This window comes from Erinaceus europaeus, chromosome 8 (genome assembly GCF_950295315.1).
Source record: "Erinaceus europaeus chromosome 8, mEriEur2.1, whole genome shotgun sequence".
NCBI classification, from domain to species: Eukaryota; Metazoa; Chordata; class Mammalia; order Eulipotyphla; family Erinaceidae; genus Erinaceus; species Erinaceus europaeus.
In genome coordinates this window covers 94,945,017-95,017,105 of record NC_080169.1, presented here as the reverse complement: position 1 = coordinate 95,017,105, position 72,089 = coordinate 94,945,017, and the positions used below count along the sequence as shown (strand labels likewise).

At 38.3% G+C, this 72,089-nt stretch overlaps 1 long non-coding RNA gene and 1 pseudogene across 2 annotated transcripts; one reads left to right on the top strand and one right to left on the bottom strand.

Annotated features, from left to right (window-relative positions):
• Positions 1-18,105: 18,105 nt before the first annotated feature.
• Positions 18,106-20,426, bottom strand: LOC103126726 (WW domain-binding protein 11-like; annotated as a pseudogene).
• A 15,725-nt stretch (positions 20,427-36,151) lies between these two features.
• Positions 36,152-56,625, top strand: LOC132539792 (uncharacterized). Of its 2 annotated transcripts, none has more exons than XR_009551085.1 (3): positions 36,152-36,222; positions 43,811-43,943; positions 56,459-56,625. It is a non-coding gene; the product is annotated as an uncharacterized LOC132539792 (long non-coding RNA). The 2 variants fall into 2 exon arrangements; XR_009551086.1 differs by lacking the exon at positions 56,459-56,625 and adding an exon at positions 49,353-49,438.
• Positions 56,626-72,089: the final 15,464 nt, after the last annotated feature.

Sequence of the window (72,089 nt, the reverse complement as noted above, 5' to 3'; positions counted from 1 at the left end):
CACAGGTGGTGAAGCAGGTCTGCAGGTGTCTATCTTTCTCTCCCCCTCTCTGTCTTCCCCTACTCTCTCCATTTCTCTTTGCCCTGTCTAACAACATCAACAACAACAACAACAATAATAATTACAACAATAAAACAACAAGGGCAACAAAAGGGAATAAATTTAAAAAAACAAAGAACTGTTTCTAAAATTTTGTGAGAACTATAGTTGTCACACTAGTAAGTAAGAAGAAGTAAGAGGGTAGTGACACATAACCTTGGTCGTGGATGTGGTGTGCTACTATATATTGTAATCTTACAACCTTATAATACACTCCTACTAATGAATTAATTAGTAAATACAAATAAAAAGTATCTAAAGAATTGATGAAGTTATCAAACACTTTGTTAATCATTTGGTGCTTCTTTAAAACTTGTTAAGCTTGCTTTTTGTCTTTTTGTTTGTTTCTATCACCAGGGTTATCACTGGAGTTTGATGCTTGCATGACTCCACCTTTCCTAGTGGCCATTTGTTATTCTCTTCTCTTTCTTCCTTTCTTTCTTTCTTTCTTTCTTTCTTTCTTTCTTTCTTTCTTTCATTCTTTCTTTTGATAGATGTGACAGAGAGATAATGAAGGAGAAAAAGACATAGAGGAGAGAGACCAACACTGTTCCATTGCTTGTGAAGGTCTCTCCCTGGAGATGAAGACCAAGATTTAAACCCAGGTCTTCACGCTTGATAATGTGTGAACTTTATTGATACAATACAAACAAGTACATAAACGTTTTTTGGGGGGAGAGTGGGGCTAGAGGGATGAATGCTGTCATTGAATGATGTACAAATGCTGTGCTTCATTTCACAGTATATCATATGCAATCTGGCTTTGTACTCTGATATCTAACCTTATTATTACCATATTATCTCCCAAGTTAATATCCAAAGTTGCGATCATTTACAATCATAATATCACCTTGCTTACTTAACACTGTATAAACCATTATGAGGGTTAAAATTTTCATAATATAAAGTGAGAGTACTTGCTATTTAAAAGCAAACTGTCAAGGGCTTCCAGAGGCATAGCCATAGAGTAGCAGTGATGAAACATCACATCTGGGAACAACTAAATAAAGCAATAAAAAAATACACAGAGTCTCATGACATTCCAAGTGGAATGTTTGAAGAAATTCACTGAGCCACAGGTTAGTTCAGATGTGTATGGTGAAAAAATCTTCAAGACAAAAACAGCTTATAAAAGGAACCTATATTTGGTGACATTTTAGTAGCCCCACAGGAAAACACACAGGTATGGTCTTGAGAAGACAGAAAAAAACCTGGTCAGAAACTAAAACTGTGCAACCTGCTCAGACTGCAGCAGTGGGCTGCCAGAAACCACAGTGTACTCTCAAACAAGGCACCACACGCCTAATCTGCCTAAGTTTACACAAGGTAATACTGAATACTACCCTCTTCTTCCCACAAGCTATAAACAACATAGCCACATGGCCACCTGACTGAACAGAACTACAATTAATCAAGACAAGGGGGGGGGGTGAGGAACTACTTGTTCAAACTAAAAAATATTTAGAAAAAACATGTCTGGGTTTGAATTCAAAAAGCTTATTGTGAAGGCAAGTTAAAACTCTAACCATAACATACAGATACAAATTCAAAATCTCAGAGATGATTTCACCAAAGAGTTACAAAATTCAAAAAGAAAACTCCAAGCAGAGCTCCAGGATATGAAGAACACTGGATGGAGTTAAGGCTTATGTAAGAGGTTTAGTAAGGAGAATAAATCAGCTTGAGGAGATAATGAAGGCTAGAGGATACTCTTTTTCAGTCACCAGGTTCCAGATGCTACCATGATGCCAACCAGAGTTCCCTGGGCAGATGACCCTACCAACGTGTCCTGGAGCCCTGCTTCCCCAGAACCCCACCCCACTAGGGATAGAGAGAGACAACTGGGAGTATGGATGGACCTGCCAATGCCCATGTTCAGTGGGGAAGGAATTACAGAAACCAGACCTTCCACCTACTGCACCCCATAATGATCCTGGGTCCATACTCCCAGAGGGTTAAAAAATAGGAAAGCTATCAGGGGGGTGGGTGGGATACAGAGTTCTGCTGGTGGGAATTGTATTCCTCTTATCCTATGGTCTTGCTAGTGTTTCCATTTTATATATAAATAAATTAAAAAAAAACACCACACTCTATGAGTGCAACCTGTTAGAGAGAGGGAAGGTTTATGAAAAATGAAGCAATTACTTGTGAAATAGCAGATTCCATAATAAAAATAAGAGAATTATTGAGATACCTGAGGACTGCTGGGCGTGGTGGCATGTGCCTGTAGTCCCAACTACTTGGGAGGCTGAGGCTGGAGGATCACTTGAGCCCAGCAGTTCTGGACTGTAGTGTATGCTGATCAGTGTCCCCACTAAGTTCAGCTTCAATATGGTGACCTCCTAGGATATACCTGAGGATAAAGGGAAGGAGAAAGGAGCAGAGAAAATGTTAAAAGAAATCATAGCAGACAATTTTCCACACCTGGGTAACATTCAAAACATCCCAAAAGCTGAGTAAACACCCAAATTTCTGAATCCAAAATGGCCTACACCACAACACATCATAATAAAATTATCCAAAGCAAGGAAAAAGAAAAAAAAATTTAGACTGCTAGGGAGAGGAAGATATACAGATGTAGAACTATCAAGCTTTCATTATATTTCCCACCACCAACACTAGAGGCAAGAAGAGAGTGGAATGACATATTCAAAGTATTAAAATATAAGAACTGACAGCCACAAATACCTTGCAATACAAAATTATCCTTCATGTATGAAGGAAAAATTAATCCTAAAACAAACAGAAAATGAAGGAATTCTCTGAAGAAATTCACCATCACCAATCCTGTAAAGTCCTACATGAAAAAGAAAATCAAGGGAGTTGGGCATAGTGCAGAGGGTTAAGCTCATGTGGCACAAATGCAAGGACTGGCATAAGGATCCAGGTTCGAGCCCCTGGCTCCCCACTTCACAGGCGGTGAAGCTGGTCTGCAGGTGTCTATCTTTCTCTCTCCCCTCTGTATTCCCCTCCTCTCCCCATTTCTCTCTATCTATCCAACAACAACAACATCAATAACAACAACAATAATACAAGGACAACAAGAGGGAATAAATAAATATTTTTAAAAAATTGAAAAAAGAAAGAAAAAGAAAATCGAAAGAATTCCAACTTCAAATGAAGTTATCAATGGTAGAATAGAACCAGGAACACAAAAACAATAACAGAAGAAGTAAATACAAAGGAAAAGGGAGGACAAAATGGAAAGATGTTGGATAGTATGCCAGCTCCCCCTGGCTTCTGCTTAACCATATGCCTATATAGGGATAGATTTAATCCCATTCAAAGCTTTGGTCTATTTACATAAATCACTTTTACATTTACATAAAGCACCAAACTCCCTCCAGGGCATTGGTGGTTTAGTGGTAGAATTCTCACCTGCTCCACCCCCTCTCCTTGTCACACCCTGATCCTCTCCTTGTCACACCCTGATCTTTCACCAGTCACTTTTCTCTCCACCCTCTCTATATCACATCCTGTTTCCACCCTACTTGGAGAGTATAAAAACAGCTGCTCTTCTGATTAAAGACACATGGGAATTGCTTTCCGGCTCCGCGAGTTCCAGAGTGTATCTCCTGCGAAGTTAGTGCGGCACGAGTTCCTGATCCCTCTCCCACGCAGCAGCCTAGATTGGCTCCAGTTGAGTTCTCTCCAACCCAGAGAGCACTAGCTCAGGAAGAAGCACCCTCAGGCTATCCCAGCATCTGGTGCCCAGAACAGGGACACGTAAGCAGCAGATTTACAAGAAGACATCCTAGATAAGTACACACCGTTTGGGTATCTGCAATATTGTGTTAAGGCACTGTGATTTTTTTCTTTCTTATTGTTTTCCTGAGATCTCTCCACCATGGAAAAACTTTTCCAAATTCTGCATTCTTTTTCCAGTATACAATTTTTATATATCTGGGACATTTTTCTTGGGGCTGCACCTTATATCTTGTTGATCATCATAGCAGCTTTTAAGGGATATATAGGTCAACCTCTCAAAAGGCTTAAAGACCTAGAGGCTGAGGTCCAAGAGATAAAGGAAGTGATCATAGAACTTAACCAGCACCTTAAGAACAAGAAGAAGCAAAGGCCTGTCGTGATCCTGACCCGCCCTAATTCCTCTGCATCTTTCCCTGAGGCCCCTATTTTGGCATCTTGCCCTGAGGCCCCTATTTTGGCAGACACGTGTCCGAATTCTCCTTTGGACTCCACAGCCATTTCTTTGGCCACCCCCGTTTTGACAGACACATGTCCAAATTCTCCTGTAGCCTCCAAAACCACTTCTTCGGCCGCTTGTCCAGAAGCTTCCACTTCGGTGACTCCTTCTACCTCTACACACTTATCAGAGCAAGTCCACATATTTCCAGTCAATGTTGCCCCCAATAGACAAAAACCTCAGGCCTGGTATCCATATTCCACCACAGACCTGAAGGAACTACGCCAGGCTATCAAGGATGATGCTGTTCATGCCCCATGGACCAGGTCCATTTTACAAGGCCTGCTTCAGAACCTTAATACCCCCCAAGATTGGAGGGATGTAACTCATGCTACGCTCCCAGGCCCCTTCTTCCTGCAATGGGAGGCATTCTTTCGTGACGAATGTTTACAACAATCACAGAAAAATTTTCAAAATCAGCCAGAGGTGAATTTTGATGCATTGTTTGGAACAGGCCAATTAGAAACAGGGATTCAATAGGCGGAAGCCAAGTTTCCACCGGGGTATTTTGATCAGGTACGCCTGTGTGCATTAAAAGCATGGGAGCGATTAACACCACCTATGGGAGCAGCCTCAGCCCCCATTCTCTCCCTTCAACAAGAACCTGATGAATATCTCGCTAAATTCATTGCCAGGGTCCAGTCGAGTTTGAAAACGAAGATTTATAATCCTAACACTCGTTTTCTCCACCTGTGATCCATAGTCTGGGATGGAATGCTTCCTCATTTTCAACAGGCCTGTATCACTCTTAAAAACGAACACCCAGATACTTGGATTATAGCTACACAGGATCTCAGATCAAGCTCATTCAAGGATCTATGTTACAGGCCTATGCAGCTACCTTACATAAACAAAAAGGGGTTTGCTTTCAGTGCGGTCACCAAGGGCATTGGCATAACTAATGTCCAGAAAATAGACTGCGAACGCGCCTCCAGTCAGGGCAACCCCTCCTCCAGACAGGGAATCAGAGACCACGAATGCCTTGTCCCAGATGCCAGAAAGGATTTCACTGGAAGAGAGATTGTTGGTCAAGATTCCATTAGGAACGGCACACCTCTGCCAAATGTAAACAGGGATTTAAACTAGGTGTGGGGCTTCCCTTATCCCCGCCCCCAAGAGGGAAGGAAGCAGGTCACCCACTTGGTGCTGTGCCCTTCTTCCACAAACAGAAGCCCAGCTTGGGACCCAATCCGTCGCTACACCCACCACACCAAGTAACAATAACAGAGGGTGAGCAGAAGGAGGAACCCGTGGTATATGGGAACTTCCAGCATAGAAATAACCGGCTGGAGCAAGAGAACAGCTCAAATTCGGAGCCTGAGATTTTATGGACCACCCCTGTTTTAGAAAGGGGTCACCCAACTATGACAGTAAAGATTGGTAATATTCCTTTTAAGTGTTTGATTGACACGGGAGCAGATAAGACAATCTTAAGACAAGCAGAGGTTCCCCAGAGTTGGGAACTCCTCCCAGGACCACACTTACATGGTGTTGGAGGATTGACTCAGGCATTCCACACACGAGATTCCCTTGTGTGGGAAGATCCAGAAGGGACTACCAGACGCTTTCAGCCTTTAATAGCTGATATAAGCACCAATTTATTGGGAAGAGACTTGCTGGATTCTTTAGATGTAGTGATATCCTCAGACACCTCTGCAGGACACCACACTCACTCCTGTGAGACTGCTAGACCCAACCAGCACCCCCAATACTAACTGCCACTGTTCGTAACAGAACTCCCCGCTTAGATTGGCTTTCTAATGAGCCTGTCTGGGTGGAACAGTGGCCTTTGCCTAGGGAGAAGCTAGAAATTTTAAAAGAACTCGTCCAAGAGCAGTTATCTTTGGGACACATTCGTCATTCTCGGAGCCCATGGAATACTCTAGTCTTTGTGATTAAAAAGCGCTCAGGAAAATGGCGCCTCCTCCAAGATCTTCGTGCAGTTAATAAAACCATGCAGGTTTGGGGCTCCCCCAAAGGGGTTTGCCTCTTGCTTCCGCAATTCCCACAGGAATTTCAATCATAGCTATTGATATACAGGGTTGTTTTTTCTCTATTCCCTTACACCCACAAGATTGTAAACGTTTTGCTTTCTCTGTTCCTTCTATTAATAATGCCAGCCCTGCTGATAGATTTGAATGGGTGGTACTGCCCCAGGGCATGGCTAATAGTCCTACTATTTGTCAAGAGGTTGTTAAATCTGCCCTTTTTCCATATATTCATAAGGGCCTTAAGGTTTTTCATTATATGGATGACGTGTTAATATGGGGAGAATTAGATACAGATCTCTCCGCCCTATGTGATTTTCTAATCCCTGCCTTAAAGACAAGTGGACTTAATGTAGCTCCTGAGAAGATAAAGCTAATCCCTCCAATATCTTTCTTAGGCTCAGAGATTTCCCTAATGCAGATTCGTCCTTTAAAACCTTGTGTTACTTTTCCTTCTAATCTCACTCTTACTTCTTTACAATGTTTTCTTGGAAATTTGAATTGGCTTAGGTAGTATCTTTATCTGCCTACAAGCTGCCTGCAACCACTGTTCGATCTGTTAAAAGGAAACAAATAGCCCTCCTCAAAGCGTATGTTAACCCCTGAAGCCTCCTTGGCACTGGAAAAAGTTAACCAGGCTCTGCAGGACATGCACCTCGTTTGGTTCTCCCCCTCCTCTCCAGTAAATCTTCTAATCTTTAACTCCACCCCCACGGTAGTGGGGGCATTGTGGCAGAAACATGGCTTTCTCGAATGGCTTCATACGCCAGTAGGCGGAGCTCCAAGACTCCTTACCGAGATTGATTCCTTAGCATTTATGGTTCACCAAGGAAGAAACAGATTGGTTCAGGTCTTAGGAAGGGAACCAGATTCAATTATTCTTCCCTTTTCTCTCACAGATACAGAATGGTTCATACGCCACCATTCTTGTTTTGCCATAAGTTTAATGGGTTTTCCAGGACAATTAGATAATCATTTTCCCTCTAATAATTTGATAGCTTCTTTACCTTTGTTGCCTCTACTAGTACCTAAACTTTTCTCTCGAGATCCCATCCCCTCTGCTCCTACAGTGTTCACTGATGGTGGAAAAAAGGGAGCTGCTGCCCTTATATATTATCCAGACCGGCAATAAACCAAACCTCTCTTTACTGAACTTCCTGATAATTCCCCTCAGTACAAAGAACTTTATGCTGTTTTCCTTGCATTAAAAGTTGTACCAGAATCCTTCAACATTTTTTCTGACAGTGTGTATACTGTTAACTTACTTCCATGGCTTGCTCGATCTTATGTAAGAATTGATGGCAACCCACTTTCTCCTCTTTTAATTCAAATTGCCTCTATGCTCTGTTCTCGAACCCAGCCACTGTATGTTCAGCACCTACGTTCCCACAGCCCTCTTCCTGGTCCCCTGTCCGAAGGGAATGCTGCAGCTGACCACCTTGCCTCCACAGGAATTCTCCTAGCCTCTGTCTCTAATCCTGCTGACTTTCATTCCCTAACCCATGTTAATCTTAAAGGTCTTCGAGCTCGATTTCCTGATATTCCTCTGCCACAGTTAAAACATATTCTTGATACATGTTCCTCCTGTGCAGGTCTAATCAAAACACCTGCTATTCAAACTCTGGGGGTTAATCCTCAAGGTTTAAAAGCCAACGCTCTTTGGCAAATTGATGTTACCCACATACCCAACTTTGGCAAACAAAAATATGTGTTCGTCTCAATTGATACCTTCTCTAAGTTTATGTGGGCTACAGCTCAGACTGGAGAAAACTCAAAAAAGCTTATAAGCCATATGCTCTCCTGTTTTGTTGTAATGGGCTTACATCTTCAACTTAAAATGGATAATGGACATGATTTTGCAAGCAAACAATTTAAAGATTTTTGTTCCCTCTGGAACATTACTCATACTACAGGCATTCCGTATAATCCACAGGGACAAGGCATTGCTGAGAGGGCCCATCAAACTCTTAAGGCTCAATTAAATAAAGAAAAAAGGGGAAATGTACCCCCCCAATATCCAGCTGGCAAAAGCCTTAACTACATTAAATCTCTTTAATATTTACAAAAACTCAGACCAACCTCCTATTATTCTTCATTGGCAAACACCACCCACACTCCCAGCTATTAAAGGCAAATGGAAAGACCCACTTGATACAATTTGGAAAGGACCTGACCCCCTGTTGACTATGGGGAGGGGTTTCGCATGCATTTTTCCACAAAATTACTCCAAGCCTGTTTGGGTTCCTGCCCACCATGTCCGGCAATACCCACATGGTAGCGCTGATATCCCTGAAGAACAAGAAACACTGCAAGAAGACTGGCTGCAAGAGGACTGGCTGCAGGATGCACCCCAGGATCCATAATACAGCATGGCAGAATCAAAAAAAAATCTGATTCACAGAACTATTCCCCCCACCCCCCGAATGTCTTATGCTATGAGTGGCCAGTTGTGTTTTGTGAGTGAGTGAGTGAGTGAGTGAGTGAGTGAGTGAAAAAAAAATTGAGTGAGTTGAGTGACCAAAGTTTTTGTACGACCCATTGTGCTCAGAGTACTCTGAAAGTTAACTGACTTTATATCAAATGGCTGGACGCAGCCATGGTTTCTGGAGACATCCAGAAACAGTCCAAAAATTGTTCATTCCTCTTTTTGATTTCTTTTTTAAGTCTTGATATAAATATGAAATGTTTAGTCTTAAACTGTGTGATTAAAGATGGTTCAACTATGACAGTAGATCTAAATTTGCATTTGAAATGATATGTCTTATTTACAAGTTTTTCTCCTCCTGTGTGTTATAAACTATATGTTTAATATGCATGTTTCAAGTTTGGTAAACATTAACTTAATGGTTAAAGTGTAACTTTGAAGCTACATTTTTACCAGAAGAGGTAAAATCAATTCATTAAAGTAGCTGAGTGTTTAAGGTAAAACTCTAAATATTCAATGTGACAATTCATTATCTCCTAAGTTAAAATACAAATCCTCTATACAGGACATTTTTGGAGGGCCCCCAAAAATGTCCTGTAAGCTATCTTGTGGAAATTAATCCACAACAAATTTGGCATCAATCTGATATTGTAAATGTACCAAAAAAAAAAAAGTCACTAAAATGTGTTAACTCTAGTAACCTGAGTTTGCTTAAAAACCCAATGTAAAAATAGTTAAGAATCAATATATGTGACTTAAATTCGGTCTGAAAATTTTGCTATATAGAGACTGCTACATGAGGTCACATAAGATGACCTTTACATGAAATTTTAAAGATACCTAAACCAATTATAATCATTGAGTTATCAATTGTAGTAAACTTCTAATTTGTTACAAAGTTTTTTTCATAAGTAATTGACTACAGCTATGACAAGCCTTCGCATAAAGAAGCATCTGCTCATATAGAATCCCCAGAAATCCATCTTGGACCCCTGACCTCTGACATCACCCACAATTACAGCCATCCCCCAAAACCCATGATGTGACCTGACACGATCTGGAGAACCTGATTCACAGACTCTAAAGGACAAGATTTTCCTACTGCCTTTCTCTCACCCATCGGTGTCTGCTCATCCTGCTTCTGTTTCGCCCATCATGTTTTGGCGGTTCCAGGTCACTCTCTACAGAGAAGAAAAGTTCCAGTGGCTGTCCTCCTCCATCAAGATAGACATGTGGCATTTATTTCCTGGCCGTTGACATTGGACTGATGCTTCTATAGAACTTGCTGGACACTCCCTTTATACTGCTGGACTTCTTGAAGAATGACTGTAGCAGTTCATAGAACTTTCTGCCAGCTGACTCGGGATTTTGCAATGCCAGATCACCCCTCTAGCCCCTCGGCTTATCAGGCCCCACTCCTCCACCCATCAGGCTCACTCTGTCTCTCGCTACTCTTACTTATCCATCCCTGTCTTGTGCTAGTTCTTTTTGAAGACACTTACACACTATCATTCTGCTTTCTTCCCAACAGGTTTCTGTTCACCCCTACACTGCTATTCCCCTGACAGAGATGAAGCCTTTTACAGACATTGACCCAGTTATATATGGCCATTAAGTAAGAAGGAGATGTTGGGGAATTGTGAGGATATGGTTGAGTTTGGAAGGGCTTGAGCCTGAGGGGTGTGTCAATCCTGTTAGTCTCTCTCTCTACGGAGAGGTTGAGCAAGGAGGGACAGTAGAACCCCAAAAAAGTGTGCCTCTTATCAGTCTCCCTACCTCACAAAGTGCCCCGCACTCCTGATACTATGGCAAATAGTTAAAAAGAAAGGGGGAGATGTTGGATAGTATGCCAGCTCCCCCTGGCTTCTGCTTAACCATATGCCTATATAGGGATAGATTTAATCCCATTCAAAGCTTTAGTCTATTTACATAAATCACTTTTACATTTACATAAAGCACCACACTCCCTCCAGGGCATTGGTGGTTTAGTGGTAGAATTCTCACCTGCTCCACCCCCACTCCTTGTCACACCCTGATCCTCTCCTTGTCACACCCTGATCTTTCACCAGTCACTTTTCTCTCCACCCTCTCTATATCACATCCTGTTTCCACCCTACTTGGAGAGTATAAAAACAGCTGCTCTTCTGATTAAAGACACTTGGAAATTGCTTTCCGGCTTTGAGAATTCCAGAGTGTATCTCCTGCGAAGTTAGTGCAGCACGAGTTCCTGATCCCTCTCCCATGCAGCAGCCTAGATTGGCTCCAGTTTAGTTCTCTCCAACTCAGAGAGCACTAGCTTGGGAAGAAGCACCCTCAGGCTATCCCGGCAGAAAGAGACTAATGGTGAGCCAAGGTCAATTACTAAAGACCTAGATATTAGACCAGAACATCTAAAATCCCAACCTTATGCTGAACTTTTATTTGGACATGAACAAAAAGTGTTGTGTGAAGTGATGAAGAGAGGGATGAATACTAGATGATCTCACATAGAAGTGGAACTTGTTGGAGAGTTGGGCCGTAGCGCAGTGGTTTAAGAGCAGGTGGCGCAAAGCACAAGGACAGGTATAAGGATCCCAGTTCAAGTCCCCAGCTCCTCACCTGCAGGGGAGTCGCTTCAGAAGCAGGGAATCAGGTCTGCAGGTGTCTCTCTTTCTCTCTCCCCCTCTGTTTTCCCCTCCTCTCCATTTCTCTCTGACCTACCCAACAACGACGACATCAATAACAACAATAATAACAACAAGAAGGGCACCAAAAGGGAATAAATAAATAAATATTTTAAAAAAGAACTATAACTTGGGAGAAAGTATCAGAAATAGAGGATAGGGGGTATAGCTCAGTGGTAGAGCTTTTACTACAGAAATGGAGAAAATAGGGTTAAACATGGACTGGGGGTGATGTGATACACTATAGCAAGAGGCTCTGGAGAAGAAATGGAAGAAAAGTGCTTAGGGGTGGAGTGGACAGAAGGTTGGGGTACAAGGTTAATGAGCATATTGTTTAGATACTCATCTTGAAAAGCTGGGGAGTTGTGCTCATGTATAAAAAATTGTGCTAGTGGCCAGGTGGTGGTGCACCTGGCTGAGCTCACATGTTACAGTGCACAAGGACCCAGGTTTGAGACTCTGATCCTCACCTGCAGGGGGGAAGCTTCTTGAGTGGTGAAGATGCTGCATGTGTCTCTCTGTCTCTCTCCTTCCCTCTATTTCCCCTTTCCTTCTTGATTTCTTGCTGTCTCTATCCAATAAATCAATAAAGATGATTAAAAATAAAAAATAATAATTGTGCTATTAACCATTAAGCCTTCCCCCAATAAAATGAAAAAGTCAAACCAAATTGTTAACCAGTCATCTTTTAAGGCAATATTACCTTAAAATCAACTAGTTATGGTATGAAAATGCTAGCTACAAGTGAGACTCATGAATTGTTATCCTATTCTCCAAATAATTTGTTTGAATAATTAGCTAATACTTCTGTCAATCAGCTCATGACATTTGTCTTGTTACTTCGACGTGCTCAATAATACGCTCAATTTGCCATATATATATATATATATATATACATATATTGCACTGTATTAGTATTCTGTGACTATGGTAACAATTTAGCACAGATTTAGTGACCTAAGCAATAGGAGTTTATTGGCTTATCTGTACTACAGGAGCCTGATATCTGTTTCCCTAGCTTAAGATCAAGTTGTTAGCAGGACTGGCTTCCATTCTGGATGCTTAGTAAAGCATCCATTTTCTTGCCTTTTATCTTTACTAGAAATCAACCACTCTCTTTTATTCATGACTCTCTTCCCTGATATTTCTCAAAGATTTTTTTTGTTATCTTTATTATTTAAACAGAGAAAATTAAGAGGGAGGGGTGATAAGGAGAGAGACAGACATCTGCAACACTGTTTCACCACTTGCAAAACTCTCCCCCTGCAAGTCGGGACTGGGGGCTCGAACCTGGATCCTTGTGCATTGTAGCATGTGCACTCAACCAGATGCGTCACCACCCAGCCCCTTCCCCAGTCTTCAAAATCAGGAAGATTGCTTTTGCTGACCTTCTTTTTGTAGCCATCTCTCTTTCTTATTAGAATTGGTAAATGTTCTCTATTTTCAAGAATGCTTGTGGGTCTTGGAGATGCAAAATGATTATATCAAATACTTCCATGACTGAGATTTGGAGCTCCCAGTTTCAATACTTGGCACCACATAAGCCAGAGCTGTGTAGTGCTATGGGTAAAAAGACACATTCCCCCCCCCAAATGTGATTAGACTACCCACCTAAATAGTCTTGAATAAATTATTTGCTTCAAGATTTTAGAACATAGTGGTCTCTGCCAAATCCCTTTTCCAAAGAAAGTAGCACAGTCACAAATTCTAAAGTTAAGAATATTGGCTATGTTTTTTTTCTTCTAGAGGAGAGAGATATAATTACTATACTTATGACACCCAAATTTTGTTTATAAGTAGCAGAATGAATTTTGGTCCAAATAGTTCCATTGTGAATATTACCTGAACCTACTGCACCCATTTTGCCATCATAATGTGGGTCATCATGAAGCTATCACAACTCAGGCCATTGCACAAGCTTGCTGTGCATCTGAATTTTTATAGTTTTGCAGATGTCAGGATTCAGATAACCCTAAAATATGAGGTTATTTCTATCTTATTGCAGATCAGGTGATGTACTAAATTTCCATCCTTGAAGTTTGTTTAATATTTTTTGCCTTCCTGCTTGTTTTTTTAGCTGTGTGTCTAAGGAATTCACTAACACACTCCTCAAACTTTTCATGTTGACTGGAAGTTAATTGTTGCTCTTGGCATCATACTCTGTTATTCAAAGGATCTATCTTTTTGTTGTTGTTGTTGTTGTTGTTTTTCATCTAAGCATAGAGTCACCTGCGTATTCATGCGAAATAAAAATGAGTGGTGGCTAATGTTAACACTTATTTTTTTAAAAAAATTTATTTATAAAAATTACTTAAGACCACAAATGAATATTTCTTCTCACTAGTAAGTCTCCTGGAATATGTTGTAAATGATTTTACACCTTTATTATTTAAAGTTTTAAATAAGTACTGCAGTGGATAAAGTACTGGACTCTCAAGCATAAGGTCCTGAGTTCAATCCCTGGTAGCACATGTACCAGAGTGAAGCCTGGTTCTTTTTCTCCTCCTTTCTCAATAATACATAAATAAATTATTAAAAAATAAACTTTTAAATAACATCTGCACTTCTACTTTTCTAAATATAGGTATACAATTGTACTAGCTAGTTTGATCAGATAGTTGAATGCCAGTGATCTCTAATGTTAATAAAAATCCCTTTTACTGCTCATCAAGGTTTTTCTCTCATTATTTTCTTACACTGCCTTGTTAAATATCAACTTTGTGTAGATTAAAATACTATACATTAGGGAAAATAAAACAAAGAGAAATAGTTTGAAAACACACTTATTTATTTCTTCCCCCCCAAACAATGTTGACCTAATTTAATAATATTCAGTTTTCAAATTATCTAAATAACTGGACTCTTTTTGCTGGGGTCAGAAATGACAGGTAGTACCTGGGGGAACCCAGACATCACTGTACCAAGCCAGGACACAACATGGCTGCACAGGAAATGGAAGTGGTAAATGGAGTGGATGTGGTTTAGAAAGGAGGTAAAGGCCGAGGCTTGAATGTGTTTCAGCTATACCTATGGGCTATGCTCTTGTCTACCTAAGTGAGACTGCCATCATGTGAGTAAACTCAGTGAATCTAAGTCAACTCACAGAAAACTACTGAGCATTTTTATTTTACTCAGTGCCTGTTGCGACTCCACCACTATTCTCAGTAGCCATTTCCCCCTACTTTTTTCATAGAAGACACATGTATGCGTGAGAGAGAAGAGAGACAGAGAGATAGGTAGATAGATAAATAGCTAGAGAGAGAGAGAGAGAAGAGACACAGCTGTAGCAATAAACAGCTTGTCAAGTTTCCCCCATGCAGGTGGAGACTGGGGGCTTGAACTGAGGTCTTCACATATGATAACATGGGATCTACACTTCTGTGCCATTACCCATCTTCAAAATCTAAGTAATCATTTTTCTGAGTATTTCACAATTGGCTTAACTGGAAATGAATGCATATGAAGATACAGATCCTATTTCAATGAATAATGGAGCTTTGCTCTATATAAGCAGGCTTGCTTATAGAGTCGGAGATCATAACATGCAGAAAGTAGCTACTGAGTTCACTTTCTGAGGTCACTACTGCATTATCTTTCCCCCCCCCCTTTTTGTTGCCCTTGTTGTAGCCTTGTTGTGGTTATTATTGTTGTTGTCGATGTCATTCGTTGTTGGATAGGACAGAGAGAAATGGAGAGAGGAGGAGAAGACAGAGAGGGGGAGAGAAAGACAGACACCTGCAGACCTGTTTCACTGCCTATGAAGTGACTCCCCTGCAGGCAGGGAGCTGGGGGCTGAAACCGGGATCCTTATGTCAGTCCATGTGCTTTGCGCTATGGCTCTTGACCCGCTGCGCTACCGCCTGACCCCCACTACTACACTATCTTGACAGAATTTGTCACTATATTAAATTAACTTCACCAGTGCAAGTTAACCTACAATGAGGCAGATAATAGATGTATTAAAGTTAACATCAATATAGAGGGATGCTTCAGGACAAAACAATCAACCGAATGATGTGGCCATTGATAAATGTTCCACTAGTGAAAAATTTTACAGCCCTAGAGCCCAGAGTATATTACACACACGACTGAATAAATTATTCTGGGGGCCAGGTGGTGATGCACCATGTTGAGCACACATATTACAATGTGCAAGGGCCAGGGGGTTTGAGCCTGGGTCCCCACTTGCAGGGGTAAGCTTTGTGAGCCGTGAAGCAGGGCTTCAGGTGTCTTTCTGTTTCTCTCCCTCTCTGTCTGCCCCTTCCTCTCAATGTCTGACAGTCTCTATCAAGTAAATAAAGATAAAAAATAATTATGTAATGTTAGTTTGATTTCTTTATTGATAACTATTAACAACTACAAATTCACTCAATAAACCAATGAACTAAAATGATAAATTGCAACTATTATTAAATAGTACTTCCTAATCAATTATCTAAAAACGAGGAAGGAAGCAAGCTTCTACATACGAGTATACTGTATTGTTAAATTTATTGAAGTATTTCATTTAATCACAGCCCTGGAATAATGTCAGCTACAGATGATGAATCATGAAATTGAAAAATGTGTAGATAAAAAAACAACCAAGCATTGACAGTTTTGTAAAACTTGACCTAACAGTTGAGAAAACCACACATCTGATTAAACAGCTTGCACAAGATCATGTAGTTTGTGCTACCGGTGCCAGCCCTGAACTGAAGTCTGTTTATATGTGGATCTTTTGACCTCTCTACTTCGGTGATTCAGCCTGCTCTGTGTTACAGTGACAATGCCAACTATGTGGTAACCACACAGCCATTCAGGCAACTTGAGTATAGAAGTACTGCCACAGCTTGGTGGGACACACTGCAATCTATTTCACGCCTGAACTATTCCAGTCTGCATCAATCTATTTGCTCCTGTTGAACAAGGTCTTGTCATTGACTACATCTGAGTGAGTAATGAAGCAGAGAAGAAGCTATGCCCGTTTCTTTAAAGCCCAACTGACCAGACTAACTATATTAAACTATATATGTCCAGATGTTTTGCATTTATGAGTCAATGAACTTGCTTTGAATTATAGCTCTAGATGTGTTCACTGAGTTATTTAGATCTAATATATATATATGTATATATATATATACATATATATACACATATATATATGCCCCCTCTCTCCAAACTCAAAATTAGCCTAATGAAGCAATTTAAAATAATCTTGCATTTTATCATAATTCATGTCTCTACATGACTATGTAATTTAATTCATTTGTCAGTTGGTTTCCTTTTTTGCTTCTTTGTTCAGTAATTCAGAAGATATCACATTAATATAAAATTAATTTCAGGTTAAGTAAAAAAGAGTAAAGTTTTTTCTTGGTCAGATAGTTATATATGAATATATTTTTCTTCTTTAATGTTTTTCTTCTTTATTGGGTAGAGACAGAAGTTGAGAGGGAAGATGGAGGGAGGAAGGGAGAGAGAGAAAGATAGACCAGACCCTTGCAGCACTGCTTCACTGCTTCTGAAACTTCTGCCCTGCATAAGGGGACCAGGGGCTTGATGTCTGGTCTACTGGGTGTTTCACTTCATTGCCACATGGAGGTGTTTCTTATCTTTCTTCTCTTTTTCTCTTCTTTGCAACTCTCCTATATATGTAGCTGTTTCAGAGACATTTTATGTTGGACCAATAAATTCAGACCTAATTTGCCATAGGTAGGTTAGTGTTTTTCTGTTAGTGGGAGTTCTGAGTATACCAAGTTCTGATTTCATTTTCTAAAAGCAATTTTACAGACCCATTTATGTTCCTGTGGTGGTCACTACCATTTCTGTTTAACTAAGCTATAAAAAGTAAATATGATTTCACTGAAAAAAATCACATAACGTACAATATCAGGGAAAATTGGCCTTTGAATATCCTTCAAATCTGTAACGTTTAGTTTAAAAGAAAAATTAGCCCTACAGGAATACTATTGTGAGAAATTGCTTTTTATTAAAAAGGGCATTAAACCCAAAACATAAATAGAGTGCTTTGTGATTGTACTAAATATGAGATAAATTTTCAAATGGAATGGTAATTTAATTAATTTATCCCATAAAATACTACTATGATGGATTATGACATGGGATTATGAAGATTTGATTTAAACTGAAAATAATTTCTTTTCTTTTTTTTGGTGTAGAATATTTATTTATTTCATGAAACACTCTAAATTTAGGTCAGTGGGAAATAATTTTAATCAAATTGTACAATTTCTTCCCACATATCTTCTTCTGTATTAGGAAATGACATTGGGATCCATTTAAATACAATATTACAAAATATTTACAAGAAAATATTAACAGTAACTTGAAAACACAAAAGGGCAAGATAGGGGTGAAATAACCTTTTTTTTCCCTCCAGAAATCTCTTCTCCAGTGCCCACAGCACAAAAGAAGAGAATCACAGCCAATTAAGTAACAAAGACCAGAATTGTCAATGAACTGGAAAAAGGGAAGAATTGGGATGGAAATGGTGGTATGGCAGAGAATGGATGTTATTAGCAGCACTGCTTCAATAACCAATCTATTTTGAATTAAATAGTCTCTTTTATATGTAGTAACTTCTGATCAATGTTAACCGTTAGGATATTCCTTAAACTGAAATTAAAAAAATACCCTGACAGTGAAAGCAGCTCTTTAAGCTTAATAAGAGCCTCTTTTTCCATGAGTTGCTAATATGAAAGAAGCCTTTTCTAGAACCAAATGCTGTCACAGTAGCCCTTCCATCTCTTTCATGAAAGCTTCATAAACATCATCCTTAGTTTGTACTGACACAGGAACAGCAGGACCAGACTTGGGGGCTGCTTTGGCAAGAGGCACAGCAGAATCATCCTCTAACTTTCTTTGGGGAGCAGCACTAGCCCCTTTATTTTCCCGGCACACCCTCAGTGCAGTGGGCACAAATCAAGTGATCTCTGCCTTGGGGTTGGTGATTTGTGGCTTGGCACTGATGGTTGCTGTGGCTTTCTTGTCAATGGTAGTTGCGCTTGTATCATCTGCCTTGGGTTGCTGAATCAAGTTGGGCGGAGCACTTAAAACCCATGGGTTCTGCAAGGGAGCTGGTGGGAAAAGCCCAGGTGAGGCAGGTCCAAGTAGAGGCACCAAAGGTGGGCGCATCATGACAGGATGAGGTGGAGGGATACTTGGAGATGCAGTGGGAGGTAGCCTTAGTGGGGGGCCCCTGAGGAGGAGGGCCAGGAGGCAGACCTGGAGGGGACCCTGGAGGAGGCCCAGGGGGACGAACTGGTGGTGGTCTTGGAGGTAAAAGTCGAGGTAAAGGCCCACGTTATCCTGGCATTTCAAGTGGTCTCAGGAATGGAGGAGCTCCTGGAGGTGGTCCAGGAGGAAGGCCTGTAGGAGGTCCAGGCGGCGGTAAAGGTGGAGCAGGTGGTAGTCCAAGCAGAGGTGGTCTAGGCATGGGGGTTACTTGTATCTGAGAAGGAGGAATGGACTGTGGAGGGGTTTGCTGCTGTGAAGAAGTGGATGTGCCATGAGAAAGAGGTTCCTCTTTATGTTGTTTTTGTGATTGTTTTTTTAAAATTTTTTAAAATTTATTTTATTTATTTATTCCCTTTTGTTGCCCTTGTTGTTTTATTATTGTAGTTATTATTGTTGTCATTATTGGATAAGACAGAGAGAAATGGAGAGAAGAGGGGAAGACAGAGAGGAGAAGAGAAAGATAGACACTTGCAGACCTGCTTCACTGCCTGTGAAGCGACTCCCCTGCAGGTGGGGAGCCGGGGTTCGAACCCGGATCCTTATGCTGGTCCTTGTGCTTTGCGCCACCTGCACATAACCCGCTGCGCTACAGCCCGACTCTCGTGATTGTTTTCCTGTATCAGTCATCAGAATCATCTTCATCGTCCTCCTCTGAAAATTCCTCCACTTCTAGTCCCTCCTCAGGGATTTCCTGGCCTGCCATTCGAAGCATCATGGCGTGAAGAAGAGTCAGTTCCTTGATGTTCTTCTTTTTCTTCCTTGATTTTCCAGGCATATCTGCAAATCTTACACTTAGACCTGACTTTTTCTCTTCATTGGTGTCTCTCTCATCATCACGGTGCATAAAATCATCCCCTTCACTTTCTCTATCAGATCTGTCAGTGTCACTGTCATCAGTGCTGTTATCATGCTTATCCTGATCCATGTCCTCAGGATAACCATCATCTTCACTGGTGCTGGAAACATCATCATCATGACCTTGCCAAGCAAGTTCAGGACTGTATAACATGTCTTCATTTCGGCTACGAGAAGGAAGATCTAGGGCAAAACCTACTTTATGGCCATACATCTGTAAGACTTGAGGAGGGGGAGGACCAGGAGGTTTTCTGCCAGGAGGCAATTGTGGAACACCACGTCCAAGAAGAAACTGCCCGATTTGGAGGTCCATAGGCTGGGGTCTTCTTAAGGATGGAGGGTAGCTGGGCACCAGAAGGGGTTATGTTCTGGATCAAGATGTTGAAAGGAGCATGTGGCATATGTGGCAAAGGAATAATACTCTCCACTTCCACATACTGAGCATTCTTGACAGCATCAAAATATTGGCTAAGTTGAGCCCTCTTATGTTCATATTCTACTTCTGTCTTTCTCAAGTCTTTGTAAATATCTGGATTCTCTTTTTCATAGAGTCATAGAATGTGTTCAAAAGTTTCACGCAGTTTTTTACCCTTGTCTTTCAGCACTTTCTCATTTAACTGCGGTTGTTGCACTGGGTTAAACTCCATTTCATCCAATCTCTCCATGTCCCGGATAATCTGTTTTGGGTCTTTCATCTTTAAAACTGCAGCTCGAACCATCATGTGATGTTGTGTGATGTTGATCTCCATTCCATGTTGACGATCTTTGTAGTTTACCAATTCATTAAAAAAAAAAAAAAGCTTCTTCCGGAATTCCAGTGAGAAGCGGGGGTGGGGTGGGGGGGGATTTTCGGCCTCCTTCACTTGGTAGGGGTCTTCACCTCTGCCTCTCAATCAGCCACCCAACCACCACCATCTTGAAACCTGAAAATAATATCTAAGACAGTATCTAATAAACCTCCATTATCAACCAACTGCTTACTTTTGTAAATAAGCTCATTAAAAAAAATCATTTATTTATTCCCTTTTGTTGCCCTTGTTGTAGTAGTTATTATTGTTGTCGTTGTTGTTGGATAGGACAGAGAGAAATGGAGAGTGGAGGGGAAGACAAAGAGAGGGAGAGAAAGATAGATACCTGCAGACCTCTCTTGTGAAGTGAGGCCCCTGCAGGTAGGGAGCCGGTTCGAACCAGAATCCTTAAGCGGCTCCTTGTGCTTTGTGCCACATGCGCTTAACCCGCTCCGCTACTACCCGACTCCCACAAACTCATTTCTTTACGCTTTATCTGTGAATGTTTTCCTGCTAAAATGAATGAATTAAGAAGTGACAACAAAGATCAGAAAATATTTGCAGTCTTGCCCATTTATCTTCCTGACCCCAGATCTATTGCAGAGAACAATGGAGGAAGGCATTCTATGAACATATATATGGTAGAAGATAGCAGAAATAATCCTACTTTACATCTAAATTAAAAAGTAGGGAAGAAATCTTCTTATGCTCAGACTGAATTGACATTTCATTAAAGAAATTGCATTTCAAAGAAAGACTTGCAAGTAGAGGTGAGAAGATTTATGAAATGACAATTCTATTGCATGACTTTTTATTTTTGTAAGTTACTGTATTGGACATTTTTTAGTAAATAATTGATCTGAGTTCTATCCTGTGATATATATATATATATATACATATATACATATATATATATCTTATTAATCTAAGTGCTTAAGATGCCAATAAGTCTTCTAACAAAGTTCCCAGCTGATATAATTGTCTATTACTTTTGATATGAAAGAATTAAGGTATTTCTTTCTTTATGCTGAATCTACAGGGAAGTTAGAGCTTCCTTGGTATAGATTTTCTAGTCTGGGTAGGTTATGTTATTATGTAGTAATAACTGACCTCAAATGTCAGTAACTTAAAAATACAAGTTGACAATAAGAAAAGCAAAATAATCAGTCATCTTCAATGTGTTGAATTTAATCTTGAAAAAATTACCTGTTAGCAGATGCACATATACTTTACTTCATGAAAAGCAGCATTAGTTCAAATAAAAATTATTGCAATACAATTCTATAATATAACCTTATATTATATGAAATCATAAAAAACAAATTTTGGTAGAAACATTGATTTTACTGAGATGCCCAAATATCAGATACATTTTATTTATTTATGATTAGTTGTGGGATGAAAGAGTATAAGATTATAGAGTACAGTTACACATTGAACACACCACCAAAGCTCTTTTTCCTCACCTCCCAAAGATAACCACCATAGTTTTCACAAAGGCTTAGAAACAGTTTGCTTCTATTGATTTTATTTGTTTTTGCAAGTTCATGTTTATCAGTTCTCCAGATTCTATATCTGAGTGAAACCAATTGATAGTTGTCTTTAATCTCTTATTTCTCTAAGCATAATCCCCTCCAGTTCCATCCATCCATTTTGTTGCAAAGGAGACAATGTCATCTTTTTTGATCTCATGGAATATATATTCTATAACTTCTTTTCTGAAAAGTCTGCAATGGCAATTAAATGCTTGTACCCAAAGCACACACACATAACCTCCACTCAAATTCTTTGTTCCAAAGAAATTCATATGGCATAGCCTTAAGAATGTAAGGAAATAGAATTACCCCTTAGCCCAGAATGTACATAGTAGGACATTTTTAGGGATCACACAGGAAATTAGGCAATGTAGTTGACTTAGCATTTTTCCATATTCTCCTTCAATTTTTCAGGAATGCCTTCAGAATACTATATGCTTAGCCTTTCGTGAAAGGAGAGTTTCAGTGGAAAAGCAGGGTTCAAAACCAGTGCAGACAGGAGTGTTTATAGGTGGATAGTACGCTTCTTTGTTCTGCATGTAACCTGGGATGAGCCTGGTCCGACATTACTGAGGGAGGGTTAGATACTGTGGTTTTTCCTTCTCCCTCTCCCTCTCTCTCAGAAAAAAGTCTGGATACAATAGGATACTGGGCTGTCTGTAGGAGGGTGAACACGGGCTGGGCAATGTGGCACCATAATAGAATCCCATAACACACTCTTGGGCAGATAAACAGAGGCCAGGAGGACAAAGAAAGGAAATATTTTGATTATTTCTGAGCTTACCCCTTCAACCACCCCAGAACCAGCCCCCAGAGGCTGGACAGCTCCTCTAGCAGGTTTCCCACTAAGCTATTTTCTTTACCAAGATTCCTGGCTCACCAGGGATGTCATTCCAAGCCTTTTCCTTTTTGTTTAACTTTTTTTTTTTAAGTGGTTGGAGCTCTATTTGAGTGACAAAATACCTTACCAATCAGAGCCTCATCCCTGTCTGGGAAAGACTACCTGGAGGGTTTTTTTTTTTTTTTTTTTTGATACTTCTTACAATTGGCTGTCTTTGCTCAGGCTGCCTGCAGCCAATCCAGAGCTGTCCAAGCTGCAGACTGACTGTTAGGGTATTTTACTCTGTTTTATTATTGTTATTATTATATACAGGTGTCCCTTTTCCCTCCTCCTTTTTCAGGTTGACCAAAATTAACTGTTGTTGTTTTTTTCCATTGCCAGGTGACTGGGTATCCTATCCATTTTGAGAGGAACTTGTTTCTCTCTCCCTCTTCTCTCCACTGTCCTTTTTCCCTCCTCCTAGCTAATTAAAAACAAACAAACAAACAAAAAATAACCTCTTTCACTGCTCTTCTTCTTTTTTTAAAATTCTTTTCTTCCTTCCTCCTTTTGCTTTCTGAATTCATTGATACTCGCTTATGAAAAAGTCAGTCCAGAGCACTGAAATCCTAAAGATGACAAGAAATTATTAGATGAAAAAACAAACAAAAAAAAACCCTTACTTTAGACAAAATTAGGACCACTGCTGCATAGGAACTAAAGATTCAGAGTCAGGCGGTAGTGCAGCGGGTTAAGCGCATGTGGTGCAAAGCGCAAGGACTGGCATAAGGATTCCGGTTCAATCCCCCAGCTCTCCACCTGCAGGGGAGTTGATTCACAGGCAGTGAAGCAGGTCTGCAGGTGTCTAGCTTTCTCTCCCTCTCTCTGTCTTCCCCTCCTTTCTCCATTTCTCTCTGTCCTATCTAACAATGATGACAACAATAATAAGTACAACAACAAGGGCAACAAAAGGGAATAAATAAATAAATATTTTTTAAAAGGAATTAAAGATTCCAAAGTGTGTGAAATCCTCTATGTTTTAAAGTAAGATCACTCACAAAGAATATATATGTATTCTGTTGGTCACTGGAGTGCTTAGATGTTAATAAATAATACTACATTTGGTTCCTGCTTTTCATTTCAACTTGAGATATATAGCCCAAACTAATTGGATCCTTGTTTCACTGTTTAGGTTTCAGCACTTCACTATCAAATTGGGTCCCTCACTAATCTTATATATTCTATCTTCAGTATCCAATTCGGAGAGGACTGAACCATTTAAAGCTAAAAATAGCTAGTGTGTGATTAATATCTTCCAGGTGCATGAAGGGATAGCATGTAGAAATCTGCTTCAGAAAAGTGTTCTGAATTCATAAGGTCTTTGTCTTGCCACAAGAGCAGATCAATGGCCATCATCATCAATGACCAGGGCAACTGAGAATAGATCTTGTGGTTTTCTATTAAGACTGGGTATTATAGATGATGTCTTCTCACTTCCAAATATGCGTGTGAGTCACAGTTAGTATCTTGCTGAAGATTAATTGATCAATGTAAAATGATGGGTTCATGATGGATTTCATTTTAGACTGCTTTTATTATTTCTCCAAACATGTTCTGCCTAGTCATTTGCCAGTTGAACTTACTGAATTCATTCAATCCAGCACTTTAGATCTGTACCTATTTTCCAGCTATTTCTTTAGAGAAACATTCTTTTTTTTAAAGCTGTGATCCAGAAAATGAAAGTGCTGTTTTTTCTTCTATACAATAGATATTATTTTTTAGATGGAAATCATCAGGTGACTATGTTAAATTTTATTAATTGTAGGGTAAGTTTTATAACCTAAAATTTTATTTAAGACACTAATAACAGACTAGTCATAACTCTCATTAATTGGATTTTTTTTGCTGCAGGGTTATGGCTGGGGCTCAGTGCCAGCACTATGAATCCACTGCTACTGGCTGCCATTTTTTTTCATTTTTATTGGACAGGACAGAGAGAAATTGAGAGGGGAGGGGGGATAGAGAAGTAGAGAGACAGAGAGACACCAGCAGACCTGGTTCACTGATTGTGAGGCAAACCCCCTGCAGGTCGAGAGTCTGGGGTTCTAACTGGGATACTTATGTGGGTCCTTTCACTTAGTACTATGTGTGCTTAACCTGGTGTGCCACTGCCTGACCCCCCATTAATTATTTAGGGGGGGTAATATAAACTAAGCTATACTTGGAAAGAGATAAACGTTTTTGAAATTGTGATTGAGTTTTCAGCAAAACCAAAAATAAGGGCTTAAACTCAAAACAAATAGTGTAGTAAAAGATTTTAGCTGATTTACTGTATTTTTCAATAATTTTCCTATTAAAATTTCTATTAACTCATTTCCATATATTCATACATGGTCTTCTGCCCTGCCACTGCCTTGACTACCTCTCCACCAGTTATATCCTCCACATCATACAACCTCAGCCACTTAGTCACTCCCTGGATATCTGAATATACAGTATTATGTTCTTTTTCTTTCTTCCCTTTTCCTTATCTTCCTCCCTTTCCACTTCCTTCCTGAAGAATATTACTTAACCTCATCTGCTTTTATAAATGACTGCCTTCATTACCCTCACTTTCTCACTCTTTATTGCAAACCTTGTGTTCTATTTCATGAGTTAACAAGAACAAAATGAAGCCGAATTTTAAAACCAAACCAAAACAAAAATAAACAGCAAAACCCACTACATGCTCACCTCTATTTAACTATAGCTCCTCAGCCTATGCTTGGTGCCTTCTCTTCGTCATTATGGGATTATGGATTCATGATCCATGTTCCTAAGTGAACAGCTATTCTGTTGTGCAGAAGCTCCCATCTTTTCTCTTATTCTTAGTTACTTCGACTAGTGTGTCTTCTGTTTCCCGTCAGTTTTCCCCCTCTGCCCTGAAAACTTCTATTATTTATTCTTAGTAAAAACAAACAAAAAAACCCTCCTCTCAATTCTACTTTCCCATCTACTATAGCTATTCAAATGTGTTGTTTACAATGTCCAACTCATTTTATCCTTTCCTCTCTCAAATACACTATGATCATCTGGCCTGTCTGTGCTACTGACAGCCATCTTATTAAGCTCACCAAAACGATATATGTTCCCCATCCACACAGTTAGAAAATTCCATTGGGTCATACATTTACATCATCTCCTCATTTTCATCATTATATATCACATTTCTTGCTGTCACTCCAACCAAATTGACCTGGATGATAAACCATCTGCCTCAGCATAATAGTCTCTCAACAAGTGTCTTTACTTCAATCCTCAATATCCTCCTATCCCACACACTTTCTCAGCAAAACAATGTGGTACCTTAAGGGACTGGGAGCTACCTCACCTGAGAGATAGGTCATGAGTCTTCACATGCAAAATGTCTGCCCGAGCTCAAGCACTGACACTGCATGGGAGTGCCACAGATGGTGGAGTAGTGCTGTAATGTCTCTCATTTTCTCTGTATTTCTCTCTCCTCTCTCTCTAATTTGAAAAGATTGGAAAAAAAATTGGGTCTGGAACTGCACACACCAGAGCCCATCACCACAGAGAATATACAGCTTTATATTTTAGAATGTTCTAGAACTTCCTATCTTTTTCAGTGTAAAGATCAATGACTACATAATATCTCTGGGACCGAGTCCTTCCATAATTTTTAATTTTACTTCTCTATTTATTATTTGGAGGTTAATAGTTGACGTGTAGCTTTTGACACAGGCACAACCTCTCATCTTCCTGTCACAGGAGTCTGAGAGACATTCCCCCAGCTTAGGGCTCCCTCCCACATTGTACTCCAGGACTCCAATGTTCCTTCACCCCACCATTTCTCCTCCTTCCCCAGAGTCCTTAACTTTGGTACAATCCACCACATTCTGTTGTGAATACTTTATTTGTTATGCCTGTTACTTGTCAGAGCTAATAAAGAATGAGCTTGAAGGTGGGGCCACGTGTGTTTTATTAGCAGACTTGAAATTAGCTTTAACATATGACCTAACAATGTGAGATAAAGAGACTGTAATAACGAGAGATCTGGAAGCTATGTAAGAGGCAAGTTGCTGGAAGTAAGAGTTCTTGCTCTTTGGGAGTACACATGCTTAGGAAGCTGATTGTTGGAGATTAAAAACTTATGACAGAAGCTGACTCTCACTGCATGGCTTCCATTTGGCCTTTTTCTCTTTCACTTATTTTCAGTGTAATAGAGTTTTGTTTATTGGCCTTAAGGTCTGAAGATCAAGCCTTTTTTGGAGGTCAGAAGGAGTGGAAACATACACAAACTTTAGACAGGATTTAGCTGGTTCATTCATTCATAGGTTTAAAAGGAAGAAATGTGTTTTTTTGTTTGTTTGTTTGTTTTTTAGCATGGAAGTTAAACAATCCAATTTATGTTAATGTCACTTGATGTTACATAGTACTTACTATGGTCTGGTGCCAGTCTGAGTGTTTTGCATTTTTTACTACATCCACACCCTATCAGGTAGTGTACAATTTCCCTGTTGCTGCTGCAACAAATTATCATGAACTTAGACTTAGTTTAAACCAAAAAAAAATTATTATTTAGTAACTGTGGAGTCAGAAATAAATTTTACTGAGCTAAAATAAATCAGGTTGTCAACAGGCTGTGTTCCTTCTGAAAAATTTGGACCAACTTATTTCTTTGCCTTGTGTTCTGTTTCTAAAGCCACATACTTCATGAACCTGAATTACTTATGCTTCATGAACCTGAATTACTTATGCTTCCAATTGTTTATTTTCTAATACTTCTTCCTCCTCTTTAGAAGGACCCTTGTGAATGAGTAATGCAAGAAACTCTTTCCTCTCAAACTCCTTAACTTAATCACACCTGTAAAGTACATTTTTACATATCGGACATTACAATGATAGGTATAAGACATTAGGTTGGAGGTTGGGGGAGACAGCTTAATAATTAACTATACAAAGAATTTTATACCTTCTTTAAAATTTTTTTTTAATTTTTATTTATAAAAAGGAAACACTGACAAAACCATAGGATAATAGGGGTACAACTCTACACAATTCCCACCACCATACCTTCTAATGTCTTGGGTTCAATCCCTCATACCACCAAAAATCAGAACTGAGCAGTGCTCTGGAGGGAAAAAACCAAAGGAGCTTGGAACTTTATTTTTCTTGAGAGAGGGAGAGGGAGAGAGGGAGAGAGGGAGAGGAAGAGGGAGAGGAAGAGGGAGAGAAGGAGGAGAGGGAAAGAGGGAAGGGGAGGGGGAGAGGGAGAGGGAGAGGGATAGGGAGAGGGAGAGGGAGAGGGAGAGGGAGAGAGAGAGAGAGAGAGACCACACTAAAACTTCCTTCCCAATGGGGGCTGGACCAACACTTCAATCATGCACATAGCAAAGCAGCACACAATCTGAGTGAGCTATTTTGCTGACCCTAGGTTGGGACATCTTTTATTGAGGGTGGAGTGAATATTACCTGCTACCACAGTAGTAATCCTACATTAATACAGCGGTAAAATTACTACATTTTCCATAGTTAAGTATTTGTAACTGCAATAATAGTGACAGCACTTCCCTGTAAAGCAGAGCCTGATTTCAGAAAATACATCTGTCGCCTATATCTCATAATTACTAGATTTTTCTTCTACATAGGCCTAATTATTATTTTTTGAATGACATTTTCCAATCACATTTTTTATTAGTGCTTTGACAATGTCTTATAAGACTATAAGATTTCAGGGATATAATCTCACATCCACACAGTGTGTATAAGTCAGCACTCCACCAATTTTTATCTGCTCCCTCTCTCTAGAATCATCATAGTGGTAAGCAAGTCCAAGAGAACATTTGGTTACCACATTTTTTAAAGCTTATCTGCATTAGTCTGAAAGGATGTTTAAACAATAAGTACCAAAAATTTAAATTTGTAATAGCCAAAACCTGGAAGCAACCCAGGTGTCCAACAACAGATGAGTGGCTGAGCAAGTTGTGGTATATATACACAATGGAATACTACTCAGCTATAAGAAATGGTGACTTCGCCATTTTCAGCTGATCTTGGATGGACATTGAAAAATTCATGTTAAGTGAAACAAGTCAGAAACAGAAGGATGAATATGGGATGATCTCACTCTCAAGCAGAAGTTGAAAAACAAGATCAGAAATGAAAAACACAAGTAACACCTGAAATGTAATTGGCATATCACACCAAAGTAAAAGGCTCTGGGGTGGGTGGGTGGGGAGAATACAGGTCCATGAAGGGTGATAGATGACATAGTGGGGGTTGTATTGTTAAATGGGAAACTGGGGAATATTATACATGTACAAACTATTGTATTTACTGTTGAATGTAAAACATTAATTACCCAATAAAGAAATAAATTAAAAAAAATTAAAAGGTGTTATCAGGGGCTAGGTAGCACAAGGGATGTGTTCACCAGATAGGGTATATGATTTGTCATGTGAGTGGCAAGGGTTTGAGCTCCAATGCCACATGGGAATACCATGGTCTCACAGGAGAGTTCCTCCTCTTTTGGTCTTTTTGCATCTTTATCTGAATTTTTAAAAAAAGTTTGGGAGTTGTGAAATCATGTGCATAAAGCCCTACTCCATCAGCACTGGAGAGCCATGCAAGCTGACAACCAGGTCAACAATCTTGCCTGGTTAATTTCTAAGACTCAGCAGGGAATGGAGGGAATGTTGAAGAATGTTTTAGAAATCTATTTTTTCTCTTCTTACTCTTTCCACTGCATTTTTTTTCTCTTCTCAATTTATTCTTTAAATTATTTTTAGACAACTTTTACTAGTGACAATAATGGTTTGTAAAATCGTAAGATTGTAGGGCTATAGTTCTACATGACCCTCATGACAACAGTTAAGCTGTGTTCCCAATTCCACCCCAACTCTATGTGGGAGTGAAGCACAATTCAGGGGGTTGCAAACACTTTGGTACAGAGAATGAGAAGCTGGGAAAGTGGGTTTTGGAATCAATTCTGTCTCAATTTTGAAACAGTCAAACACTTGGCAACCTACTTTTCTAAATTCAAAATGTGAAGATCTGGACTGGGTGGTAATAAATTTTGCTTTCTGTACTAAGGGTTCATACTTTATCAGTGATATAATTTTTCAGGAATTCATTATAACTTGATACAACGACTGACGTTAGATTGAGATGATTTGGAGAGGGTCAGTACAGGGTCATTCTTAGCATCATGGAGTGGTTGACAAGATTCTCCTCAGCTCAAGCCCCTTGGTTACTTTGAAATATGTCTTCTCTCAGATCCTTCATCTTTCAAACCAAATTTAAGTTCTATGCCTGTACTCTCCTACTCAGTAAAGAAAACTTTTTTTTTTTTTAAAAAAACAACCTGGTGAGATAACTTCCCTGGGTAGGTGCCTGTTTTGTGTGCTCAACCCGTTTGAGCCTCCAGCCCTCACAGCATTTGGGGAACTGTTGATGTTATTTGTTCTCTCTCTCTAACCTTTCTCTCTCTCTCTCTCTCTCTCTCTCTCCCCTTTCTCTCCCTCCAGCCCCTAAGGGGCACTATCAATGGAGACTCACAGCTGTAAACTGGTGAGATTTAGGTGATATCCTCCTTTCAGCAGTCTTTTTGTTGATAAAACTTGGACCGGAGGTGGTGTGTCAACTGTTAAACTGCTGGACTGGTACCAGCTGCTCCGAGTAGGTACTGGCTTTTAGCCCTAGGGATCTCTCCTTAAGCCCCTCTCAGTCCATGAACTACACGTGTTTGTACTCAAACCTGGTGTGGAGGGTTCCCAAAGTAATCCCAGTTCTGTTTGGTGTACTCAGGTGATCCTCTTTTCTATTTCTAGTTGATCTGGGAGAGCAAAACGCAGCAGCTGCTGTTTCTAAAGCCACACCTGTGGAAGTTCTCTTTCTCTCTCTGTGTATCTTTCTTATATGTGAAAAAAATTCATCCTAGAGCAGTGAAGTCATGGAGATGATGAGAGAGAGAGAGACTATCCAAGTATTTTACTTCCCCTTTAGTTTTTAAATTTCTCCAGGATGGGGAAAATGTAATAAATCCTCAAATCCCTATACATCCTATAGGTAGGTTCCATCTCGGTAGGTTCCATGGGGCTAGAAACTCAAATGTTTATATTTCATTGATTCTCACATTTGGCTTTTCTTGTTCATTTTTTCACTTTATTTTTATCTTGCTTTTTATTTTACAGGTGATATTTGAATTATTTCTCATTTCTCTCTCTTGCTATCATTTTATGTCCATCTATAAAAGACAAGTAACAAAGTCAAGTATCTTACCCTTTACAAATCAGCGCACTGGTGTTACTTTCTGCCTAGAAAAGAAATATTTGTGTGCCAATTATTGGCATATTTAAAGCTAAAAAAGAACTTACCTTCAATAATTTCTATACCTGAATGAACAAATTTACTGTTTGTGTTTTTTTTTCTTTTTGCTGTGAAGATGATTCCAGAATAGAGTAAGAGAATGAGTGACAAGTCTGTACTTCCTTAATGAATACTAATTAACAACTAACCTGAAATAGTGAGATAATAAGCTTTTCACACAGACTACTAAACAGACTGACTTCCAAAGTTTAGACACTTTTAGAAGACCAGATTGTAGCTGCAATGCTATGTCAATTTAGTCTCAACTCTTCCAATGATGATTCATAAAAATAAAATCGAGCTAGAAAATAATATTTTTGATGAAAACTTATCTTAATACTTAACATAATCCGGATATAACTTTGTTAAATAGGACTGTGCTTTAAAACCACCAACATGATAGTTATTTCAGGATCATTATCAAAGTTAAACATTTCACTCCAAGGCTATAGATCAATTCTCTCTATATATATTTTTTTTGCCTCCAGGGTTATTGCTGGGGCTCAGTGCCTGCACCATGAATCCACTGCTCCTGGAGGCCATTTTTCCCCCTTTTGTAGCCCTTATTGTAGCTTTGTTGTGGTTATTATTGTTATTGTTGATGTCGTTCATTGTTGGATAGGACAGAGAGAAATGGAGAGAGGAGGGGAAGACAGAGGAGGAGAGAAAGACAGACACCTGCAGACCTGCTTCACCACCTGTGAAGTGACTCCCCTGCAGGTCGGGAGCGAACAGGCATCCTTACTCTGGCCCTTGTGCTTGGCCACACATGTGCCCAACCTGCTGTGCTACCGCCTGACCCTCAATTCTCTATTTTAAATATGTCTCCAGTAAAAACTCTTAGGCACATTAAAGTTTGAAGAGGTACTCTGGAAATAATTAACATTAAAAATTAAGATAAAATACCCACATAAGTGTGAAACACATGTTTTTGTATTTATATGTGAAAATCACTCAGGTTTAGAAAAACCACAGTGCTCGTTACAGATAATCCCAAGTCTTCAGGTAAAACTGAAATGTAGAGATAGAGATATTTACAGGTTTTTATTTGACCAAGATCTATGGTACTATTTTAAAATAAGATGGTAGAGGTACTCATGTATGGGAGGATGCAGTGAAGAAAATCTGTTGAGCTGAGAATGGATAGAAAGAAATATCATTATAATTAAAAACAACCAATAGTTTAAAAGAGAGTTGCCTGTATCTGCACTTTGTTTGTTTCTCTTTGCTCTGACCCCTACTGCATTAAGGGAGCTTTCAGAAAGACTTAATCTCACTGTTCATGGTTTCGCATCTAATTATAATTACACTAGCTTATTCAGTAGAGGACTAATTGTTTCAAAATAGAGTTCTGAAGCAAAAGCCTCAAGTGTATAGTGAAATGAAGTGTTAATTGGATGAAAGATACATTACCTTGGGAGTTAGAAAATCAAGGCTAAGGATCAAGCTAGAAAGTCAATGAATTATCATAAGATTTTGCCACTCTGTATATCTAAGGTATGATATTTCCATATTTCTGCTCTCTGGGTGTTGCTGGGGAAATGAGACTGAAACATCTTTTCCCCATAGTGTCTGGTTCATCATGGTCATGTTCCAAGAGAATTGGAGAGGTCATTGTTAGGCATTATAAACTTTATCCAGAAAAATGAATACATGCATATAAAGATGTTCAGGTAATTCAGACAAAAAGTGGGATCTTTTTTTTTTACTTAAGAAAGGATTAATTAACAAAACCATAGGGTACAAGGGGTACAACTCCACACAATTTCCACCACCCAATCTCCATATCCCACCCCCTCCCCTGATAGCTTTCCCATTCTCTATCCCTCTGGGAGCATGGACCCAGGGTCATTGTGGGTTGCAGAAGGTAGAAGGTCTGGCTTCTGTAATTGCTTCCCCACTGAATATGGGCGTTGACTGGTCGGTCCATACTCCCAGTCTGCCTCTCTCTTTCCCTAGTAGGGTGGGTCTCTGGGGAAGCAGAGCTCCAGGACACATTGGTGGGGTCTTCAGTCCAGGGAAGCCTGGCCGGCACCCTGATGGCATCTGGAACCTGGTGACTGAAAAGAGAGTTAACATACAAAGCCAAACAAATTGTTGAGCAATCATGGACCCAAAGCTTGGAATAGTGGAGAGGAAGTGTTAGGGAGGTACTCACTGCAAACTCTAGTGTACTTCTGCTTTCAGGTATATATTTTGCACTAGTTTACGGATACATGTGAACATATGCTCTCTCTCACAGAAACTGGTGTATATCTAGGTTTTGGGACTTTGTTAGAAAGTGAACCACCTGAGATGGAATTAGAGTATACTATGAAAGGAAAGGTCTTACCCGAGTAATGAAGCTGAAGGGTTGTCATTCCACACGTGAAGTCTCTGGACACAGTCTGAAGTGAAGCATGTTGAGGTGGCAATCGTTGCGTTGGTTAGGTTGTGATAGGCAGATGCAATATTATTTGGTATGGATTGGGAGAGGCATACGGGAAAGTGGGCCCTATCCAAGGGTTCCAGGACTGGGGGAAGTAGGGGCTCTATAGTGGAGATGTGAAGTTCCTGCTGTCTTAGGGTTCAAAAAGACAATGGATAGTTAATGTTATCATCACATTATTTGGTAATTGGGTTAACTTTGAAAAGTCCTTTTGTTAGGGTTTGCTGTACAGTACCCAGTATCTCGCATATAGCTGTACTATTCGATGCTTCTGATCTACTTGGTCTAGGCTTTTGAGAGAGTCCGCATATCAAATACACAGCCTATATATTAAAAAGATTCAGTTTGTGTTTTGAAAAACTTTGAGACATACAATTGATTTTCCCCCTCTCAAATTAATTAACTAGTGATTTATATGTCTACATTTTGCTAGGAGTATACATAAACACCATTCCCACCACCCAAACACTGTGACCCATCCCTCCCACCCACCACTGGCCCAGGAAGCTGCATGTCTACCACTCACCACAGGGTTTTTACTTTGGTGCCCTACTTACAATTTGATCAGGTCCTGCTTTTAGTTTCCCTTTCAGATCTTCTTACTCAACTTCTGTTGATGAGTGGGATCATCCCATACTCATCTTTATCTTTCTGACTTAGCTCACTTAACATAATTCCTTCTAGCTCTGTCCTAGATGGGTCAGCGAAGGTGGGTTCATTGTTCTTGATAGCTGTATAGTATTCCATTGTGTATATATACCACAGCTTTCTCAGCCTCTCATCTGTTGTTGGGCACCTGGGTTGCTTCCATGTTTTAGCTATTAGGAATTGTGCTGCTATGAACATAGGAGTACACAACTCTTTTTGGTTGGGTGTTATGGAGTCCTTGAGGTATAACCCCAGGAGAGGACTTACTGGATCATATGGAAGGTCCATGTCTAGCCTTGTGAGAGTTTTCCAGACTGCTCTCCACAGAGGCTGTACCAATTTACATTCCCACCAGCAATGCAAAAGGGTTCCTCTATCCCCACATCCTCTCCAGCATTTGTTGCTGCTGTCCTTTTTGATTTATGCCATTCTTACAGGAGTGAGGTGGTATCTTAGTGTTGTCTTAATTTGCATTTCTCTGATAATCAGTGACCTAGAGCAGTTTTTTATATGTTTGTTAGCCTTTTGGATCTCCTCTGAGGTGAATGTTTTGTTCATATCCTCTGCCCATTTTTGGATGGGGTCATTTGCTTTTTTGGTGCTAAGTTTGCTGAGCTCTTTATATATTTTGGTGATTAGTTTCTTGTCTGATCTATGGCATGTGAAGATCTTCTCCCATTCTGTGAGGGGTCTCTTTGTTTGTGTGATAGTTTCTTTGGATGTGCAGAAGCTTTTCAATTTGATGTAGTCCCATTGGTTTGTTTCTGCTTTAGTCTTCCGTGCAATTGGGTTTGATTCATCAAAGATGTCCTTGAGGTGTAGGTGGGAAAGTGTTTTATCAATGTTTTCCTCTAAGTATTTGATTGTTTCTGGTCTGACATCTAGGTCTTTGATCCATTTGGAGTTGATTTTTGTTTCTGGTGAGATAAAGTGGTTCAATTTCATTCTTCTGCATGTTTCAACCCAGTTTTCCCAGCACCATTTATTGAAGAGAGCCTCCTTTTTCCATTTAATCCTTTGGGCCCCCTTATCAATGATTAGATGTCCATAGGTGTAAAAAGTGGGATCTTTTAAAGACTTCTAAGTTCTATGCTTTCTCTTCCTATGTCACACCTACATCCATTACTAGCTCCAGCATTCTTCATTTTTTTCTTTCCTTCTGGGTAAGGGAAACAAGGAGATTGACTTTCTCCTCAAGTGTTCTCCAGATTATCTTCCTTCTGAGTGATGAGACCAAAAACAAAGGGTCCTGGTTATAAAATTTCCAGGTCCTAATCTTCCCGTATCATTTCCTCTTCTGGAAGTATGGACCAAAATTCCACCATGTGAAGAAGCAAGGACTTTTGACTTCTGTAATTGCTTCACCTCTAGGCATGGGTGTTGTACATTGGTCCATACTCCCAAGCCTTACCCTATCTTTCCCTAGCAGGACAGGGTTCTGGAGAGGTAATATCTGAAATTTAAGGGAGTTTTGGAAGAATGCAAAATTTAGTAATATGATGTAGACATATAACATTTTTTTACAATATTTTTCTCTTGTTTAGCATAGTGAACTGATTGAAGGAGTCATGACTGTGGACTCCCATGATTTATATACCTTCTGTATATTCTATTTAAACCAGTCAATAGTGTGGGTAGTGTGTGTGTGTGTGTGTGTGTGTGTGTGTGTGTGTGTGTGTGTGTGTGTATGTGAGTGTCTGGAGAGAAGGTGCATGCTTGTATAATAGAGCAAGGAAGGCCTAAGTAAGAACTCTTCTGAAAATCAGCACTTCCACTCCATTTGTTTATCTAGAAAACAATAAGGTGTGTGTGCTTGGGGTGGTGATTTTACATGATTGAAGCTTGCCTGACAATGTTTCGCTGAAGTCTGGAAATGCAAATACCTTTAAATGGGAGATGGGGTGGCAGGTGATGGTGGTGGTGGTGGAGATAATCAGAGCTGAACAGGACATTTACCTTCTTCAGCACTGAACTTAAATATTCATCCCTTGTGAACCTCCCCTTCTTCTTTAGATGGGGACCAAAGGCTTTAACCCAAGGACTTGCTTGAAGTGACTGTGTGCTCTGCAGTGTGAGCCACCACTTGGCCCTCTTGCTTTTTATTTTTAGTAAACCTTCCTTCTGTTGTACAGATGAGGTTAGGGTTATTGGGGACAGACAGACAAGGTAAGGATGCCTATTTTGGCCCTTGCTGCTCTCCCTCTCATCTTCAGCACCTCTTCCCTATGGTTTATGTATCTGTGTATATGTCAATAGTGACATTGGCTCCATTATCACAAAAATAACTACTTTTAGGGGACTATTTCTTCACTTCATCTCTTAGTCCCTGTCTCAGATATCTGCCACCTGGCACTCTCCTTCCTTACACTGAGCAAAAGTGTAGTGTGGATGTTAGCTATGGTAAAGAGAAACAGCCAAATCAGAAAAAGAAAAGAGACTAAGAAAAAAAAAAAAAAGGAAACATTTAAAATGATGTCCTGAGTACTTCTACACTTTCCAAGCCAGATAATTACTGCCTTCAATTTTACATATCTACCTATCTATCTATCTATCTATCTATATCTATCTATCGATTCTCTTTAAAGAGGTCAAGAGCTCAGATAAAATCATTGTTTTCAAATTTGGTGACTAACCACCCCAGAGGAAAATCTATGAGGGGGCCTGGGTCTGGGGGTGGGGATGGTGTTAAAAATGTATATTCTGGTATTTCAAGTCTGAAATTCCAAATCTAAGCCATTGAGAATAACTTCAGGTGGTTAATGTAAGCATTTCACTATGAGATTAGTCTAATAAAATGGCCAGTAGGCTCATAGAGTATAAATTGCTTAAGTCATTCCCTTTTATTACTTATTTATTTATTTATTTTTGGAAAAACCAAGCAGAAGCCAGAGCTTCCACCTTCTGGACCCCATAAAGAATTCTGGTCCTTATTCCCATAGGGATAAAGAATAGGGAAGTTTCCATTGGAAATGATGAGATACAAAACTGGTGGTGGGAACTGTATGGAATTATCCCCCAGTTATCTTATAATCTTGTTAATAATTATTAAGTCACTAATACAAATTTAGAAAAATAAATGAATAAATAAATAAATAAATAAAATAAAATTGCAGAAAGAAAACAAACCAACCAACCAGCCATAAGAGCCAACTATACTCCCTCCATGTTAAAAAAATGTAGAATTTCTAACATGAGAAAGATAAGTAAAGCTTGTGTAAATTGTGGCTTTTGGTAAACTCTCCATAAATTATTGCTCAAAGTATCCTTAAGGAATCATCTCTAACTAAATACAAATAAAACAGGATTACCCAAAATAGGTGCTACATTCTAGAAGGATGGTTGATGTAACTGAAAGATACTGCATAGGTAGTTTAATGTCTGTGCCATAATCTCTTCATAATATTTCATTTATAAAAAACATATTGGATAGATATGACAAAAATTATTTTTTAAAAAACTACTGTAATTGTATATCAGATGTTATAATGCAAACTAAGCATGGGCTACAGTGAAACCCATAACTATTAATAAGGTTACAGTAGGTCACAATTGTTGAGAGAAAATAAGGAAGTTGATGTATGGGAGTTCCATCTGAATAAATGGTTGTTAGAGACTATTACTGTAACCTTTGTGAGGTTAGTTAGTAAGGCTGGTACAGTGAATGCCCGAAGAAATAAAAATAAAAAATGATATAGTGAGTTTTTCTTTTTTCTTAAATTTATTTATTTATTTAAGAAAGGAGACATTAACAAAATCATAGGATGGGGGGTACAACTCCACACAATTCCTGCCACCCAATCTCCATATCCCATCCCCTCCCCAATAGCTTTCCCATTCTCTATCCCTCTGGGAGCCTCCGTTGCAGAAGGTGGGAGGCCTGTCTTCTGTAATTTAGAAGACATGTTAGGTATGGAAAACAGGGATACTTTTTTTTTTTTTTTGCCTCCAGGGTTATTGCTGGGGCTTGGTGCCTGCACCATGAATCCACTGCTCCTGGAGATCATTTTTTCCCCCTTTTGTTGCCCTTGTTGTAGTAGCCTTGTTGTGATTATTATTGTTGTTGTTGATATCATTCATTGTTGGATAGGACAGAGAGAAATGGAGAGAGAAGGGAAAGACAGAGAGGAGGAGAGAAAGATGGACACCTGAAGACCTGCTTCACTGCCTGTGAAGCGGCTCTCTGCAGGTGGGGAGTGGGGGGCTGGAACTGGGAGTCTTATAAGGTCCTTGTGCTTTGCGCCACAGGGGCTTAACCCGCTGCGCTACCACCCGCCCCCCCACTTCTTTTTTTAATGTTTATTTATTTATTTATTTATTTATTTATTTATTTATTTATTTCCCCCAGTGTTATCACTGAGGCTCGGTGCCTGCACTATGAATCCATTGCTCCTGGAGGTTATTTTACTTGCCCTTGTTGTTTATCGTCGTTGTGGTTAATAATACTGTTGTTATTGATGTCATTGTTGTTGGATAGGACAGAGAGAAATGGAGAGAGGAGGGGAAGACAGAGAAGGGGAGAGAAAGACAGACACCTGCAGACCTGCTTCATCGCCTGTGAAGCGACTCCCTTACAGGTGGGGAGCCGGGGGCTCCAACCAGGATCCTTATGCTGGTCCTTGCTCTTTGCCATACATGCGCTTAACCCACTGTGCCACCGCCCAACTCCCAAAATTTGATGATTTCTTAGGGAAGTTTCTGTATGTGTGTGAACATAAAAACAGTATTTTAAAGGAAATTATTAAGACATTACCATTTTCCATTAAAAGGAAAAGTCTACAATATAGTCAGTTACAAAGAAAAACCTTTTATTAATTCTTCTTCTAGCGTTTGCCCTTCTTCCATAGCCAGTTAATGGCTTTGAAAGTGACTGGGATCCATGTGGATTCAGTCGGCTAGGAAGGGTCATCAGTTTCCCCAATGAATGGGTACTCACGGGATGCACCACGGGAAGGTCGATCCAATGCATCCCAAAGATTCAAAGAACCTGTCACTACCAGTTACGTCTTTCTCAAATTGACTTCAAAATTTTACCTGCCAGATTGAATTATGTTCTTTTGAGCTTTGGAAAGAAAAATTTAATAGCAGTTTTCTAAAGCCTTTCTGACATTATTAAAAAGACACATATCATTCTTATATATCATATCTTAAAGGTTGACTTTAAGGAAAAATTCATTTATTAGTCCTTTCCTTTGTAAAAATCACTGTTCACATACATGGGTTAGCTAAATTTATTTAGGTGTATCCAAAGCATGAAAAGCCTCATAGAAATTGAACATGCATACAGCTTCATGCTTACGTAAAAAACAAAAGAAAAAAGAAAAAAAGATGGAATCTGAAGATATACTTTTGGACGGGGTGCGCCAGGAAGAGAGGAATAAATACTGGAAGAATTCACTTCTAGGCAGAATTTGGGAGATTAGGACTGAGAAGGGAAATACAAAGTAAAACTTGGATTGGGGTAGTGCACTGTGCCAAAGCAAAGGATTCTGGGGAGGCAGTGGAAGAAGGGCCTGGGAGGAGCTTTGTGGTCTTAAATTGGAGGTGAGAATATTTTGCTGATACCCATCATGCGGAGATGGGAAATTATATCCATGTGTCAGCATCTGTACTGTATGCACATAATTGACCCACCCCCCAAATGGGGAGAAGTGTAGCTGTTTATATAGAGAAATTACTCCGATTTTTGGTTCCTAGTGAAGCAAATGTTTTAAAATGCCCACATTTCACTCACTATATTTTATGCTCTAATGGTTGCTTCAATACTCTGGAACGACTGGAACATTTTCTACTAGTCTATTGATTTGAAATTTATTTTGGCATCGTGCCAAGAAATAGTGCCTTTATAGATCTTTAAGTTAATAGTTTTGAAATGAAACAAATTGTACTCAATAACTTGGTTCCCAAATTTCTTTTTCTGTTCTACATCTAAAGACTTTTTAAAGAGATGAAAATATGGATTTGTGAATAACTGAGCCATAGACAAGATAAACGACAACAACAACAAAAATGGACTTAGGATAGTAAGAGAAGATTTAGGTGATCCTAACTTTTACTAGTTAATTATTGTCCTATATAATTTTCTTATTCATATAAAGTAATCTCATGGCTTTAGAATACTCAATTTATAAGAATGTAGTCTCTTAAATTTTGAGTAGTATTGTGTGTAGGAAGTTGGGAGTTAAAGATTAAACTGACACCCTGGAAAATGACTCGACTCTTTTCTATAAAGCTTATGATTTCACTCATATGTTAGTCTTGTGTTTACAATCTTTATATAAATGTAATGTGATGTTACTATTTGTTATATATATATATATATATTTCTTCAGGACTCATTAAACTATATATTATGTAACTGTGTACCTCTGCATGTAAATCATAATACAGTGACCTCTACACATATATAGAGACACAGATAGATGGGGGAAAGAATAATAAATATTGCTTCTCAATTCAGAGTCTAGATTCAAATCCTTTTTTTTTTCCTCCAAGGTTATCACTGGGGCTCAGTGACTGCACTAGGAATCTAATGCTCCCAGAGGCCATTTTTTTCCATCGTTGTTGTTTGATGCTGTTATTGTTATTATTATTGTTGTTGTTGTTGCTGGATAGGACAGAGATAAACTGAATGAAGAGGGGAAGAAAGAGAGGGGGAGAGAAAGATAGACACCTGCAGACCTGTTGCACTGCTTGTGAGGTGATGTCCCTTGCAGGTGGGGAGCTGGGGGCTGGAAACAGGATCCTTACTCTGGTCCTTAGGCTTCCTACCATGTGCACTTACTCTGCTGAGCTAATGCCCAGCCCTCTAGATTCAAATCTTCACTCAATAACTGCCTATGTGACTTGGAACAAGCTACATTATATTTGGGTGATTTATTCTTCTTAAACTTCACTTAGTAATAGCAGTATATTGCAAAGATGAAGTGATGCATATAAACCATATACCACAATTCTAGAAATATATCATGAAATTTTTTAGCTATTATGGTATCCTCCCACATGGCATAAAATAATAAATTTTAACTGAACATGGACTTACTTTTTTTCCACTATATTTTCTATAGCAACTAACCTGGTATAACTTCCTGTTATATATATGAATTTTTATTATAAAATAAAGGTTCTATGAATACTTTGAACAACTCCTTTGACTTGTCTATGACTAACTCCTATCTTTCTCTTTTCCTTTCATTCTTCCTCTTTCTTTCTTCCTTTCTTATATATCTATATTTTCATTGGTGATTGATGGTATACAGTAAATACAGTTGTTGATAAAACATAAATTTTCCTTTTTCTGCAAAACACTCTCAACCCCATCCTAGGTCCTCCTCCACCATCATGCACTAGAACTTTAGAGCTCCTCCCCCTCCCAGTTCCCAGTACTTTACTTTGTACAATGTACCTCAAGAATAATGGAGTGAGGCCATGTTCCAATGTGTAAGGACCCAGGTTCCAGCTCCTGGTCCCCACCTGCAGGGGGAAAGCTTTATAAGTGATGAAGTAGTGCTACAGGTGTCTCTCTGTCTTTCTTCTTATAACCCCCTACCCTCTCAGTTTCTGGCTGTGTCTATCCAATAAATAAATGAAGATAATTAAATTAAAAAAAATGAGTCGCCTTCTTCACCTCATCTTGGATGGAGCGTGAAAGAATCATATTAAGTGAAATGAATCAGAAAGAGAAGGATGAATATAGGATGATTTCACTCATGAAGAGAAGTTGAGACATAAGAACAGAAAAGGGAAACACAAAGTAGAATTTTTGTAATTGTAGCTGACAGTACGGCAGGTGCCAAACCAAAAGTATAAAGTTTAATTGAGATGACTAAAAGTTTTGACCTTCCGTATTTATTTATCTTTACACTGACTTCTAAAACTGAGTTTTGATAGAAACTGTTGTGAATAAAAGTCTTTGATAATTTTACACAGTGGGTAGAAAGTACCCAGGGTCTTAAAATAATAGAATTAGTAGTAGTGACTATATGACTTATAGCTTATGGAATCCACTAAGTAAAGTTTTCTTTGAAAACAAATTGAGTAATTTAAATAATCTTTCCAATTTATTGGCTGAAAAGATCTTCAATTTCTTATTAGGAGATAAAGTATAAGAAGACTTATGCCTGTTGAACCTGCCTGACCTTAATATCTGCTAGTTAACACTGCATATGTGAAGAATAAAAAGCTCACCTTATCATCTTCTAGGACAGCTGTCTTCACAATGAATGACCAAGGGAAAAATAGGTTTCTCTCACTGAGGTAGGTCATTTATTATAACCAATGACTTCTTACCTTAATACTAGTAACTAGAAAGTTGTTCCTCACATTGTTAGTCCCTCAGGAGAGCAGTTAGAAAAGCAATAAACCTACCTGGAAGCAATTTACATTTATTGAATCATAGAAAAGTACAGTAAAATGTAGTCTCACCAGACACTTTAAGGACTTGTTTATTTATGTAAGCATACCTTTTTCCCCTCCTATTCTGTTCAAAGATATGGGTAATTCATCTTCCCTTTAAGAAAAGATTTAAACTCTTTGATGTTTCAAATTTATTCATATCTCATCTATAATGATATGCAGCTGTGATCTGGATCCCTGTTTTGGTTAGATAATACCACTTCCTTGGCTGATCACAGATTGGAGCCTGCAAAAGAGAAGCCATTTAAAGGCTGACTCACCATTAATTAAAAACACGTTTAGGTAGGGGAAGATAATTAGTAATAATGTAGTGTCCATTTGTATTAGATACTATACTAGACTTAAACATGTTTTATCTGATTACTTTCAATTTCTACATTTTACTTTAAACAATAACAAAGACAATTTTTCTCTTTTCCCCCCTTTTTAAATATCTATTTTATTTGATAGGACAGAGAGAAATTGAAAGGGAAATGAGTTAGGGAGGGAGGGAGAGAGAGAGAGAGAGAGAATTGTTACACTGCTTCACTACTTGTGAAGCTTCCCTCCTTTCAGTGGGGACCAGGGGTTTGAACCAGAGTCCCAGTGCATGGTAGTGTTTGTGCTCAATGAATGTGCTACTGCACAGCCCCAACAATTTTTATTAAATATCAAGATTATCTGAAATCCCTTACCATTTAATCCCTAGAAACTCTTTTTTTTTTCCTAGAAAATCTTTTAGTGGGCTTATGGAGGTCAGAATTGTAGATTCATAAAACTTTTAACACATTGGCAGCTGAGTCCTACTAGCTCTGATTAAATAAGTAAAACAGATTATGAAATTTTGTTGTGTCTATTAATCTGAGTGAATAGACTTGAACAGAAAAAGTTTTCTCAGGGAAAGACTATGGCTACTGACTGTGGAAGCACAACTTCAGCTCTCACAGCACCAATAGTCAGAATAATATAAATATAGGTAATCAAAAAACACAGATTCATGCTAGATTAATTCTTAATGTTTTAGAATTTGAAATGGAAGTAATCATATTAAGTGAAATAAGCTAGAACAGGACAAATATCAGGTGATCTCACTCATTGAGACTCAAGGAACAAAGTAAGGTGAACTACCAAAGGAAACATTAATAACTTATGGTCATTTTCGACCAGTTCAAAGTGACGAATGGGGGAAAAGGATAGAGGTTGGTAGGAGGCTGGAATACTACTGCACTATGGTGGAGGGAGATGAGAATTTGGTGGTGGATATGGTACACTGTACAACAATAATATAAAGTAATGTTTTCTCTATAAAATCCTTTGGGACAAAAATGAAGATTTGCCTCTGGCTTGTTGATTCTATTTCCAGATCTGAAAAAATAAACAAGCAAACAATAGATCATCCAACTCCCCAATCACCAGACTGGTTTTGAAATTTAGGGAAGATGAAGATTCAGGCTAGAAATAATGGCTGAATATAAGGCCTGTAAGAATGGCAACAGGTAAAACTGGTCTGTTAATTATATTTAGCTTACTTATAATCACTACTGGGTATTAAAGAGTGATAATTACTCTGTTTTGCTTGGTAATTATATTTCTGTTTGTGACATATATACTTTTAAGGGAAGAGCAGGAATGGTAAGTCTAATAGCTATTTTTAAAAAAATTTTTCCCTATATTGGGGATTAATGTTTTACAGTCACCCGTAAATATAGTAGTTTATACATGCATAACATTTCTCAGTTTTCCACGTAACAATACAACCTCCACTAGGACTTCTGTCATCCTTTTCCAAGACCTGTATTCTTCCCCCCACCCACCCTAGAGTCTTTTACTTTGTTGCAATACAATAACTCCAGTCCAGGTTCTGCTTAGTGTTTTCTCTTCTGATCTTGATTTTCAACTTCTGCCTATGAATGAGATCATCCTATTCTTCTGTTTCTGACTTATGTCACTTAACATGATTTCTTCAAGCTCTATCCAAGATGGGCTGAAAATGGTTAAATCACCATTTTTTAAATATCTGAGTAGTATTCCATTCTGTATCTATACCACAACTTGCTTAGCCACTCATCTGTTGGACACCTGGGTTGCTTTTAGATTTTGGCTATTACAACAGTGGAAAATGTCACAAGATGTAATATTTGGACACATAAGCACAAAACACTGAGAAATTTTGTATAATGAATGGATAATATCTGAGGTGGTAAGTTAACTTATATTCAATGTCCTTACAGCAAGCGCTTTCATGTTTGTACACACTACACTCCTCTTGAATGTCTAACAACAACAACAACAACAAAAAAGGAAGTGTTAATAACATTAATTAATTATAAATACATGAAAGCAAATACAGCAGCATGAAATATTGTCATATTTTTTCTTTGAAGTTCCCTCTTTGAAGAAATATGTGTTCAAATACTCCACAAATCTATTCCAATAAATCCTTTTCAATTCAGAAAGGGACAATGATAATGTAGCTGTATTTTCACTGATATTTTATGCATATACTTTCTTGAGACTGACCCTATTAGGTGTTGTTTTTCTTTCTAATATTTTGTTTTTAAAAGTCATTGGCAAGATCCTTTTGATCTTTCTTTTTGTCTTTATTTTTTATTTATTTTATTTCCATTTTTAATCAAGCTATTTATTTATTTTATTAAAATTTTATTTATAAAAAGGAAACACTGACAAAAACCATAGGATAAGAGGGGTACAACTCCACACAATTCCCACCACTGAAACTCTGTATCCAATTCCCTCCCCTGATAGCTTTCCTATTTTTTAACCCTCTGGGAGTATGGACCCAGGGTTATTATGGGGTGCAGAAGGTAGAAGGTCTGGCTTCTGTAATTGCTTCCTCACTGAACATAGGTGTTGACAGGTCGATTCATACTCCCAGCCTGTCTCTCTCTCTCCCTAGTGGGGTGGGGTTCTGGGGAAGCAGGGCTCTAGGACACATTGGTGGGGTCATCTGCCCAGGAAAGTCAGGTTGACATCATGTTAGCATCTGGAAACTGGTGGCTGTAAAAACAGTTAACATATAAAGCCAAACAAATTGTTCACTCATTACTTGGTGAGACCTTTCCTTTCATAGGATTCTCTAATTCCATTTCAGGTGGTTCACTTCCTAACAAAGTCCCAAAACCTAGATATAGACCAGGTTTCATGAGATAGGGCATATGTTCACATGTGTCCATAAATTAGGGCAAAATGTATACCTGAAAGCAAAAGTACACAATAATCTGAAGTGAGTCAGTATATGCAGCAAGCAAGTAGAAATATCTAAAAAAGACACCATAAAGTTCATAATGAAATAGTGTCTACTCATGTGGGGAGGGACCATGTTCTGGAAGGAACTGGCCCATTTGGTTCCCATATGGGCTTGACCCTGAGCCCCCTCCTCTGGAGAGGTGGTAGGAGACTCCTCTCTTGGCCCCGTTCACTAAAGTAGTCCCAGGGACTTCCAAGCGAATGATTCTTTCCGAACTTCCTCATGCCCTTCCCCAACTTCCTCATCACTGCCCCAACATATAAGATTAGCATCCATGAACACTTGTGGCCATACCTTCTATGGTGCCCTCTAGAGCTTGCACTGGACTTGCCACCTGGCTTGTTTGTTTAGGATTGGCTAAAGGCCTCAGCCCACCCTCATGCTTAATGGTGTATCTGTTCAGCTATACACTCAGTAAACAATCTGTCTCTCTGAAGCACTCCTGGAGGTTCCTGGTTTTCTCTGCAAGCTCACCCTCACCACTGGTTTCTGCCGTGATGGCGTGTGGTCTCCCTGTCCAGTCTGCAGGATAGAGGGATATACATAGAGACCCTGCTCATCTACTTCCTATTACACTTCCCTCCCTCACTCCAAAGCTAACCTTATCAAAGTAAGGACTGCAAAAACTAAATAAGGGCAAGAGACTGGCATACTTTAAGGATGACTCTTTAGTCACTATCAGGCCACCCCATCAGCTGGGGCCCTAGTTGGGGAGTCCTGAGATTCCCAAACAGTTATGATGGGCCTAGACCTTGAATAAATTCCTCTCTCCATTGTTAATGGTTATCTTTAAGAGGAACAACACAATAGACCCCTTTGTGACCCCCCATAGGACCTTACTCTCAATGTGGATCAACAACACTAGAGAATGTTCCATTCTCTGAAGGAAGGCTGGACAGCATACTCTATGCTATACCTGAGGACGATGGGTCCTGATATGGGGCAGCTTGGAACATTCTTACTCATGACCAAAAAATGTAAGCTCAGATCTACAGGGATGTAGAGGTCACATAGGCTCCTAAGCTGAATACATACCCCAGATCATATCAAATTGATGGGGTTTACAGTCAACAATATTTGTACACCTTTCCCATATTTGGGAGCTACTCTCTTCCCTAATCCAACTTTCTCTTTTTTTTCAACCATAACATCATCTCCCCAGACAATAACTTGGATCCACCTGCATATCAAGTGTCAGGCTCAGGAAAAAAGAAAGAAAGAAAAGAAAAAAAGAGAAAAAACTAGTATAGTCATAGACTTTTTGGAATATATTTAAAATAGGCCTACTAACTATCCACAAAACAAAGACCTCTCAACTCTTCATGTGAACTTTTCTAGCCTTTAGGTTCCTGATTAGTCTTCTTGTCTTTCTATCTACCTACCTGCCTCCCTCTCTCTCTCTCTCTCCCTCTCTCTCTTCACCAGGGCTTCACAGCTCCATGTTATGTTTTTCTTAGAGAGAGAAAAAGAGAGAGGGGGTGGAGAGGTGATGCTGAGAGGGGAGGAGAGGAGGGGAGGAGAGAGGAGGGGCAGACAGGGGAAAGAGGAGTGAAGAGGGAAAGAGAATACTTTTTCACCAAAATTTTCTCCCATGTGGTGATGACTCAGCTCAGACTTTGTTGGCATGCAGGCACACTGTCCAGGTGGAGGAAGTTTTGGTACTCTGGTGTATTTTCCTCTTTCCCTCTGTATCTCTCTGCATCTGTTTCTATATGAAAAATGTTGTCTCACAGAGGTGAAGTCCCAACAGTGACAATAAACAAGTATACCAACATATGCTAAAAATATCTTATAGGCATATTATTTATTTTCAACAGTTTCGTGAGGTAGCCTAGATACGTAGATAATAACATCCAAGATATTGTAGCTCATATATAACAAAAAAATATAGAGAGACATCAACAATGAATGAATCTGACATTCATTCAAGCAATGGAATATTGTATGACACTCAACAAAGTCACCAAATAAGCATACATTCAGCACTGTCTGCCAGTTCTATAACATTTATCTTTTCATTCACTCAACTAACTCTGTTCTCAAGTCTCTTGTTCATCCTCTTGTACTCTCACTTAAGTCAGGTGAAATTGCCTCTTCAAAGGAGATGAGAGTCATCAAAAAGAAATATCTTCAATCAAATTCTTTAACCTCCATAACTTATCTCATTTGTTCAAATTTTTTTTTTTTTTGCCTCCAAGGTTATTGCTGGGGCTCTGTGCCTGTGCTATGAATCCACTGCGCCTGGAAGCTATTTTTCCCCCCTTTTGTTGCCCTTGTTGTTTTATTGTTGTTGTGGTTATTATTGTTGTTGCTTTCGTTGTTGTTGGATAGGACAGAGAGAAATAGAGGAGGGGAAGATAGAGAGGGGAGAGAATGATAGACACCTGCAGACCTGCTTCACTGCTTGTGAGGCGACCACCCCTCACCCCCCTGCAGGTAGAGAGACCAGGGCTAGAATAAGGATCCTTATGCTGTCCTTGTGCTTTGTGCCATGTGTGCTTAACCGGCTGTGCTACTGCCTGACCCGCTATTTAAGTTCTCTTTTCATCTAACTAAAATAGAAAAAGCAATCTCCTATTTTGGCTAGCCCTAGATTTCCTCCTTTCTTGCTTTGTAGGGACTGCACCATCATTTATTTCTTATCTCTCTCTTACATATCGAATTTAAAATGGGGGTAATATTTATCTTCAATTCTTTCAGGATTATTGTAAGCATCCAGTTAGGATTTATCTGAAAAAGTGCCTAGAGAATAACTGATGTCAACTGAAAAATAAAGGAAGATAGTGTTCCTTTCCATTCATGCTTTTCTCCATCAGAAACTGTCATTTGGATAGCACTTCCTTCTCTAAGATGAAATACTGGCAAAGGTATTGACTATAGAGAAAAAGAAAAAAACAAACCTAAGTACAATAAAATTGTCTGTGAATGTTTTGAGAATAGCTGGTGTTTAAAGTGCTTAGTGCCTTGAGAAACAGATTTAATATTCACTCATTGCTAAAACCACTACCATATAAAATGTCTGCTGCAGACAATAGGCCTGTATGTTTTGTCAGTTAATATCATGATGCAAACGAATTATCAAAAATATTTCAGATTCCCTACTGTTGTTTTCCTCGAGAAGGCTATTTTTTTTCAAGATTTCCTGACCCATGAATTCATTTTCTAGTTATAACATATGAAGAGGAAATTGTAATATATTTTCAGGGACATCTTTCTGGGGTCAGGTGATTTTAATGTAATAGAACATAAGTTGATAGAAATTGTCCTGCATTTTTCATTTTTAATAAAACCTGAACCATAACTAAAAACAGAAAGGAAGGAAGAAAATAAGTTCATGGGAGAAGTTCCTGGAAATTCCCTTTTTCCCAGTTATTGTAAGTAATCTGTTCTCAATAAAAAGTAATGAGCCAAATGATATTTTATAAAAGAGTATAAGCATCTAAGTGCAATTTCCCTGAAAGTTTCTATTTGCTCATTTTCCTAAACTGCAGGCCAAACTGTGTTATTATCTTATCTTCACAATTTTCTTTCTTCAGCTTGTTTCTTTTTCTAAAACTAAATCATCTTTTGATGTATATGGAATATTGGCACATCAATACTAAGTGATTGATTTTTTTCCCCTAATTATCACTTAAAGGAAATTCCAGACCCTCAAGAGGACCAGAATCTGAATTAAAAATGTGTGTCTGTCTGGTTGAAGAATGCTATACCTGAAAAAAAAAAAAAGTGAGCTCGCCTAAGGTGAATCTTTTAATGTTAATAAATGTATAGTATGAAGACACAAAGACAAGTTTTCTTTTTGTTTAGTTGTTTCCAAACTCTTAGTTATAAACTTAAGGACAGTTTATTAGCTTAATTTTAAGAGTAATCACACTTGTCTGAACTTTGCCTAAGTTGAAAAAAACTAACCCATTCTTCTAAGTTCTTAACACTTATTTTTTTAAAATTTATTTATTTATTCCATTTGTTGCCCTTGTTGTTTTATTATTGTAGTTATTATTGTTATTATTGATGTTGTTGTTGGATAGGACAGAAATGGAGAGAGGAGGGGAAGAGAGAGGGGGAGAGAAAGACACCTGCAGACCTGCTTCACCACCTGTGAAGCGACTCCCTTGCAGGTGGGGACCAGGGGCTTGAACCAGGATCCTTATGCTGGTTCTTGTGCTTTGCGCCACCTGCGCTTAACCCTCTGTGCTACCGCCTGACTCCCCTTAACACTTATTTGTCTTGCTCTCACACTGCCTAAGCAGTATGATCCTAGTGATGGTTACCTGATTGCTGATACTAATGCAGATATGGTTGATTTCAGGATAAATCCAGCTTTATTCTGTTTAACTTTAGTCTTCTAAAAAATGAAATATTTCACAAAAACACTACTTTGAAAGCATAGTCATAGCTGAACAGTCCATTATAGCCTATCTGAGAAATAAACCTAGATTTCCATCAAGAGATGACTGGATTAAGAAACTGTGAGATATATATTTAAATATTTATATATTTTTAATGAGAGAGGTAGAGATAGACAGACCAAAGCACTGCTTTAAAATCTTACGATTTTTAAAAATATTTATTTTCCCTTTTGTTGCCTTTTTTATTTTTGCTGTAGTTATTATTGTTGTTATTGATGTTGTTGTTGGATAGGACAGAGAGAAACTGAAAGAGGAGGGGAAGACAGAGAGAGGGAGAGAATGATAAGACATTTGCAGACCTGCTTCACCGCCTGTGAAGCAACTCCCCTGCACTTTTTGCCATCTGCGCTTAATCTGCTCTGCCCGACTCCCAAATTTTATGATTTTTTTAAGCTCATGTTAAATCACCAAAAACATTTTATGAGACGATGTCAGCAATCAAAATAGCAAAAAGCTTTTGAAATAGTCTTTTCTTTGTTCTTGAATATTTAATGAGGACTTAAAACAGGCAATACTTTGCCTTAACTAGGAAGATACTTGGGTAAGTTCAAAGAAACTTCTTGAAAGTAATTCTTCAATCTGAGTTTAAGAAATAATGAGTAAGCCATTAATCCCCCAGTAAAGAAATAAAAAATAACTAAAATTAACCACACAGAAAGGAAATAGTGAAATTAGAGCAAGAAAGAGAACAATATCTGCTCTTCAAGATGTAGTTAGGTGCAATTCTCCATATATTTCTATGTACCTTGACTAAATTTTTCACTGCACTTACATCACATTGTAGTTCATTTGCCTATTTACCTGCCTGTATCCTAGGTAGATTATAAATTCATTTGGAGGTATTAATGTGTTTTGTTCTGTTGTAGTTATATTACCTGCTGCACAATTGGCATTCCATAAATAGTCCTTGATAATCAAAGAAACAAACTAGTGACCATTATAAAGAAATGCAACAAGAGATAACTCTAGGAAAATTACAGTGAGATTCTAATTCCTTTTTCAAAATGCTTCTCAGTGTCTATCGCACTTAGCTTGGTACCATTTACTTCTTAGCACTGGAAACCTCTCAGTTCTGGACAAAACAGGATAGCTGGTCACCCTAGTTCTCTTTCCTTCTAGATGCTAGCAGGCTTGTCCTAGATCATAAGAGAACTTGGGCACATTTCTTGCTCAAATAGTGTTCAGTGCTCTTATGCTGTTGTTTGAAATTCACTATACTTGGAGAACTTACACCATTACAATTGACACACACTATGTAAATCATATATCCCTCCTCCAGAACCCTTAGGACTAGTTGTTAAACATTTTCAGCAGGGAGGGACCAGGTGATAACTTAACAGAGTAGAATTTACACATCACTGTGAGTGAAGACCTGGGATAAAGCCCCTAGTCCTCACCTACAGAGAGGGAAATTTCACAAGTAGTGAAACAATGTTTTATTCCCCCTCCTCCCCTAACAACACCCATGTCTACTGGAGAAGTGATTATAGAAGCCAGAACTCCCACCTTTTGGTCCTATAAAAATCTTTGGTCCTTACTCCCAGAGGGATATAAACTAAGGCCACTTTCAGTGGAGGGGAGGGTATATGGAATTCTGGTGGTGGGAATTGTACTCCTCTTATCCCACAATCTTGTAGATCATAATTAAATCGATCATAAAAAAAAGAAAGAAAGAAAACTGAAAAAAAAAAAAGAACCTTCATTAAAAAAAAAATGACAGCCAGCAATAGGCAACTGTGGAGACCTGTATGCACTGAAACCCAGTGATAACTGATGGTAAAACAATAAAACAAACAAGTATAAAAACATTTTCAGTGCATTAAAACTTCTCTCTAGTTACCTTCTGATACACATCTATTGACTTCAGTGAGTTCCCTGCCTTTGCAAAAATCACTGAAGGAAATAGTCTTCCAGCAACATCTCACCACCAACTGAATTGCCTTGTCCCACTTACTCAGCACAGCACAGCACAGCACTTTTTGATAGAGATTTAATGAATGAATTTCTTTGAGGAGTTGATTTTACTCCCAGATTACATAACTTTACTTTGAGGAAGATTTTGAAATCAATTTCTTCCTCCAGAAAGCTGAATAAGCACCATCATAGTCTTTTTGTATAACCAGACCCCTTGTGTTTTCTTAAATTAATTATTTTATTTTTGATAGAGAAATTGAGACGGGACTGGGGCTGGGTGGTGGCGCAACTGGTTGAGCGCAAAGGTAACATTACACAAGGACCCAGGCTTGAGCCCCCAGTCCCCACCAGTAAGGGGAAAGGTTTGCAAGTGGTAAAGTTGTGTTGTAGGATTCTCTCTCTCTCTCTCTCTCTCTCTCTCTCTCTTCCCTTTCCCTTCCTTCTTAATTTTTGGCTGTCTCTATCCAATAAATAAATAAATAAAGATAAAAGAAGTTAAAAAAAAGAAATTGAGAGGGAGTGGAATAAGAGTGTGAGAGTAAATCAGTATAAAATTACTAATAAAAATGTAGAAAAATTAAAAAATTAGAGAGAGAGAAGGAGAGACAGAGATAGCCTGCAGCATTGGATCACTGCTAGTGAAGCTCCCCCCAACACCCCAGCAGGCAGAGACCAGGGGCTTGACCTCAGATATTTGTACATGGTAACTAAAGTGTGTACTTACTCAGGTGTGCCGCTGCCTGGCTCCTCATTTCTCCCCCACTCTTTTTTTTTTGCCTCCAGGATTATCGCTGGTGCTCAGTGCCTACACTACAAATCCACTACTCCTGGAGGCTATTTTTCCCCTTTTTATTGCCCTTGCTTATTGTTGTTGTAGTTATTGTTATTGTTGTTATTGCTATCATTGTTGATGAATAGGACAGAGAGAAATCAAGAGAGGAGGGAAAGCTAGAGTGGGGAGAGAAAGACAGATACCTGCAGACCTGCTTTACCACTTATGAATTGACCCCTCCCTCAGCAGGTGGGAATCCAGGAGCTTGAACTGGGCTTCTTGCTCCAGTCCTTGCACTTCACACCGTGTGCGTTTAACCCACTGTACTACTGCTCCCCCCCATTTCTCCTATTTTATGTATAATTTACAAGCAGTTTCTAGGAATGCATATCATGCATATCACTTTTCTGTAATTTTCAGAATACATTTTTAAATACAATATTAGATGGAAAATAAATATTTATTTATATCTTGGGAAAAAGCTATTAAAAATTACTGAAGTATTGAAAGTATAGATTCTTTATTTCTTTAACCTTTCTTTAGCGAGTTCCCAGAAATCCCTATAGAAATATTTTTTTTGATTGAATCATTTCTTTCTACAAGAAAGTCCCACAGCTTCCAGTCAGTTCCTGCACTCAAGAGTCCATTCAAATGAAGAATCCTGAAATTTATGCATAATTTCATCCTAAGTTCCCCCTTAGCACTGGATAACAATATATTCACTGCTTATGTTTGACACTACTTGTTACTTACGTGAAGAATGCCAAGATCTTTTGATGTGGTAAGAGACCTTTTTAGAACATTGCTAGTAATGACATTATAAATATTTTATTATTATTATTATAATCTGAGGATTCTTAGTTTTTAATTTAATTAAAAATTTTTTTCTGCCACTGGGGATTGCTTGGGCTACAAATCCACCACTCCCTATAGCCATTATTTCCTTTTTTTTTCCCTTTCCTTTTTATTTGGCAAGACAGAGAAATTGAGAAGGAAGGGGAGATAGAGAGGGAGAGAGAAGGAAAGACACCTCCAGACCTGCTTCACTGCTCATGAAGTGTCCCCCTCCACCTTCATTGGGGAGCGGGGGCTCCAACCAGGATCCTTGTGCATGGTAATGGATTCATTTAGCCAGGGGTGCCACCACCAGGCCCCCCCCCCCAGGCTTTTTTATTTAAGTAAAAAATATAAAGTTCACTAGCACTAAGTATTTCTTAAATATCAGAACTCTTCAAATTTGACCACAACACTTAAAAAATTCTCTTAATAAGTTAAAACCTATTTCTGATAATTTATCACTTCAAATATATATATTTTTTTCTTTTAAGTCGTGAATCATCAGTAACTTTAAAATAGTTCTGCATGCATGAGAAAAATAAATTGTCTCATTATACCAAACATGTTTGGCATGTAGAATTCTTAAGAACATGAAACTTCTTTTTAATTAAACTAATTTTTAATTTGATGGTGATGTCTCAATATAGAACTGCTTTGAAATTATTTTTTAAGAATATTAGAGCAGCTGTCAGGATGAAATGTGCTTATATCTGACAAGGAATTCTAAAAGTCAAGCCGTAATAATCTAAATCATTGGAAGTCCTGTACCCTAAAAGCAAGTGTACTTCACTAGGTAATAAAATATTCAAATTGCTTTTATTGACTAAGTGTTTAATAATTAACATTTTATCCTACCCTAAAACAAATAATCCAATCATCTTGTTTCCTATTTTACATATTTTCTTCTAACTTGTTTTCATATCTTAATTAATATAATTTATTCTTAGAGAAACCCAAGAGTTAGTTAACTAGAAAAGACTTCAATTTATAGTCATCATAAAGTATTTTTTGAAGTAAATGACATAAGAAATTGTTTCTTTTATATCATTTATTCTTTTATCATTTTATTGGGGGCTTAATTGTTTACACTACAGTTTTTGACACTACAGTTTTTGACACATGGGTGGAGCTTCTTACCTCTTTGTGATAGATGTCTGCAAAACACTCTCATAGCTAGTTTACTTCCATTTCCACCATCATGTATCAGGGCCTAGCACCCTCTTCACCCCACTATCCCCCTCCTTTCTCTCCTTCCCCAATGCCCTTTGCTTTGATGCAACACACCATATCTAGACCAAATTTTACATTGTGTTTTCACTTTCTGTCCTTGTTTCTTAAGGCACTCATTCAAAGATATATATGTACATCTATGTTCATAGCAGCACAGTTTATAATAGTCTTGGGAGCAACTCACATGTCCCAAGACAGATGAATGGCCAAGGATATTTATTTCATCTGTTAAAAGTCTTCTTTTTCATCTTCTTGACCTTATCTTGGATAGAATTTGAAGGAATCATGTTAAGTGAGATAAACTAAAATGGAGGAACAAATAACAAATGGTCTCTCTTATAGGTGGAACCTTTTAAAACTATTTAAAGGAAATGCATAGCACTCATAACAAACACCAACCAAGCAATTAATTTTATTGTATATGAACAAAAGGTAGTCTAGTCTCTAACTTTTGGAACACTAAAAAAAATAATCATTACTTTTTTTTTATTGCTAACATTGTTATCAGTAAGGGGTCTGTGACTGGACAATGAATCCACTGCTCTCAGCAGTCAATTTTTTTTAATTAAATAGGACATATAGAAATTGACGGGACAAGAGGAGACAGAGGGAAGGACAGAGAGACACCTGCAAGCCTGCTTTACCACTTGTGAAGTGTCCACTCTGCAGGTAGCAAGTGAGGGGTTCTAACCCAGGTCTTTGTGCATTGTAATGTGTGTGCTTTACCCAGTGAACTACCTTTTAGTTGAGCATGTAATACAAGTCAGACATGATAACATGTACTTTACATACCTTGTCTTTGTAGATCACTTTATTGGAGAAATATTGAATTATGAGAATTTTGTCACAGATGTACAATTTCACATCTTCTCATGACAGCTGTCAGCACACTACAGCCTCCACCAACTTGTCATCTTTCTTTGCAATATAGCAACATAAAAGAGGAAAAAATAAATAAGAAAACTCAAGTATACATGGTTTATTGCAGCGAATTCAAGGAATCTAAAGGAGGAATGTGGAATGAGACTTTTGACACGTTTTAAGGAAAAAAATCGGATAATCCGAGTAATTTTATGTATAGATATTTGTTTGAATTGCTTTTAAATCTTTTGGAGAATCTTGAGGGGGCAGTGGTGAATCCAGTTAAGCGCATATAGCAACATGCTCAAGGATCCAGGTTTGAGGCCCCACTTCCTATCTGTGGGGGAAACACTTCACATGTGGTGAAGTAGGTCTGCAGGTGTCTTCCTCTTCCCATCTATCTCCATCCCTCTCTCAATTTTTTTTTTCTGTTCTGTCAAACAAAAAAAAGAAAAAGAAAAAGAAAAAAAATGCTGTTGGGAGCTGTGAATTTGAAGTGTCGGTACCAAACCTCAGCAATTATTCTGGAGGTAAAGGAGAGAGAGAGAGAGGAAGAGAGAGAGAGGAAGAGAGAGAGACAGAGACAGAGAGACAGAGAGAGAGACAGAGCCGACAAATTACTTTTAAATTTAGAGTTGACAAGATACAAAAAGTTCTTCATACATAAGATTGATAGGCTGATGAACAATTTGTTTTTCTTTATATCTTAATGCTTTTCAGACACCAAGTTGTAGATGCTACCATGACACCATCCTGACTCTCCCAGGGAAGACAACTTCACCAATGTACCCTGGAACCCCATCTCTTCAGAGCCCTGCCCCACTAGGGAAAGATAGAAATAGACTGGGAGTATGGATCAACCTTCCAATGCCCATGTTCAGAGGAGAAACAATTACAGAAGCCAAATCTTCCAACTTCTGCACCCCATAATGATCTTGGGTCCATGCTCCCAGAGAAAGAATAGTAAAACTTCCAGTGGAAGGGATGGAATATGGAACTCTGGTGGTGGGAATTGTGTGGAATCATACCCCTCTTAAGATTTTGTCGATATTTTTATTTTTTAATTTATAAATAAATTAAATTAAAAAACAACAAAAAAGACTCATCAGTTGATAATTTTCAAAGTAATTTATGAGAGTACTATTGTACTACTTTGTTATTGTTGGTTCTTGAAGCTGTTGATAATATTTTTCTGAGAGTTAAAACAGGTCTGAATTATCTTGATACGTAATAACTCAGACTACTATGAATATAACTCCTATCACTATTCCTGGAACAAGGGAGGTATTTGACAGGCACTTTTTGAATGACCACAGGTAGCAAGTAAATGAGAACATAAACTGACAAATATTTCATTATAGCTATGATACAGTAATGCCATCTTTATCTTCTAGCTTATCTCATTCTAAAAGGATAAGCTTTGTTTTTCCTAGCTGAAATATGATCTCTACCTCATTACCACATGAAAGTAAATACGCTTTCATTGTCAAAACAGTTATGTTTTATTTCAGGTTTTCAAACATGTTTCTGATATACTTTATGTAAAGATTATGTGGGTGGAGAATCTTAACCTATTGCCAGGGTCCTGAGATCAGATGCACACCAAGGTGAAGAGAAATTAAGCACAGCAGCAGCCATACAGTTGAACAGAAGAGGTCAGGTGGAAACACACACAAATGACATCCCTAGCTAGGACAGTGTGAAGTGTACCCTCCATCGCAAGCTTCAAGGAGTATTTATTTGTAAAACTTACATTTTTCAGACAAAAAAAAGTGAACAACAAACAAAAACTGGTGGTTATACATTACAAAAGACAAAGATCAGAATAAGTTTCTTTTTTATTGCACTTTGTGCCATGTGCGCTTAACCTACTGAGCTACACCAGACTCCCAATCCATTTCTTTTAAGATTTATTTGTTACTGGAGAGAGACTGAGCGATGAGGGGGAAATAGAAAGGGAGAGAGACAAAGAGACACCTGCAGGTCTACACTATATAGTATCAATTTTTATATTTACTATTGTTACTGAAAGTTTTGTCTGTGATAGGTTTTGCCAAAGAAAGGTCTAGACCCTGTATCATATAAATGGCTACTACAGTTTTAACTGAGGTCAATTGGCATATGAGATCAGCACTACTGACTGAATAAGAAAAGTATCACTCAAGCAATCAGTTCTATTGCTTATTTTGAGAAAAAGGAAACCATGAAAATTGAAAACTTAAATTAATGCTTTGCTAAATTAATTGTACCAGGCTTAATTTAATAAAATATAAGTAACTAGTTCATCTAAGAAAATATTGTATAATTCAGCAACACAATCCACCATGAAACTTGAACTAAATGGCTATGGTAACATATGCCATTAGAGATTGATCTTGGCCACATGTAAAGAATATCACACTATGCAGACGTTACACAGGCCCCAGATCAAATTTATGGGGTTTACAGTTAATAATATGTATATACTTTCCCCACATTTTGGAGCTACTCTCTGCTCTGATCAGCTTTCTAGTCCTTTTTCCAACTATGACACCATCTCCTCAGTCAATACCTTTGGTTTACCTGTATGTTAGCTGTCAGGCTTGTGCAAAATCTAGTAAAGTCATGGGACCCTTGGAATCCACCTAAAATAGACCTACTAGCTTTCTCCAAAATGGAGACCCCAAATCTCATCTGCTATATTCTTGCCTTTAGGTTTCTTATTTATTTAACTTTTTTTTTCTGCTTTATATCTTAATGCCTTTTTAGCCACCAAGTTGCAGATGCTACCATGATGCCAACCTGACTTCCCTGGGCAGACAACCTCATCAATGTGTCCTGGGGCATGCCTCCCCAGTGCTTTGCCCACTAGGGAAAGAGAGAGACAGGCTGGGAGGATGGGTCCATCTGCCAACGCCCATGTTCAGTGGGGAAGCAAGTCCATGTTTCTACTGGAAAAAGATAAACATAGTAGTTTTTCATCATGAAAAGAGATAGTTCTACAAATCCCAAGTAGAACTTTGTTCCTATCTCATTGGTCAAAATTTCATGATTCTTAGCTGAAAGTAGGACTATGAAAGGGAACTAAATAAACATCAGCTAAACAACCCGAAAAGCAGGGAATTCTACTAGTTACAATGAGGTGGAGAGTAGACTTGAGTATATGATCATTATCCTTTCCATGGTTCAAGTTTATCCTCATTCTTGTGTGAGATATTTTTTTTTTAATTTATTTTTTATTTAAGAAAGGATAAATTAACAAAACCATAGGGTAGGAGGGGTACAACTCCACACAACTCCCACCACCCAATCTCCATATCCTATCCCCTCCCCTGATAGCTTTCCCATTCTCTATCTTTCTGGGAGCATGGACCCAGGGTCGTTCTGGGTTGCAGAAGGTGGAAGGTCTGGCTTCTGTAATTGCTTCCTCGTTGAACATGGGCGTTGACTGGTCGATCCATACTCCCAGTCTGCCTCTCTCTTTCCCTAGTAGAGTGGCTCTCTGGGGAAGCGGAGCTCTAGGACACATTGGTGGGGTCTTCAGTATAGGGAAGCCTGGCCGGCACCCTGATGGCATCTGGAACCTGGTGACTGAAAAGAGAGTTAACATACAAAGCCAAACAAATTGTTGAGCAATCATGGACCCAAAGGTTGGAATAGTGGAGAGGAAGTGTTAGGGGGGTACTCACTGCAAACTCTAGTGTACTTCTGCTTTCAGGTATATATTTTGCACTAGTTTAAGGATACATGTGAACATATGCTCTCTCTCACAGAACCTGGTCTATATCTAGGTTTTGGGACTTTGTTAGAAAGTGAACCACCTGGGATAGAATTAGAGAATACTATGAAAGGAAAGGTCTCACCTGAGTAATGAAGCTGAAGGGTTGTCATTCCACACGTGAAGTCTCTGGACACAGTCCTAGCTGAAGCATCTTGAGATGGAAATCGTTGTGTTGACCAGGTTGTGATCGGCAGATGCAATATTATTTGATATGGATTGGGAAAGGCATGCGGGAAAGTGGGCCCTATCCTAAGGTTCCAGGACTGGGGGAAATATAGGCTCTCTAGTGGAGATGTGAGGTTCCTGCTGTCTTAGGGTTCAAAAAGACAATGGATAGTTAATGTTATCATCACATTAATTGGTAATTGGGTTAACTTTGAAAAGTCCTTTTGTTAGAGTTTGCTGTATAGTACCCAGTATCTTGTAATGAGATATGTTTTATGCTGAAGCTCTGCAAGCATTTCATACCTCAATAATGAAGTAATCACTATGGGGGGCAATGTGTAAATTCCCAGTGTATGTATACCATAGAAATAAAAACACACAGGTGGAGGGTAGGTAGCATAATGGTTATGCAAAGAGACTTTCATGCGTGAGGCTCCAAAGCCCCAGGTTCAATCCCTGGCACCACCTTAAACCAGAGGTGAGCGGTGCTCTGGTAAAACAAAAAAAAGAGAGAGAATTAAAAACACAAAATTTGACACTGACAGCATAAACTTAACAGATGGTAATAGTTTTAATAAGACTGCATAAAAAATGTTTATTAAAATCCATTAGAAGCATTCAAATTATCTGTGATGGTTAGTACTATAGTATAAAATAATTAAGGAAGATTTATTTTAGTGTTCATTTTACTTAAGAATTTTCCACTGTTTCAGGTAATTAGAAGAAATCTTGGTTGGGGAAAAGAGGGGGAGGGAAGGGCAGAAGACAATTTTGGGATCCATGTGCATAATGAAATTGTACCCATGTGTCAATGTGTACACTGTAAGCCATTAACATTCTCAACAAAAAAAAGATTAAAATAGGTTTTTATGACAGAAGCACACTGAGCTTTCCTGAACATTTTTTATTCTTTACTCAGTACTTGATTTAGTACATTTTGGAGGAGTCTTACTGGAAATCATAGAAAAATCTTATAGTAGAAAAAAAGGATCAAAGGAAACAAACAAAAAAAAAAACATATGTAAACATTAAAAAAGGAAGTATCCTTTCTTTGGAAGGACATGACCCAAGCAGATTCTTCTCTTTCTAATAACATTATAATCATTATTATAACATTACTATATTATTATCCTACTATATTATTATCCTTTCCAACCGTCATCCTGATTCAAGGTGAAAGAAAAACATACTCCTTGTTTTTGTCTTTTACCTCAAAAAACCTACACTTTATTTTCTGTACTATGTATCGTTTTTCATTGAAAAAGTCACAACTTAGTTAAAATCTCTAGACAATGCATATTTCTGACACTGCTTATTATAAGTTAAATCTTGCATTCTTTTAAAAAATAGTAAGAAGGCTAATACTTTACAGTGCAGTCATGACTCATGCATACAATTTCACTATGTGCTGCGCTCCCAGAGTTTTCTTCCTCTCCTCTCTCCTCTTCCCTCCCCAAAGTCCTTTGCTTTGGTACAATACAGCATGTTCAGTCAATGTTTCATTTTGTGCTCTCTCTCCCCATTTGTATATTTGTTAAGTCAGGCTAATGAGTAAGATCATTTAGTATTTGTCTTTTTTTTTTTTTTTTTGGCTTATTTCACTCAACATGATATTCTCCATTATCATTCAAAGAGGTTGCAAATGGGTTAACATAATCATTTTAAACAGCTGAGTAGTATTCCATCATATTATATCACAGCTGTTTTTTCTTTTTCTTTTTCTTTTTTTTTTAGCTACTCATTAGATGTTGGACACTTAGGATGCTTCCAGGTTCTATCAATCACAGATTGTGCCACTATAAACATATATATATATATTCTTGCAGAAAAATCTCTTCTACTTTTGTTTCCTTTGATCCCCAGGAGAGGAACTGCTGAATTGTAAGGTAAGTGCATTTCCACTGTCCTGACCAGTCTCCAGATTGCTTTCCACAATGCCTGGACCATTTTATACTCCAACCAAAAGTGCAGAAGTGTTTCTTTTTCTTCACATGCTCTCCAACATTTGTAGTTTTGAGGACACTTATCAGATATTTTATCTGAGGGAAAGCAATACCAAAGCAATATGTTGTTGTTCTTGATGTTCTCTCAATACAACTGCAGTTTATAATTTAATATAGTCTAATTTTTCTCAGTGCTTATTGGTTGATCAATACATTATACTAGTTAAAATGATTTAGTCTTCAATCAGTCTTCTTTATTTAAAAAAATTCTGGCTATAGAGCATGGACTCTCATAAAATAAAGTGGTATCATCTACTTCAAATCATACTCTGAGTTTTCATTTTGAGTTCTTGTTTGATAAGGACTAATGTGTTTGAAACTGTGGTTTAACTTATTAAGAAAATTATTAAGAAACTTATTAAGAAACAGGTTAACTTATTAAGAAACAATAATTGAAGAAACTGTTTTGAAATCATGTGTTTCCATAGTTCACAACACTCTCTGCTACTGAAGGCATAAAACACTTTGTTCAACCTTGTAGGAGGGAATTAGAAGAATTATACTAAAACGCAACTAAAGATCTTTGAATAGATCAAGGAATTACATAGGCTACAGCATTAGAGAAAAAACTGCATCCAGTTCTCTGTTTTTTAAAAGACTATTTTAGAACAGTTTAGTTTCCTATTGAGAAGAAGGAAGATGTATGTGGGTGGGGAGTCAGAGACCAGGTAATAAATAGTTCATAATAAACAACTTTTGGTTGAATATTTAAGAAACAGTTTGAAAGTGAACCCATTACAGAATGAGGGCAACTTATGAGCTTCAAACATTACTTAAAAATTTTTGTTAACTCTATTTAATTAGATAGAGATAGTCAGAAGTTGAGAGAGAAGATAGTGGTAGAGAGGGAGAGGGACAGAGAGAGATCTGTAACACTGCTTCACCACTCTCAAAGCTTCCCCCCTGCAGGTGGGAACCAGGAGCTTGAAGCCAGGTCTTTGCATATTATAAAATGTGCACTTACCAGTTGCATCACCACCACCTGGTCCCAAAACATTATGTTTTCCGCATCACGAATCTTTGAAAGCATCCTTTCATGGTAAATTATTTCAGGAGACAGCTATACTCCTGAATTATTTTGTTTGTTTACTAAATCATTTATTTTTCTCCAACTTCAGTATCACTTTCTTGAGGAGAAGCTCATTTATAGAATTGATGCTGTCATAGGCATAAAGTGCCTCATTTCCCCCAAGGTGTAAGTACACCTCATCCTCCATCAAATTGTTGGGGGGCAGCTTAGGGAAAACAGCACTCTTCCCCCTGCAACCTATAGGAACCCTCAGGAAGGGTCCAGAGGTTGGGGCCAGAAGCTCCACAGTCTTTCTGCATATCTGCCAGCATGCTATCCCTACCTGACTGCAAAATGTCATAAAATGCAAATGGAGGCAGATGTGAACACCTGTAGAACAAAGGCAGAAACACATTCCCCTTAAGGATCCTGCCCTGCTCTACCAATGAGGAGAATACAAAATTTAGAACTCTCTCTCTCTCTCTCTCTCTCTCTCTCTCTCTCTGTGTCTTTCCTACATGCCTACATACCTACATGGCTTGTACTTCTTGCTCCTTTTCTGTCCTTACTTTCTCCCAATAAATGCTCATCTACTTGAAAGATGACTGGCAGTCTTGAAGTTCTTTTGTGTAGAAGTCAGTTTAGGGGGTGGGGGTATAGCATAATGGTTATGCAAAGAGACTTTCATGCCTGAGGCTCTCAAGTCCCAGGTTCAATCCCCCACACCTCCATAAGCCAGAGCTGAGCAGTGCTTTGGTTAAAAAAAAAAAAAAGTCAGTTTAGGGGGCCAGGCAATGGTGCACCTGGTTAAATGAACACATTACAGTGTACAAGGACCCAGGTTCAAGCCCCTGGTCCCCACCTGCAGGAGGAAAGCTTCACGAGTGGTGAAGCAGGGCTGCAAGTGTCTCTCTGCCTCTCGCCTCTATCTCCCTCTCCTCTTCTCAATTTCTCTATGTTTCTATCCAGCAATGAATAAAAAAATTAAAAAAATAAATAAAGAAGTCAGTTTCGAATTCATGAGAGGGAACTGGGGAATGGCCCCAGTTAACTTCTCTCTGCCCCACAACAGAACTATAATCCTCTTAATCCTCCTCTCAGATCTGAGGAAATTTTAAGGAAATTCTGAATGTATTTTAGAAAAAAAAACATTGAATATTTATAGGAAAATTATGTGCTAAGTATTTTTTAGTTGTATGTATGTTCATTTAGTTTTTGCTACCAGGGTTACTGCTTGGGTCCGTGCCTACACAATAAATACATTGCTTCCAGTGGTCATTTTTTTTTCCCACCTTGTTTGGAGGTTCTAGCAGGGGAGTGCAGCTACTCCTATACTCTCAACAGTTCTGTCTCTATTCAGGGAATGCCATCCTCTTCTACAGAGTGTGAAGCTTCGGGAGGGACTCACATGGAGTGATGACAGAGGAAGGGGACACCCGCCTAGCCAGCCAGATCAGACGAATCAACCCTGGCGATCAATGGGGTGCCATCCAGATGACCTGGGGCAGGCTTAAAATTCCTAACTTATTTACATCTCCAATGTGCTCTTTACCATGCTAAGTAACATTTTCTCAAATTTCAGAAATTAGTATATTTGGAGGCTGGGTGGTAGCACACTAGGTTAAGCACTCATGGTGCCAAGCCCTGGTTTGAGCTCCTCACCTGCAGGGGGGTCACTTCACAAGCAGTGAAGAAGTTCTGTAGTTGTTTATCTTTCTCTCCATCTCTCTTCCCCTCCTCCCAATTTCTCTCTGTCCTAGCCAACAACAACAGTTAACAGCAACAGCAACAACAATGGAAAAAAAAAAGTTGATCTCCAGGAGCAGTGGATTCTTAGTGCAGGCACCTAGCCCCATCGATAACCCTGGAGGCAAAAAAGAAGGAAAAACAACAAACAGACCTTTATTTGGGTGGGGGGTGGGGTGGAGTTAAATTGTCTTTCATAGGCTAGCAGCTCTATCTGCTGATATGCTGATGTTTTACCACTTGTGTCTGTCGCTGTCTTAATGCCATATCTAATGTTTCTTATTATGATATCTTAAAATTCCAGTGGACCAGGACATAATGTGCTGAAACTGCTTTGTTGAATTGATTTCTATTCTTCTTATTTTTAGATTGTGAAGAGAGAGAAAAGGAGAGAAAAAGAGACCATAACATTGAAGTAGGTAGGGGCTAGACTTGAATATGTGTCTCTCATTGTCCAAGTGAGCTATTTTGCCAGCCCTGCTTTGTTGAATTAAAATTATGGCTTTTCTTTGTTCTTGTGACTATAGTTTTTGTTTTTCATACTTTTCTTGTTATACTGAAGTCCCTGAGGATACAACAATATTACACAAAATTTTTATTTCAAATTCCAGAACATGTGTTTTATTTCTGATATTGGCACATTCATAAGAGTTTATACCTACAAAATTACAGAGAAAAATATCCCCCCAAAAAATCAGTGAGACGGGTAGGTAGAGGAATTAGCTAACAGATGTCAAACATTTTTCTGTGCCAATGTCATTGTGAGAGATGTGGAGTTATAGCACAGAGCATCTGAAACTTATACAGTATCATAAATCAATGTTACTTCAAAAAGTTTCTATAAAAATGTAAAAAACAAACAAAACCTGGGGTCAGAAAGATAGATCACATGCCTACCTTGTCAAGCATGTGGCACAGAGCTGAGCCCTAGCACCATATGGGGGTAACAATTATAACAGAGTAGGCTTCAATTTTACTCTATCTCCTCTGACTATATATCTTTCTATGTGAAAGTCTTGCCCAGAGCAGTGGAATTGAGTTTCAGGGGATGCAAACAAACAAACAGACAAACAACAACAACAAAAACTTAGACTAAATAAAATCTGAGGATCAGAAAACAAAAGAGTAATGTTCTTTATTATAACTATGCTAAGAATTTATATATCAACAGAAATATTTGCACAATAAAAACGAGGGCTCTGAGAGAAACCTCCTGCACTCTGTTTAACTTTGCTAATCTTAAGAGTTTTCTAATTATCTCACTATAGAATTCTTTTACCCCTCCCCCCATTAAAGTTCATGTATAATCCCAAGAAGTATTTCTCTATGGGAAGCCCTTGGTGAGACATAGCTACAATAACATTTTGCTGTAGCATATTTTCCAATAACCATCAACAAACTTTCTAATGATATTCAGCATCTGTCTGTAGGAGTTACAATTAGACTATAAAGTTAAACCCTGAGAAAAGGGGTAGTAACTTTCTTTAGAAGGCAGTACTTAGCACATAGCTACATATCAAGAAACATTTATAAAGTGAAAACAAAAGAGAATCAGGTTTAGAAAATACTTTAAATTAATATGTTCTAAATGTTTACCTTCGTTTTTCTCCAAGTCCATAATTTTATTTATTTATTTTAGTTTTGACTGTCACTGGGCCTTCCCTTCCCTAGGCTAACATTTTCAGATAGAAAGTCAGTAACAGAGATGTACACACAGAGAGAGAAAAAGCCGCCATGGCACCAAGACTTTCTTGGGGCAATTGAGGCTGTTTAATGCTAGTTTTAAACCTATGCCATGTCCAAGACAAAGCAAGCATGAGAGTTGTCTTCCCTGATTTAAATTCACATTTTTAGATAGTAAAAATTTTGCTGATAATTCATTTATAGGTTGAGATATTCATAAGCAACTCTGATTCACTGATCTGTCTTCAGGTTTCTTTATTATCATTTTTCACATGAAGCAGATAATAAGCTAAAAGACACCAATTATCACATATGAAACACAAAGATATAGTTTCTGAACGAGAGATCAAAATGGAAACCTATTCCAAATTAGTGTTAGCAAACAAACAAGTCTAGGCTACTTCTAGTTTATTCCTGTCAACTTTTCTCTAGATTTCTTTCATTTAATTTCAATGTTTTTAGTGTAGCACAAGAAAAATATTGGTTTCTAGGGTATCTAGTTGGCAGAGTTCTGAATAACAAACGTTTTAATTTAATTATTTCATAACTCTAATCCATTTGATTTCCTCTTACTTGGTCATTAGTAAAAATGGAGAACAATTACTCATTAGCATTTGCTTAAACTTATTTCATTTAGTTATAATCCATCAGAGGGGCCTAAACCACAAAAATACCTGTATGTGAATGTTTATAGTAGTTTTATTCATAATTGTTAATGTCTGGAAGCAGTTAAGATGTCCTTCAGTAGGGCAAATGGATAAATAAATTGTAGTACATCCAGACAATGGTAAGTTATTTAGCACTAAAAAGAAATGAGCTAGTAAGCTGTAATAAAATATGGAGGAATCTTATCAATGCATATTACTAAGTTAACAAAGGCAGTTTGAAAAGGCCACATGTTTTGTCATTTCAACTACATGGACTAAGGAAAAAAGCAAGCTATAGGGACAAGAAAATACCAGTCATTGTCGTGTGGGAGTGTAAGTTGATCGAGCACAGAGGATTTTGAGGGCAATGAAAATACACTGGAAAATATTATAAAGATGTGTATGTAGATGCTACTGTGTACTTCTATATACTTGTCTAAATCAATAAAATTTATGACACCAAGGGTGATTTTAAGATTAAAGTATAGAATTTAGGTGATTATGATCTGCTGATGCAGGTTTTTCTTAAGTTACAAATGCTAGTGAGAGATGATGATGAGGAGTGTCGGGTCTGAGTGAATAAATCCCTGTGCTTCCTTTAAACTGTTTGTTATAAACCTAAAACTGCTCTAAAATAAATTATTAAAATAATTGAAATTATAAATAACTCCTTAAAGTTAGTATAAAAATACTCAAGTTTCCAGAATAATCACTTAAAAAATATGAGCTGCCAAATTATAAAGAGATGGAGGATGACATTTCAGTGGAGGGTGAGGTGTATTGAAAATTATCCTGAGGAAATGTGGAAAGGTATCCTCAATGAAACGATAATCACATTGATTCAATAAAGTGATATTGAAGTTGAAAAAAGAGAAAATGACTAATAGTATTTTAATCATGAGTGTGATATTAATTAAGGAGAATGTCTTGACTTCACAATCAGTAAATAGGAATATATGTTCTGTTTAATGCTTAGGTGCATAGAATTTGGTTAATTAATACATTGCTCACAGGAGTTTATTATTAAGATAAATAATTTACATAACAAGCTGGAATGATTTATATGTGTTTGATCTATTAATTCCATTTCAAAGAAGTGATGCTGTGTTAATGATTTTAAATAAAATATTTAAGCATAATATATTTTAAAATGTATTGAAAAATTACAATAATGTAAATCTCCAATAATTAGTGTGGCAAGCAGATATGAGAACATTAAAATTGTGTTTTTGAAATACTCTTAATGGCATAAAGATAGTTTATGTTTACATAAGGTAAAGATATTTTTATACTAAAAATCAGAAAATCATGGAAAAATTAAAAGTAGTGTTATCAAAATGTTGATATAGTTATGACCATAAGGATAGTTATTTCTGTGTATTCAAATTTTACAGTACTTTCTAATGTTTTTGAAAAGTCACATACTCTTTTTAAGTCAGAAAAATAGAAGAATTTTAGAAAGGCTCTGGTCACAAATATCAGATCCTTTAGTGAACAAGAGCAAACTGGTCAAGGAAAAAGTAACTAGTACCTTGGAGGTGGGGGGTTATAGTTCCGGATGGGGAGGAAAAGCAATGAATTGAGAAAGTCTTCAAAAGATGGGCATTGGAGGCAGTTAGCATAGCGCACAACTGAGAAATGAATGAATTTTGTGCCTATTAAGTAATGTTGGAAAAGGAGAGGGTATCCAGACTGCATGAGATTGGAATAAAAAGTAGAGCTTAGTAATGCTTAAAAGGGGGGGGGGGCATGTAAATCAAGGACCAGCAGACAGCTCACATGACAGAGCACATTCTTGGGGTTCCAGCCGCATCAGGCAAAGGGAAAACTTCATGAACAATGGAGAAGTATTGTGATGTTACTCCTAGCTCTGACTCTTTCTCTCTGCTGTCTCACTTCATCTATCTGGACAAAATGAGTCTGCTGAGAGCAGCAAAAAGCCAATGTGAACAAAACAAACAATAAAAAACAAAAGTTTACCAGGATATGGCATCAAAGTTCTAGAAGAGAAAGCATCAAAGAACAGAAGACGAATATATAGAACTCTTGTGTATTCTTAGATACTGTCATAAAACTTGTAGTTACTGAATTCAGTCACTTGTTTACTACAATCCATTTTTATGGATCTTTAAATGAGATAATTGTTAATTGAAAAATAACCTTATAAAGTTTGACTTCATGCTCCAAAATTTCAGGCATTGACTATATTTTACTTTTATTTGATACTCACTTTTCTTTCTTCTTCGACAACTTTACATGAAAATAATAAAGGAGTCTGACACATTTCAGTGTACTTCAATTTTAAGTCATCCAGTATTTGCTTATCACCAAAATGTAAGCTTTATAGCTTGAATGGTAAAAATATCTTGCAGAGTTGTCTTTTCATTCTTAACATGACAGCAATATTGAGGTGTAGTCACCAGATACTTATTATCTCCAAATACCTTTCTATGACAAGCATGATTCTAACCTATACAACTATAGGTTTCTTTGCCTAGTGCTGATGATACGGTGGTAGACGAAGCCCAGGGTCCTTAGTTTAGTCATAGTTTATAGAGGAGATAATTACTAAACTTTGTTAATTAAGTGTGATGAGGAAGATAAGGTTCTATGACGGACAGAAAATCCTACTTTGAGAAATTGTGAAGAACATGACATTGATACATGGGTTTTGAAGAACTGAGACCAACCAACGATAGTTTTATAAAAATAGACAACCAAAACAATTTATTGTATACTATAAGTAAATCATAATTTAGAATCACTGACATGGATTCCATCCTTTGGTAAAATTAGACAATAAATGCGTGAAAGATGACCTATTGGTACATAGTTAACTTGTGACACAGAATTATTTTTCTTGTTATATAGATTTTCATGAAAAACTCTTTTGATATGTCTGAATGTATTACATTTATAGCAAACACTTAAAAAGAGACTATGTTGCTACCTTATAATGTCTCTTGAATGATTTAGAAGCTGAAGAACTTCTTTTATTCTCATGGAGGTCATATGAATGCCCAGTATCCTTTTGATCATGCTTACCTGATTGACAAATTTAAATAGTCAATGCTATAAACCAATTTGCAAATGCTTTCTCCTTTTTAACTTTGTGAGAATTTTTGTATGGACACATCAGAGCAGAACTTAGCTCAAGGAAAATGATTAATCTCTAGACAGCTTTTCCACTGGAGACTTAACTTCTACTGTGAGAGCAGCATAACTGAACTGTGAACAACATATTAGACTAATAATCAGTCTACATCGTAGGCAGTTACTTTTTAAATTTAAGCCTCATTAAGTCATTTCTTTAGGTAATACACCCCAATAATTTCCTATACTTAAGATAAGACCATTATTTAAGGTGGTTCATATGGCTCTGTATAAAGTTCATCTCCTCCAAGATTCATTTAATTAATCAACTAATTAATTAATTAATTGCTGGGGCTCCATGCTGGCACTATAAATCCACTGCTCACTGTGGCCATTTTTTCCTTTTTTTTTCTTTCCTATTTTTATTTGTTTGACAGGACAGAGAGAAATTGAGAGGAGAGGGGAGATAGAGAGAAGGAGAGAAAGACAGACACCTGCAGACCTGCTTTATTTGTCTTACCACTCAAGAAACATTTCCTTTGCAGGTGGGGTGTGGGGGCTCGAACCTGGGTCCAGCATGGTAATATGTGCGCTTAACTAGGCACGCCACTAACTGGCCATGGATTCATTTTATACTCTATCTTCTACATATTGTCCCATCCTTCCTGCTGGCTACATACATGCTCCATGTTCTCAGCATTTCTTTGTTTCAATTTTTTTATTGTTGTTGTTATTGATGTCGTTGTTGTTGGATAGGACAGAGAGAAATGGAGAGAGGAGGGAAAGACAGAGAGGAGGAGAGAAAGATAAACACCCGAAGTCCTGCTTCACCGCCTGTGAAGCGACTCCCTTGCAGGTGGAGAGCTGGGAGCTAGAACCGGGATTCTTATGCAAGTCCTTGTGCTTTCCGCCACCTGAGCTTAACACGCTGCCCTACCGCCGGTCTGGGATGCATTGGACCTTCCGTGGTGCATCCCGTGAGTACCCATTCATTAGGGAAACTGACGATCCTTCCTAGCCGACTGAATTGACATGGATCCCAGTCACTTTCAAAACCAGCAACAAGCAGCAACCTGACGCTGTTGACTGGGTATGGAAGAAGGGCAAACGCTAGAAGAAGAAAACCGCCCGTCTGCTTCTTTTTTTTTTTTTTTCGTATACTGTCTTCTATCTTAAGAATCATCTGTTTTCAGGGAGTCGGGATGTAGCGCAGAGGGTTAAGCGCAGGTGGCCCTAAGAACAAGGACGGGAGCAAGGATCCCAGTTCGAGCCCTGGCTCCCCACCTGCAGGGTAGTCACCTCACAAGTGGTGAAGCAGGTCTGCAGGTGTCTATCTTTCTCTCTCCCTCCCTCTGTCTTCCCCTCCTCTCTCCATTTCTCTCTGTCCTATCCAACGACAATGACAACAACAATAAAACAACAAGGGAAACAAAAGGGAATAAATAAGTAAAATATTTTTTAAAATCCTTAAAAAAAGGATCATCTGTTTTCATCTCTTACTAAAGTTTTTATTCTAAGTTAATTTAGTTTTACACACAACTTTAAAAAACTATGCAGACCTATTTTGTGTATCTTTTCCCTTTTTTCTTTTTTATTACTTATTTTCCCTTTTGTTGCCCTTGTTTTATTGTTGTAGTTATAGTTGTTGTTGTTGATGTTGGCATTGTAGGATAGTACAGAGAGAAATGGAGAGAGGAGGGGAAGACAGAGAGGTAGAGAGAAAGAGAGACACCTGCAGACCTGCTTCACCGCTAGTGTAGCTACTCTCATGCAGGTGGGGAGCCAGGGGCTGGAATCCGGACCCTTACGCCGGTCCTTGCGCTTTGCACCATGTGCGCTATGCCCCTACCACCCGACTACCTATTTTGTGTATCCTTTAAGCAGTTCTCCATTGGTAACAACTTGCAAAATTATAGATGAATATCATAACCACGATATGGAACATTTTCATTTCCACAAGAGTTCCTAATATTCCACTGTCATATTCATTCTCTCCTTCCTCCTAAATTCTAACCTCTAGCAACTGCAAATGGCTGATTTACTATATTCAGCATAATACTCTGAAAATTCACTTAGGAGATTGAATGTACTGATACTTTGATATTTTTATTGTAATGTAACACGGCTAACTTAGCCATCCATCTGATGAAGGACATCTGGATGCTTTCAGTTTTGCACTAGTATGTGTAGACCTGCTATTAACATCCTGGTAGATTTTTGTTGTTGTGGTGGTTTTTGTTTTATA